A 72,089-nucleotide genomic window follows, 5' to 3' on the forward strand; every position below is an offset into this window, starting at 1 on the left:
AAATTTCCTCCTTTGTGGGGAAGGACAATGTTAACAGATTCTAATATCAACAGTACGTAGTCTATGAACAAATTATTGTTATTAAGACATTTATAGTTAGTCTCAATGTCCAGAAATGTTGGATTCAATTATTATTTAAAATATCATCAGTAATTTCATAAAAGGTATACAGTTTCTGGTGGCAAACAGTGAACTGGGGGTCGGCGTAGGATGATATGCTAAGGGGAAAAGATGTGAGGGTATGGGGTTAATATAACTTAGAAAATTTAAAGGAGAACTCTAATGAAGAGGGTTAGTAGCATGGGAATATACAGGAAGTAACTTAGGTAGACAAGTACATGGGAGGACAGTAGAGTATATAAAATCAAGCACATATATATTTAGAAAATTATAGGATATAAAAATAGTAAAATTTGGAGGGTGAAATAAGAAGAAAGAGAAGAAGAGAAAAAGGGAAAGAAAGAAAGAGAAAAAAAGAGAGAGAAGAAAAAATAAAACAAAAAAGGGGTGGTTATGCAATTCCTGTATATTATATTATTCAGGCGACTCATCTCAAAGTTCTATTTCATGTAAAGTTCTTGGTTTTACATATGTTGAGGCTGTGAGGGCCAGAGTATAGAAGGGTAGAGGAGAACGAAGAAGGATAAGAAGGAAAAATCAAATAACTCTTAGAATTCCGTTTTTTTCCTGCTTCTCTTTCTTTCCAGTAGGTGGAGTTGTGTATCTTAAGCTGGAGTCTCTGTCCTCAGGGTGGTGTAGGTAACCAGGGTGAGAAGACTTGAGCCTCCCAGTTGGTCTCCCTCTCCTGCCTGGAGCTTCCCCGATCCTGGCCCTTCTGTTTTGCTCCAGGTTTTAGACCACTCCCCTCTCTTGCTTATCAGGTCCAAACTGGGGGACCTCTCACCGTCAGCCTCCTACCAGGTGGTGGGTGCCTTGGTCACACTGCTCTCCTGTTCAGCTGAGAGTGGTTTTTTTGCTGGGTACTGTGCCAAGTAATCACAGCTGGGGAGCAGGGAAGGGGAGGAAGTTGGAAACTAGGTACCTGTTCAAATGGAGGTCCTTGCTGATAGCCACGCCCACCAAAAAATGGCAAGAAATGTTTTTCAAGATGCATTGGGTCTGCTTCCAGCGCTGGGGTGTCCAGTGAGGTGGGGGGAGCTGGGATGGCCTTGTGCTGTGGCTATATTGTGTGCCCTGTGTGGGAGCAGAGCGCAGCTGATTAGGGGGTTCTGCTACGCTGTTTGAGAGCCATGTGTGCTAGAACTGTGGGCTTTGGGTCCAGAGTCTGGAGTCTTACTGGAACATAGAGTCTCTGATTTCTGTGCAGGTGATCGCAGCTCTGATGGTTTCTGTGAAAATCCGCTGTAACGGGGTCTTGTCTCACACTCTGAGATCTTGTACTCCATCTAGGTGAGACCTTGTGGAGACGCTGCCTTACTGCTTTCTTGGTTTAATTTCACAGAGCAGCCAGAAACAGTACCTCCTCTATTCCACCATCTTGGTTCCTCCATGTGTGGATATTTGTATTGCACTTTTAGACTTAACTGAATAGAATTGCAAACAAATTTGCCCCTGCTGTTAATATGACAATGTAACTAGAACTCTACATTTGCCTTTGTTACAGAGTTTCCATTTTTACTAATATTACTTTTTTTTTTTTTTAGTACTAGGGATTGAACTCTGAGACACTCACACTCAACCAGGTTGAGTCACACCTCCAGCCCTATTTTGTATTTTATTTAGAGACAGGGTCTCACTGAGTTGCTTAAGGCCTTGCTAACTTGCTGAGGGCTGGCTTTGAAGTTTCCATCCTCTTGCCTCAGCTTCCTGAGCAGCTGGGAACTTTCTGAATCTAATTCATCAAGTAAGAGTTCAGTGTGTTGATGGGTGGCTGTAGCAGGGATTGTCTCTAGAATATGACTGATTGAGAAACTACAACCATGCAAATATGTTATCATATGAGTCTCTTTTTTGTGTTCCCACACTCACTGCCCCACTCTAGAGTGAAAAAAAATGTTCTATTGTACAAAAAAAAAAAAAAAGACTTAATTAAATTAGACAAAAATTTCAGGAACTCTATGGTAATCAAATTACAGTTTATCATGTCCTGGAATTTATACACTGAGAAATGCATTTCATTGTAACAGTAGAAGAAAGGAATTTGAACTTAGAGAAACTTGGACAAGTCATTTAAACATATTCCATCTTACTTTCTCACCTGTGCAATTCAGTTGGTAATAATCTATTCCCTTCACAAGAAAATTCTGAGAATAAAATGGAGAGAAAAGAGCTTTGGGAATTACAAAAGATGACGGAGTAAGAATTGTTTGGATATCACCCACAAAATACACATGCCCTACCATCTGCCACCTTACATCTCCTGAAAGTTTGTGTTGATGAAATGCCAAGAGCTAGTGAAAAAAGACAGCATCTTTGTTCCTGGAAATCTTGTTTTCCCATAAGTAATAAATATGTGAGTTTGGAGACACTTGGTTACCTTTTGATCATTATTTTCTTCATTGACAATGGTCTTTGTGGGTTTTTGCTTTGGTTTTTCATGTGTGTGTATCTTTCCTTCAAAGAATATATTTGCAGGACTTGAGATTGCATTTGTATGTTGCCACCTCTCATTATCAAAATGGAGTGCCAAAGGCCCCCCGGCGGTGGTTTCAAGGGTTACCAGGGTCCTTGTATGCTCACAATGTTTTGCTGATTAATTGACTTGTGAGCCAGTCAAGACCAAAAGGGAGAGAAACAGCCTAGGGTGTTGGAGAGCCACTGGATTTGAACCCACATTCGAATCTGTCATTTGAGAGGAGATGTGGGGTACCCATATTACTTGCTGCTGAATGCCACCTCCATGTAATTGAAGTGACAAAAGGGGACTGGTGAATTGTCAAAATAAAGCAGGCCATTGATTTATAATAAGGAGACAAACATTGAGGAAATAAGTAAGATAATTGAAAACAAAAAATCTACATGAAGGCCTAGCTGAGATGGAGGGATTGGAGGTTGTAAACATGGTGACTAAGGACTGTTGTGCCTCAAGGCAGAAAAAAATAGAGCTGGCCACCACATTTTCTGTCTGTGTCATGATTTTAGCTTCTTGGTCTGCATTTTTACCTCTAACAGCTGAAAACTTCTGGCCAAAAGACTGTTAGAGGCATCACGTGCCTAAGTGATGTTTCGGATTCTGAGTATTTGGAACACTGGGGACCTCATGGTGCAGGGTCTTATTGTTTGAGGACAAGAGAATGACAGGTCCCACTCTTAACAGAAAAGATACCTTCTGTCTCCATAGAAGCTCAATTTTGTACATTTTGGACTTAAGTAAGAAATCTTCTTACCAACTAATTTAAGCAATTTATAAAGCATAGTAATTTGTACTTGGCAGTTCTTGAAGAAAAATGCTTTTTAGTTCTAACTGCTGAATAAATGACAAGAGATGTTTCCCCTTTCGTGTTTAGGGATCTAAGCCTGGGTTCTTTGCTGAGGGAAACCTTTTATTAATTAATTTATTCACTTATTCAACAAACATTTCTGGAGGAGGAACTCTGTACCAGGTGTGCAGAGGTAACTGTGATGCACTCTTTCTGCCTTTATGGAACTTAAAACTTTGATTTAGGTAAGATGAAGATAATCACACAAAGAAGAAAGATCATTCAATGCAGTGATGCATGCTATAGATGTCAATAGAATGTGATAGCAGAAGAGGACAGTTTTAAAACAGGGATTTTTTCTCTGAAAAGGAGCATATAAGCTGAAACCTAGTAGTGCATGGACTTCACAGAAAAGTGGACAAAGAGCAGCTCAAATCCTTGGTACTGTATTTTTTTAATGTATTAGGAGGAAAAAGAATAGTGGGGAGCATAGGACAGGTGTACCAACTCAAAGGCAGTGTCAAGAACATAGATAGCTCACCATTTTGACTTGTTATTTTAAAAATGTTGAGTGTCCCTCCTCATGATTTCAAAATAACTATACTTTACGTACTATTCAAATCATAAAGAAAAGAGAAGTTAGTGTCTATCAGGCCAAGGCTAATAACTGATGAGGGTGGTAAAAATAAAATGTGGGGTCTCTCATTCAAAAAGCAGGAAAAAGTGATATTAATAATAGAAATATATAAAGGCTTTCTTTTAAAATATTTTCACTTATAAAAGTTAACACTGCTACAAGAGTAACGACTTAAATTTGCAAATAATATTTTGGTGCCATGAATGTATGTAAAGCAACGAAAAATATTTCATGTGCTATCTTAGTTGATCATACTCTTTTTCTGGCTTGCTTTTCTGCAAATTCATTTATTAGGTCATCATAATTTATCCCAAATAGGCCAGGGTTGTGGCTCAGTGGTAGAGTGCTTGCCTAACACGCATAAGGGCACTGGGTTCAATCCCAGGCACCAGGTGAAAATAAAAATAAAAACAAATAAAATAAATGTATAAAAAATTTTTATCTTGAAAATAAGCTCATCTTAAATCAACATATTTGAATGTAATACCAGTCATTCTTTGCAAATGAAAGATAGCAAATTCATTTTGCTAATTGTTTAATTTTGACAAGGATCTTTCTCTGATACTACTACTGCAGGTGTGGATTTCATAGACTGTGACAACATGGGGAAGATTTCTGAGCAGTTATTGAAAAATATAAATTTTAGTACCTCTTGAATTGGTTCCCATGAAACAATTTTTCTAAAATCAGTTTTGCGTAAGTCAAAATTTTCTTTTAAATGTAAGTTCATACAATGGCATTTTAATGTTTCCTCTGACATTTCCTGTGGAGTACAGAGGTTGAACAAAGAGCTGAAAGTTACTTCATGCTTTCTATATAATTCAAAATGCCTGTTGGTGCAGATTAATGCAGTATCTTCAATTAAAAAGGAAACAAAAATTTATTCCTATTAATAATTGGTTCATCCAAAGCTTCATTGGAGAATATTGCTTTTTTTCTGTAAAATTCTATAATCTTTAAATTTAATTTCTATTTGCTTTGCAATATGGCAGTTGTTTTTAGAACTGGAGATTCTAAACTCTTTGAAAAACCCAAAATAACTCCTGAGTATGCTTTTATTGCAATGTCCATGCTGACACTTTTATTTTGTAATAACTTACTAACAAAGTTTACAGCCCAAGTCCTGGTGTTCCTGTCCTGAAGCTGAGGGTGGTGAGTTAATATTGGTACAGAGGCTGCAAAGAAGGATGCAGGGGCAGAAGGCAATTGGCCTTCCAGCACATTCCAGGCACAGTCCCTTAACCAAGCTCTTCCTCACTCTTGCAGCTTCTGTGCCTGGCACACGCTGTTGCTGCAACCATTTTGTGCCCAGGCCCTGCCCGCTGCCTTGGGGCCTTGTGCTCTGGGCAGCTGAAGGCACTTGTACTTGGCCGCCAGTCTGATGGCTCTATGCCTGCACTGATCTCCTTTCCTGCTAAGCTTGTGCAATCACCTGGCAAATGTGCCATTTATCATCATGCTCCACTGTCCCCTTGGACTTCACTTATAAAACAAGTAAATAATAAAAGTATCATGATTTTTTGGAACCACAATAGCAGAGCATTATGTCAAAGGAGAGGAGGGAGAGGAGATGGGAAGGGACCTTCTAAGATCAGGGCCTCCTGACTACACACTCTGGAGTCAGCCCTGGTGTCTATAATATGTCTTTTTAAATCAGGAAAGCAAAAATACTCCCGGAAATCCCTAACTTATGCTTTATTGTTTGCTGTTCTGTCACAGGGCCACCTCTTGCTGCAAGGCACTCTGGGAGAGAGATTATTTTGTAGCTACTAGAGTGGAGGCAGGCAAGGGATAAAGGGCTTGGAAATGGGTGTTTGTTTATCCAGTCAAGATAAACAAACTGTAGTTGCTACCGACAACTGAGAGACCATCGGTGATAAAGAGGCTGAATTAACAGTGGGACTGGCATCCTGAGATGTGTTTGTATGCTTTAGAATCATGTGCTTGTAAGGCAGAAAACCAACTGTGGGAAGGGAAAAGTAGTTAGAGCAAGGGGGCAGGTTCCACACATCCTTCAAGTCCCTTGTGGCTTCCAGGAGGAATGTTTTCCTATCATGTTTATTCACGTCCCTGGCTCTCCATTCTTCATTTAAAGTCCGAGATATAAGAATCAAGTGGAGAAACCTAGGACACATGCCTAATTGCTAAATGCAAGCAAGACTCAGAAGGAATATTCTCTTCAGTTTCTGTCGTGGAAGATGATCCTCTCTCTCGCCAAACTCTGAATGAGTGATCATATGCAATATCCCTTGCACCATAGCAAATGTTCATTACAGTGCACCCATTTGGCGAACCCTGTTAATTTTTAATTTATTCCCATGTTTACGCACTCTTCCACAAATGCATTCTCAGCTCATGTAAAGTAACTTAAGGCCCCTTGATAATAATTTGCCTCATCCTCCAAGGAAGACAATGCCGCATATCCCCCACTTATTTCTTTTTGTTTTATTTGTTTTAATTAGTTACACATGACAGTACAATGATCTTGACGTCTCATACATTTGAATCAGATGGGATAGGATTTCTCATTTTTCTGAGTGTACAGGTTGCAGAATCACATTAGTCATGCACTCACGTGTATATCCACAGCAATAATAATGTCTATTTTATTCTGCTGTCCTTCCATTCCCCCCTTCCCTTTCCCTCCTCTCCCATCACTTCTCTCTACCCAATCTAATGTGACCTAATTCTTCTTCTTTTTCTTCCCTCACATCGTCATTCCTATATTCTGTATGACGAAGGGTGTCTCCTACCCTCTTTCATGCAATTCCCATTCTCCCTCCCTTTCCCTCCCACCTCTCTTCCCTATACTCAAAAGACCTAAAAACAGCATATTACAGGGACATAGCCACAGCAATGTTTGTAGCAGTACAATTCACAATAGTTAGACTGTGGAGCCAACCTAGATGCCCTTCAATGAATGAATGGATAAAAAAAAATGTCAAATTTATACACAATGGAATATTACTCAGCACTAAAAAATAAAAGAATAAAAATAAAAGAATAAAAAATAAATAATAAAAAATAACAAGATCATGGCATTTGCAGGGAAATGGATGGCATTAAAGCAGATTATGCTAAGTGAAGTTAGCCAATCCCAAAAAAAAAAAAAAAAAAAAAAAAAAAACCAAATGCCGAATGTCTTCTCTGATATAAGGGAGGTGACTCAAAATGGGGTAGGGAGGAAGAACCTGAGAAGAAAATTACCCCAATTATTTCTGTAGTATTGAGACCAGGACCTATTTTACTTCTAGTTCTGTGTGTTCCCATATCAGGATAATGCAATCTGGAGGCTAACTTGTAAAGTTAGAAACCAGTAATATAACCTGTAAACAGGAGTGGAGTAAAGATGAAAAAATATGAGGGGAAAGTTTTGAAGCATAAAAAAAAGTGACATAGGAAGAAAAATGACTAAAATCCTTATTTGCTCAATGGAGATGGGACCTTCAGTTATATTCATGTATCCTCTTAACTTCTCCACATTACTCTTGTTTTTTTTTTCTTTTTCCTTTTCAGAGAGTCTTTCAACTGGTGAAGCTGAAATGACGTGATTGAAATATTTATTCTTGCAGCATCTGGTCCTTCATGCATCTGGTTAGAGCAATTTTCTATTAAAGTTTACCGAGGACATGGTACTATGAGGAACCTCCCAAGGAGATTCTTGGACTTTCTGCATTCTTATCAACCATGTTTCTTTTTTCTCATTCATGGTTAGGTTTAACTACCCTTGCTGAAAACAAACATTTTCTTTTTGTACAGTGATCCAGGGCATGAACAGTCAAAAATTGGCCACATGTCAATTTCAAATTCTAATTGAACAGAAATAGCTTTATGTTCTCTAGAGGAGGCATTCCTCTCTTGAGTTTCAAAACTTGTAATCAAGCCATGGTACTTGAAGCACACAAATAGTATGAGTGAATGGGAAATCAGTTGTGAGAATGAGATATCCTATTCCAAATTCCATCTCTTGTTTCTCCAGACAATGATTTGGGATACGGCAGAAAAATCACCATGTCACTTTTTTGGTTGTTGGACAACTTACTTACTTACTCTTATACAATTTACTCGTTAGGACAGAGCCCAACCTGCCAAATTATTGCATCCCATCTTATGTCATATCTGAGCCTTCTATAAATTATTCTACTTGGTAAGGAGGTGTGCAATAATGTCAATGGATCCCTGTGAGTTTACAAGAAATGCCTCCCTTATTTAACTGAAAAATGAATCTTTGTTGAAAATGTGATGTTGTGTGTAAAACCATGGCACTGGGTCCAATGGCCTGTGGGATAGCCTGGCCATCTGGGAATCCTGCCTTGTTTTAAGTTCTACTCTAAGCTGACAATCTCTATTCTCAGGTAAGCTGGTCAACGCAGTGCACCCAAATGGGTACATGTAGCCATAAATATTAAAATGGGATCACCAAGCACTATAGCAGTTTCTTTGTAGCAGAAAACTCAGTGTGTGTGTGTGTGTGTGTGTGTGTGTGTGTGTGTGTGTGTGCGCGCGTAGACACTTGTCTTTAGCTTTGGAAAGTGTGCTCTGATATGGTCCAGATCACTGGATACTACAGCTCTGGTGATGTGGCCACCCAAACCTTGCACTATTATGTGCTTTGTTTCTCACCCTCGGGCATTAGTGTGTCTTACTATGCCATCTAGAATGTCTGCTACTTGCTGCTCCCCAAACCCCTTCACAAGATATCTTGTAGTGGCAAGTATGAATTTCCTTCTGTAAGTAAAATTTCCATGATTCTCCACCATGATCTATATGCCCTTAGAGGCTGAGCTGAGTGCCAGGGCAGCCAGGTTTCTGGTTGGATTTGACTCCTTGGGAATTACTGTCTGGAAATTGAAGGTTGGGTGGAGTCTGCTGTCTCTCTGTCTCTTCCTCTCTGTCTCTGCCTCTCTATCTCTGCACCCCTCTCCAGACCCTAGGCAGTGACGCCTTCCTGTATTGAAAATCATCACTTCTATGGGGTGCCGCCCTCTTACAATTACAGATCTTTCTAGGTCCTGTTAATTTCCTGTGTTTACCCTTCAGATCTGAAGATGATAACTGTTTTCTGCTGTTATCCCCAGGATACTTCAGCATCTTTCTGTTGTGTCCCGTATCTTGTGCAGACCTTTGTTAACAGCCCCACAGGTACAACATCTTTAATCACTTATGTTGAGTACATTATCAGTTTCTTGCTAGACCTTGAGATATAGAATGAAGGTTATTTTCTGAGTGGTATTCCATAACAATTTTGTGAAGGGTAAATTTCGTTAGGTTCAGAAATTAAATCTCGGATCCCAAGAATTACATTGACTTGTTCTGGAAAATAGTCCACATCTAAAGCAGATGACTAAAATTATAGTCTCTACCCGATCATGGTTTTTGTAATCCATTATCATTCCTTAAGAATCTCTTGCAAAGACACCTGCATTTCCAAAGTTTTAGATGGAGGAACACACTTCTGCTGGTCCTCAGGGATGCAGAGTTGAATTTCGAATTCAGATGCTTCTGCTTGTCCCTTGCTCTTTGTGTCAAGAGACCGGCATGAGGGTTTTAGTAGCTCTTGAAGATAATGACTTCCAGTAAGCAGGTTGGAAATGGAATATGTACAGGATCTTATTTGTTATGTAATACAGAATAGTAGAGTAGCAAAATAGACAATTATAGATTACTCTAAATGGTGAAATGTAATGGAATTAAGGGGTTCAAAGAAAGGGTATTAACCCAGGATCTAGAATCTACAACATTCTGAAGAAGATGGGTATTACTCTTTTCCCTGTGCACCGCTATCTTAGAAAATGGCCACAGGCCCCTTTATGAAGATCTTACGGTAAGATCCACAGTTATTGATGTTGCTAGAAGTCTTTTTTTCAGGGTTATCCAGTCTGTACTTGTAGATAAATCCTGGCATCTTTGCACTAGCTCAGATGAGGGTTTAGGTGAAGGATTATGACTCTCTTTTGGTTGCCCTGTGTTCACAGGACTTTGCTCTTGTCTGTTTGCTTTCTCCTGGAGGAACTCAGTGGGCAGCCCATTATTTATCATTACCCTCCACAAAGATTATTTCATAGCAGATTATTCTGATCCTTAATGCTGCTTTTCTTGTCCCTATGCTTCCCTGACTCTCATAGCCACTGTCTGGCCTCAGCTCTTTGTAATCTTGCTATTCTCACTGCAATTAAGGAAACTATTTTAGCCTCAGTAGCACCGACCAGTATCTCTGACCTTCAGAGGAAAAGCTTAGTTTGGACACAAGATTGCACATGTTAAATCCACTCCAATAACTGTTTCTCCCTGTGTCTCTGGAGTTCTACTTTAATAGTGCATTAAGAAATTGCTGGCATCTGAACTTCATTTAGTGTGGGCCTTTGTTGAACCCATGTTTCAGTTAATCAACCAAGCAACCAATTAGAACTACTCCCTGCTGCTTATGTTAACACATGCTTCCAAGTGCATTATAGATACATTAAATGGAATTAAAAATTATGCTGTCTTTTTTCTTGGACCAGCCCTCTCAGAATCTACTCCTACATATATTTTCAGAATGTTGCAAATATAGGTAAACAAAGCTTTTTGAATTCTTTTGGAGAATAATTTTCCTTTTTAGGTCTGATGTTGCCATCGGCATGGGGAATGCCAACATCTAACTGTGCCAATTTTGCACACACCAAGGAATCATAGAGAATATGGAATAATAAAATGTAGGTCATACAGAAAAACACAATAAAACCAGCCTTACATGTGAGAATCTTTGCAGGCTCTCTAAAGAGTCCCAGGAATAACAGCATTAGATAGGGAGGGCAGGGGAGATCAATTTTAGGGATTACCATCTTCTGGGTCAATGGATACATATCAACTTCCCATTCTGATTCTTATTATGCCACGATTTCTCAACTAAAATACTAGTTACCATGCAGCAGACCTGGTGAGGTTGTAGACGTAACTGAAATTGTAATTTGCACCCCCTTTTTCAAAATCTTAGTTTTATTTTAGTGATTTCGACCCTGATTGTTACTTTTGAAGTACATACTAGTCTTAAGTTTTAAGTATGTGCCTTGAATTGAGAATTTTATTTTTAGACTTTTCCTCTTACAAGCAAATGAATATTGCAAGTAATAACCATTCCATCTCATAGTCATTTGTTTTTAATGCCTCTCACACTGGTCCATGACTATGGCTATTCAGTCTCCCCAAATTTTGCCTTTTACTTGGCAATTTAACTCAAATTATCACAGATTGCAATACAATTATCTATTTCACTAATATCTGCTATCAGATGACAGAAAAACTTATCCTGTATTCGAGTCAGAATTTACATAGTGTTAAGACTAAACAAGGTCAGAAAATCCACCCAGAGTTTGGAATTGGAATTTTAATCTTCCATAAAATGCTTGCAATTAAGAAAGAATTGGCATGGCCTCACTGAGAGAAGACTAGTTTTCCAAGCAGTGGGAAGGTGATAGGGGTTTTGTAATGTCTCTGTGTTTGAGAACCATTTTCCATTCACATGATAGACGTTATCACCTTTGATTGACAGAATGTGGCTGCTGCAGCTACTGCACTGGATACTGAAGGCTGTGTCCTTCAAATCTTGCTGAATGGTATTGGCTCTTGCTTTGAATTAGGGAGATCAGGCAGGAAAAAAACCTGGCTTTCATGATGAGCTTGATAATGAGCTTCTCGGTGGTAACCATGAAAAGGCAGAGGACTAAACTCCCTACCACTAATGTATTTCTTTGTTGTTGTTGTTTTAGAGATTAATTCTTTTTTATATATGTATTTTATTTTATTAACATCTATTAATTATACATATTAATGGGATTTAGTATGATGATTCCCTATGTGTACATAATGTGCATTTACCAAATCTAACCACCCTTTTTTCACCCTCCCCAATCCCTGTTAATCACTATTTCACTTTCAGGTGGATATTTTTTAGCTTCCACATGTGAGAAAGAACATGTGGTACTTGTTGTTCTGCCTCTGGCTTATTTCACTTAACAAAACTTCCTCCAGTTCCATCCATTTTGCTGCAAATTTCAGGATCTCATTCTTCATTATTGCTGAATAAAACTCCATTGTGTATAAATACCAGTTTCTTTATCCATCTGCCTGCTGTTGGGTATCTAGGCTGATTCCATATCTTATTAGCTTGTATGAACAGTACCACAATAAACAGGGGCATGCAGGTATCTCTTTGTATGTTGATTTCATTTCCTTTGGATACATATTCAGAAATGGGATAGCTGGATCAGATGCCTACCCCTATATTCTGTGTTACAGAGAATGTAAAAATATATTCGAAATGAAGTAATTAGTTCCCCAAATATGAATAATAACATCATGGATACATAATGGATACATAATGGGCCAAATATCTCAAAAAATCTGATATAGCCCTCTTGATTTTTGATACATAATAACATTATGTATCCAAAGATAAATAAAATCCTATAAATTCACTTAATAATTATTTGCTCATTGATTATTTTTTTTTTGCCCATAGAAAGCAACAAGGGGCAAAGTTTAGGAAAAAGAGTTTGCTTGGGTTGATGTTGAAATGAGCTCTTCAATTCACTTTGTGATTAGCTGTAAGAATATAGCATTTCTTGGTGTCAAAACCTATAGCATTTTTTTAAAAGAAAGTATTTTAAGATTCACTGTTTCTGCAGAAGGAACCACATAATGCATGCTGGCATATAACATCATGCCAAAATTTAAGACTTATTTAAAACTAACACACATACACGTAATCCGGGCGGATAAAACTAATCCTCTTACTGTGCTTTTTAGTTCCATAATTTCTATTTGTTTCCAAAAAATAATTTCCAGTTCTTTTATTGAGATTTTTTTTCTTTTTCATTTGTTTCAAGAGAATTTATAATTGAAGCATTTTTTTGCATGGCAGCTTTAAAATTCTTGTAAAATACTACATCATCTGCTACAATTTGGTACTGGCATAGATTGAATATCTTTTCTCATTCAAGTTGAGATTTTCCTGGAATTTGTATGATGGGTGTTTTTTTTTTATTGTATTTTGGACACTTTGTCTATTATGTTAGAAGACTCTAAGCCTTACTTAAATCTTCTGTTTTTGTATAATTTGCAGGTTCTAATAGCGGTTTTTCAGAGCCTAGGTGCTATTATGGTTATTTGGTCCAGGTAGGCAATTCCATTTTGACAGCATTCACATTCCTTTCAAAAGGGACTTGTAGCCAATATTGGGAAGGAATGACCCACTTTAACTGTCTTCTGGTGTTAGGTTAGGGGTCATGACACAAAGCCTGTGACACCTTGCACTGTGTGTAGGATGCAAAATATGGGGGCTGGATGCCTTAAGCTCACTTTCTCCTTAAACCACCTTTAGTTTTCTGTTCATCTGTCCCAGGGCTTACAGTTCATTAAGCAGAAAGAACTACATACAACCATTCATCTGTACCTGTACTCCTGGAGCTGAATTTATTAAAAGGAGAAAATTTATGTAACTGTGCAAGGACATGTAGCTATTAACAGCACAGCCAGGACTCAAACCAGGTCTGTCTAAGCCCAAATCCTGTACTCTTTCTGCTTTACTCAATTGCTAAATTTTAGAGAGATACCAAGGGAAAGCATCCACTATCTAATGCTAAAAAAAAAGTTTCTCCATCCAGTATCCAAGATTCCCATAGAGTTCTTTTTATTTAAATGGTACCAATACCCCAAAGCCCCTACTTTGAGTGATGAAAAGATTGAACAATAGACATGTTTGTTGGTCAGAGAAATGTTATTTACTTGGTCACCATTTGCCAACATAGACACCCTCTGTTTTATCAAATGCCCCCTTCTGTGATGCTTCAAGTTGTATTGCTCTGCTAGGCAGTTAACACCTTTTAACCCAGTCTTCAGGAAGCCCTTGCTTCTCAATTCTGGCAAGAAAATGTCTATTTTCCAAACATCTAACTTTAGGAAAAAGAAAGTTGATTGTCATGAAGTTGTTTAAGATTCTCATTTAGTGATACATAGAGTAACACCAAGACTGTTGTAGGATTGGTTATATAAATAGTCCAGTTTCAGGATTTTTTTTTCTTTTGAAGTGATAATATATGAAAAAAAAAAAAGATGCAAGTTACAGCAAGTATAGAAGGACAACCTTCCCCAGAAGAGTCCTTCTCATGCATCATGCCATGAAAAGACATAGGAAAATGGATTAGGATTAAGGCAGCCTTCAAAAACAGTCCTTTGCTAAGGCTCTATTTATCCTGACTTTAAGATCCTTTTATATAACACTATTGGATAAATATCTGACTTTCTGGCAAAAAAAAAAATACTGAAAAGAAACAAAGTTTAAAAGAGAAGACTGTGAACAACGGATGAGTGCTGATAAAAGTGGGACTGAGATAATCCCACGCCTTCTGTGAAAATTCTAATCCCCCGTGAAGGAGAGCAGCTATGGATCCTGCTGTGGTATTCTGGGTCCCCCAAGCTGACAGAGAGCACTGACTCCCCAGGAATCTCTATTTGGCTAGTTTCCCTCAAAGGCAGAGTTAAAGTGTCTCAGATAAGAGCACAGAGCACATGGCTGAGGGAGTCCTGAAGTTGGCTTTCCCTGGGGAGGCATTTTAGTGCACAGTTTGGTAAATTCAAAAAGGACACTAGAATCAGTCGATAAGCAATAGATAAGCAATATGGGAAGGATGTTCTTCATCTGATGGGAGTTAGGTGTCTCCCACCCATGGCCTGGTTCCTTTGTTCGTATTTAGAAAACATGTAAGAAAATGGCAAAACCATATTTCTGTTCCCTTGGTTTGGAATGCCCCTTCCTTATTTCACTTTCCTAGACAATTTTTTTTTAATTTTCCAAGTTTCAATATGAATGTTGACTGTTGAGCTCTAAAATCCAGGTAGAAATCTATACAGAGCAAAGGCTCCACTGCATGCATACAGACCATCTTTGAAGGTCAGCACTGGCCTTCCTGGACCTGGCCCTCTTAAGCAGACACTATCCTTTTCCATTGAAATGAGATTTCACACTTTGTAAGTGCAGATTTTCATGATCGGCTCATTCATATCCAGCTCTCTCAAGAGTCCATTCTGTTTTTGTCTGTGATATTCTCAAAATAAGACATTGCCTGAAAAATCTCTTGTAACAGAAATAAGCAAGCAAACAAATATTTAGTGAATATTGAATCAATACATTTTTCAGGTCAAACTGACTTAACTAGCAGATCTTCAACAACAGATCCTTCCTGGGTCAACTGCACAGAGACACACCTGAATTAGTAGCCAAGGGACATTAATGGGAGCTCAAGTGAACCAAAGCATTTTTGTGACTGCAGTGGTTCTTGTGTGGATGTAACTTCTTCCCACCTAGGATGGTGGACAAAAGAAAAGGTTGACTAAGTAGTGTATGTGTTTGTGACATTTTAGAAAGACAGCCCTGATGCTTTGTCAAGTTCACAGGCAAGACCTTTGCCTTTTTGGACCCTTCTATCAACAGGACAGGTTTCAAAGGGTGCCTAACAGACATTGCTGAGGGATTTCAGGTGTCTTCTGGAGGTAGAAGAGGGGGCCAGTTCCTGTACTTTCCGACCTCAGCAATGACCACTCACCAGTTAATGGGTTGAGAAATGAAAGGCATGGGTACCCATGCATTATTTAGTTCAGTGGTTCTTGCTCTTTACATTGGGATTTTTTTTCCTAGCAAAAGTTTACTGACCCTGACTTACCTCTGGATGATGTTGACAGCTATGCTGTGGGGAAGATCATGCTGGCCGAGAACTCACAGTTGTCTGCTGGATCACTGATTATGGGAATCCTGGGAAACCCCTGGGCTTAGAAGGCATTCTTAGAGGATGTCCCCAACTCTTCCTTCCTTCTGTGCTTGACTCTCCATATTGTTTTTTGGGAGGTTGGGATTCTAAAAAAAAAACAAATAATGAGAAAGAGGACTTAAACTTATCTTCTATCATATATATATATATATATATATATATATATATATATATATATATATATATATGATTTAAGGGATGAAAGGAACAGTTAGATACCTCGGGCAAATTAAGTTATTTTTAAAACAAGAGTACCCTCTACCTTCTTTTCTGGCTGTTACATGAGTGGAATTTATTTAATTTTTTATATTTTGAACTCAACTTTAGAAATGATATCTTGTTCCTTGCCATCCCTACCTTTTCTTTTCTTTTTTAAGAGCCTTATAGTTATCCATAGTAATTGGGTTCATCCTGTCAAAGTCTTACATGCATGGCCATCCCTACCTTTATAACTTCTAGGAGCATACAGGTTTTTAGTAAAAAATTAGAAAAGTAAGAATTTCCTTATGTTAACTAATTAGGAACTGATGGATGTAATGAGCAAATATTCCTTGTGATTTTCTTTTTACCAAAAAGTATTTACCTCATAACTCGTCCATGTGAATTGAAGGTAATAATATATCTGAAAGTGCTTTGTAAGTGCAAATTATTGTTTGATAATAGTTTTTCAACAATTACTTTCAAATTAGTAAATGAATGCAATCAATCTTCTGGGAATATTATTTATTTGCCTATTTTCTTTTTAGCAAAAACAAAAAAAAAAAGTGAGTAATGGTGCACAAGTGTAGAACTATAGGATTAAGAACCCATATAATCTTTTTTTTTTATCATAAATCTCAGTGATTATACCAGAGGCTGAAACATTGCCAGACCTTATTAAAATCATGAAGTGGATGAAATTTGTCTTCCCTTACAGCCTCCTTCCCTCATTTAATACCTAGCAAATTCCCTACTGGGGAATTTCTTATCTCCCAGGCAAAAGAGATTAGATTTGTTTTGTTTTGTCTTGTTATTGTTTTGTTGTTGTAATCAATAGAAATCAACTCTGTTTGGCTTAAGGAAAATAAGAGATGTTACAGAAAGCATCCTGGAGTGTCAAATTCATCAGAACAGAGCTGGGCAACCTCAGCAGAAGAAGTTTGTCAACTTTTTTTCAGGCCACTGCCATGACTATGACTTACCTGGTATTACATGGTATTGATGCCTCTTTCAAGTTTCAGGCTTCTGTAAGACAGAATCCCAAGTCAGCCAGCTTGGTCCAGGGGAAAGGCATGGAGCCAGTAGAGGAACAAATTTCTAGGTCTCATCTGTTCCAGAAAAGGTTTCAGCATCCAGATTTGCAGGTCACCCAGGTGTGGTGGCACACTCCTGTCATCCCAGCATCTCTGGAGGCTGAGACAGGAGGACTGTGAGTTCAAAGCCAGCCTCAGCAAAAGGAGGTGCTAAGCAACTCAGTGAGACCCTATCTCTAAATAAAATACACAATAGGGCTGGGGATGTGGGCTCAGTGGTTGAGTACCCCCTGAGTTCAACTCCCAGTTCACCCCTCCCCACAAAAAAGAGGGTTACAGATTTGCGGCTCAGGTGAATGAGTTTCCCATTCTAAGATCACTCTGAAATGTTAGAGGCAAAGTCACTTGAGATGTCCCCTCACAATAAGTGCCCTTGTCAGAGAATGGGAATGAGCCAAGCAGCCACTTTAAGAGGTAACCCTGGAAGACACAGGGTCCACCAAAGTTAACTGAGTCCAGTCATGGGTTATATTTGGAAATGTTTCATCATTTTTTAAAATTTGTTCTAATTAGTTATACATGACAGCAGAATATCCTACATCCTGTACAACCAGAAGTGCTTTATCATTTTTTAAAATACTTTCACATTGAAATTTTCACAAGAAAATCATGCCTCAGTAAGCACTCTAAGTCTGAATTCAAATCAAAAGAGAGCTTTATTTTCCTGGCCAGGGACTGTCACCCACTGCAGAGACTCAAGCTCTCTGGGAGGACAGCAGCTTCCTGGTCCATCCAAAGAGAATATAAGCACAAAAACCACAACTCAGTGACTTGCTTATGTAAGCTAGCCAATCATATTAACACATTAATACGTGGGACCTGTGGGCTCTAGGCAGGACTGGAATTTTCCAGTCAGCAAGCAATTGATAAACAGAAGCAAAAAATGAAAAAAATAAAAAATAAAAAACAAAAAAAAAAAACCATTAGCTTTGCATTCAGTTGACCACAGTCCTAGGTTCAAGCAGGTGCTAGACAGTCACGCCCTGAATTTCGGCAGGGGTCCGTTGGCAGGGAAGAATCTTCTTCAAAGTCATGTAGACCCACAAGGGCATTCAAACCCAGGATGTAGCTCACCATGGCCACCACTGCATTCTGAGTAGGGTACAATATGTGGGGTACAAAGTACAGAAAGACAATTTTTTTTTAAATAAGAAAACAGCTTTCCTTTGAGTTTTTCAGAAATAGCTCTTATATCAGTTTTTTTTTATAGAAGGCAGCAAAATGGAGTCTTAGGCCTGTCTATGACAGTTCTTGTTTTATAATTGTCTTATCTCACCAAAATCTTACATATAATCTCTATATTTTTTTTACTAATTTATAACCTATAATTTACATTCTTATTAATTGTATTTATCAGTTCACACCACAACCAAATAATAAGGTCATTGCCAGAGACCAAAGAAAAAAATAAATGGCCGGCAAACCACTCTTATAGATCCAGGAAGGGATTCTCTGGCTAAGAGAGGAATATGTGGTAGAAGAAGAGAAACACAGTCATGAGAAAAATGGAGTTAGATTGCCTTCCCTTGATATTAATAGAGAGACCTCAGGGTTCTGCTGCTCCGGGAGGTCTTAGTTGTAAAGCCAAGGAAAAGATGTGCTACTTGATCCTTGGAAATGAGACCCTCCTAGCTCAAGTCACCCAAATGAGAGCATCTCTGCTGGTAGGGAGGACAGTGGTATGGATGAACGCTCCCTGAGTCCTATGAAACCAGGTACTGTTTCAGGCCCTTTTTCTGTTCAGTCTCCAGAGTTGTCCAGTGAAGCAGTGCACAAATGTTACTTCATCTTTAGCCCAAGGGGGAACTGAAAGGTGTCTAGCTGCTTCCATTGTTCAGAAGACAGGAGATGATCCCAGGAGACAGGAAACGGTCTCATTGGTTCTGGAAAAGGCCCTAGCACCCAGTTTTGTGGATCAGGTGAACTAGCTTCCTACTCTAAGATCACGCTGGAATGCTCAGTCATTACTTTATGAAAATGTGAAATAAATGCAAAGGAGTGCTTCTTCTATTAAATATACACATTTTCCTTTTACTATCTATGCGGTAAATGGTTATGTGTTCTAAGCATTCCCAGGAATAAAGGAAATGGAAGAATATGCTACAACATTCACATTGAAATAGTAAGGTAGCCTCTAGAGATCAATGAAATATAGGAAGTATTTCAGAAGATAATTGCAAGTGTCCTGGTAATAAATCTGAGGAACATATTCAGGACTTGTATGCTGAAACTACAAAACATTGAGGAAGAAATTAAATATAATGTCCATGGATTGGATGATGTAATATATTAAAGATACTAATTTCCCCTAATTAACATATAAGTTTAATGAGGTTCCTATCAAATTCCCAGATGATATTTGAAGATATAGGCAGAATTATTTTAAAATTTATATGGAAGAACTAGAATAAAAAAATTGGGAGGAATCTGTGTATCCAATTGTAAGACTTGTTATATAGCTATAGTAATTAAGACTGCATGGCATTGCTAAGTTAGAATATATTGGCATGTTAGACTTTACTGAAATTAAAACCTTTTTATCCATGAGATATCATGTTAGGAGGATACAAAGATAGGCTATTGTGTGGGAGAAAAATTTGCAAACAAACTATCCTATAGCATCTAGACTACATAGAGACCTCTTAAAACTCAACAAAATAAAAAAATGTGATTAGAAAATGAGCAAAATAAACGAAGAGACATTCCATTGAGGAACAGATAGATGACATAAGAAAAGATGTTCAATTCACTAACAATTAGGGCAATTACAATTAAAACCACAATCTCTGTTTATCTACTAGAAAGCCTAAAACAGCAACAGATTAACTAATATCAAAAGGACAGCTTCAATTGCTGGCAAGGGTGCATAGAGTCTAGACATTCTGCTGGGGATATAAATGGTAGATTTAACCTGGGAAGCAAGTTGGCATTGATTATTATTTTTTTAATAAAACTAAACATGCAACTTCTATATACTCCAGCATGGACATTCCTGGGTATCTATGCTAGAAAAAAAAGAAAAATTTACACAAGCATATGCACATGAATGTTTATAGCAGCTTTATTTATTTATCTGTTTATTTTTAGTTACAGATGACAGTAGAATTCATTTTGATAAAATTGTACAAGCATGGAATATATCTTATTCTAGTTAGGACCTCATTCTTATGGTTACACATGAAGACGGGATTCACTATGGTATATTCATTTAAGAATAAAGAAAAATTGTTTCAGGTTCATTCCACTGTATTTCCATTTCTTATCCCCATTTCTCTTTCTCTAATCTACTGAATATCTTTTCTTCCTCTGTCCCCTCTTATTGTGGTTACCTTCTACATATCAGTGAAAACATTCCTCCTTTGGTTTTGGGGGACTTGCTTATTAGCATGATAGTCTCCAGGTCTGTACATTTACTTGCAAACATCATAAAACCATTCTTCTTTATGGATAAGTAGTATTCCATTGTGTGTATATATACACCATAATTTTATAATCCATTCACCTGTTGAGGAGCACCTAAGTTGTTTCTATAGCTTAGCTATTGTATATTGAGTTTATGACAGCTTTATTCACAATAAACCTCATGTAGATGAAATTCCTGTGTCCTTTAACAGGCCAATGGTTATATAATACATTCATTACATGGGCCACTACTCAGCAATGAAGAGGAGCAAAATATTGATATACACAGAATCCTGAATGAATCTCCAGAGGATTAAAATGAGGAAAAAAAAAACAGTTCCTGAAGTTTCCATACTATATGATTCTACTCATATAAAATTCTTGAAATACAAAATTATAGAGTTAGAGAACAGATTAGTGGTTTCCAGAGAATAAAGAGAAGATAGGAAACAAAGGGAAATGTGGGGAGGGATATTTGTATGATGGAAAGTTTGTATTTTGATTATCAATTTCAATATCCTGGTTATGATATTATACAATAATTTTACAAGTTTTTATTATTGGAGGAATGTTTTAGTCAGCTTCTTCACTGCTGTAACCAAAAGACTCACTTGACAAGAACAGTTGGAGGAGGAAAACTTATCTGGGGACTCATGGTTTCAGAGGTCTCAGCCCATAGGTAGTCAACTCCATTTTTCAGGGCCTGGGAGGAGGCAGAAAACCACAGAAGAGAAATGTGGCAGAGGAAATCAGCTGGGAGCATGGTGCCCGGAAGGAGAGAGAGATAGATGTGTGTGTGTGTGTGTGTGTGTGTGTGTGTGTGTGTGTGTGTGTGTGTGAGAGAGAGAGAGAGAGAGAGAGAGAGAGAGAGAGAGAGAGAGAGAGAGAATATCTCCTCACCAGGACAAAATATAACCCCCAAAGTCGTCCACCCAGGGACTTTCCTCTTCTAGCCACACCCTACCTGTCTACAGGTACCATTCAGTTAAATATTGAAATTTACCTTTTTTATTAAGTGAATGGTTCCATGACATTCCATGACATGTTGTGGAACCTTCACCATCCATCATCAAATTCTCCATCTTCTCAAACAGACTTCATTCAACAATAATTCCCTATTTTCTCAAATATGGAATGCTTCATGAATTTTTATGTCATTCTTATGTGGGGTCCATGCTTATATCTGTATCATTTCGATTTTGGTATGGGTGCTACCAAACTGGGACCCCCAATCCTTTCCTTTTGGTGGCTGCTTTTCCTACCTACATGTGAGAATATCAGGGTGGTAACACATAGATGTCAACAAATGTCATTCTTGATAGCCTTATGGTTTGTTTAACATTCAGTGGTTAGGAGAGTTAATTGCAATGATTATTTTGCCTTGACACAGTTTCACGGATATTTTGAAGATTAGGTTTATAAATAGCTTCAAGTGGAAATAAATATTTATCTCCTCTTTCTATTATTTTTCTTTTGTTTTTTATTATTATTTGCTGTATGGTTGGATAACTAGGGATGCTCATTTTATTTATCCTAAAATGTTGTGCCAGGATTGAACAGACACAGAGAATTTCTGAAGGAAGTTCTATTCTTTTATAATGCAAGAAATCAACTATTTTCCTAAGTTGTTCATGATAATCTTTGTTTTTCCCTTTTTAAATGCAGAGGATTCTAAGCCTTCTGCCTTAAAAGCTTTCCTCTATAATTCTTTTAAAAGTAACTTGAACTTTGGAAATATTTAGAAGAATGTATTCTACCTAATTTCTTCAATTTAGTTGGGGATAGGTATTTTTAAACCTAGGCTAGAAATCACAACAAACTCTTCTGAAACATTTTGAGTGCTTAACATTTTACCTTACTGTGGAAACTGATTGAACTTTGTTTTTAAAATAGACTTTAATTTTTTGAAGAGATTCAGATTTACAAAAAAATTGAGAAGATAGTATTTAGAATTCCTATATATCTAATATCCAGTTTCTACAATTATTCAATATTAGTATGACACTTTTATTATAATAATAAATCTATGTTAATATTTTAATTCATTATTATTATTATTATTAGTAGTAGTGGTAGTAGTATTTTGGTACCAGTGATGGAACCTAGAGGTGTTTAAACACTGAGCTACATCACCAGCTCTTTTTATATTTTATTTAGAAACAGTCACTAAGTTGCTGAGGGCCTCCAAATTTCTGAGGTTGGCTTTGAACTTGTGATCCTCCTGCCTCAGCCTCATGGGCTGCTGGGCTTGCAGGTGTGTGGTACTGTTCCTGGCTTAATACATTATTTTAACCTAGGCCCATAATTTCAAGTTTCTTACTTTGTACCTAATATGTTCTCTCCACCCCAGTATTCAGTCTAGTATATCACAGTATATTTAGTTATCATGTCCCATTTGGCTCCTCTTAGCTGTGGAGTTTCTCAGACTTTTCTTGTTTTTCATTATCCTGACGGCTTTAGGATTACTGGTCAATTACTTAGTAAGATGTCCCACTATTGGACTTCATATGATTTTTTTTCTTTAATGAACACAGACTTTAACTGTCATTTTAATCATATAGGGAGTGCTGGTCTGTTGTGTTAGATAAAGAAGGTCAATGTAGGCATGGGCTCTGGACTGATTAGTTTACAAATGAAGGCAAATTCTCAGGTAAGCTGTTTTCTATCTTAAGGAACTGGCAACCTTGGGAGAAGCAGTTCTTCCCTGGGTCCACAATATACCAAGATGTCAAAGCATCAAAAAATACAGGAAATAAAAACACAATTAGTACACAACCATTAATTCTCTCACTATCTCTCTAGTGGTGCTTTTTCCAGAATATCATGTCTTTGGGATCATGTAGACTTTCCGGATTGTCTTATTTCACTTAGCAATATGCACTTGAGATTATTCCATAGGTTGATAGCTTATTTATTTAGACTGGCAAATAATATAATATTGTATGGATGTGCCACTTTAAAAAAATCTATTCAATTGCTGGGCAAGATCTTGATTACTTCCAGTTTTTGAAGATGACAAATAAAGCTGCCATAAACATTCGTGTGCAAGATTTTTGTGTGGACGTATTTTTTAAATCAGTTTGGTAAATATCTAGGAGTATAATTTTTGTACCATCTAAGACTAACTTTAGCTTTGTGAGAAACTGCCAATGTCTTCCATAGTGTTTGTATCATTTTGCTTTCCCACCAGCAATGAATGAGTTTCACATCTTTGATGGGAAAATATTTCTTTAGATGTTTTGCCCATTTTTAAGTGGATTTTAAATTTTCTCATTGCTAAGTTTTAAGAGTTATTTGTATATTTTAGATACAAGTCCTTTATCAGTGACATAGTATATTAGGTGTGTGTGTGTGTGTGTGTGTGTGTGTGTGTGTGAGAGAGAGAGAGAGAGAGAGAGAATGAACCATGAAAGATGGAAGTTAGTGATTAGCTCAGTCTATATCCAAAGACCTTTGTTTAGCTTTTTCAGTGCTGTGGCTTGACAAGAACTATTAGAGGAGGAAATGTTTATTTGGGGGCTCACCGTTTCACAAATCTCAGTCCATGGATGGCCAGGGTCATTCTATGCTTTGGGGCTCGAGATGAAGTGGAACATCATGGCAGAAGGGTGTAGAGGAAAAAACAGTTGAGAACATGGCACAAGGAAACAGGAAGAGAACTCCCCTCACAGAAAAAATATAAACCCCACTGGCACGTCCCCAATGACCCACTTCCTCTAGCCACATCCTTCCTGCCTACAGTAACCACTCAGTTAATTCCTATCAGGGGATTAACACACTGTGATCAGGTTAAGGATCTCATAACCCAGTTATTTCACCTCTAGACTTTCTCGCATTGTTTCACACATGAGCTTTTGGGGGACACCTCATATCTAAACCATAGCAACCTTGGCACCTAGGAAGCTGCCATGCAATTCCAGAGTCAAGATGATCAGAGAACCTGGAGTTCTGACTTTTAGGGCAGAAGAAGATGGGCGCTCCAGCTCCAGAAAAGAGAGCGAATCACCTTTCCTCTATCTTTTTGTTTCATTCTGGTCCTCAAGTGATTGGTTGGTTCCAGCTCACATTAGGTAAGGGCAGATCTTCCTTATTCAGTCCACTGATTCAAAAGCTAACCTCTCTTGGATCCAGTCTCATAAACCCCAAATAGTGTTCTACCAGCTATTTGGGTGTCCCTTAACTTAGGTGAGTTGGCACCTATGAATGACACGCAGTTTGCAAATATTTTCCTCCTGTATGTGGCTTGTCTTTTCTTCTTCTAAAAAGTTATTTTTCAAAGAACATAAGTTATTGTTTTAATAAAGTTGAGTTTAGCATTTTCTTCATTTGTGAATTTTGAATTTCCATCTCACTGCTTACATTATCCATCTGTTTTGGCATGCTGTCTAGCTCTTGTGTGAGATTCCTTAACATATTAATCATAGTTATTTTAAATTGTTTATCTGATAAATCCAAAATGCACACCACATCTGAGTCTGGATTTGATGCTTGCCTTTACTTTTCAGACTGTATTTTCTTGCATTTTAGCCCACTTTTAATTTTTTTTGATTGTCCAAAGATGGGCAATTTTACTTCTGTGATATATCTGATATATACAAAACATATGGAATATATATTTAAAAGCATAATCTATTTATTTTATTTCTTCTATGAGGTAAGCCATTCTTTGTTTTAAACTTCAAGAACTTGGTACAATGCTGTGTGTGTTTGTCCAAAGAATTTCCTTAAATATTATGTTTCTAAGATTTATTCTTGTTGACACACAAAGTTTCAATTCATTCATGTTTACACATGTCAGTACACCACTGTGAGTGTGTATGTGCATGTGTGTGTATGAAATTTGGGATTATTCATGTTTTACTGCTATTACAATAGTTTTATGAACCATTTTATACAACTCTCTCAGTAAACTTTTTAAAGAAACTACTCTGTTAGTGCATGTGACCCTTCAAGCATATAATATGTCATTCATTTTTTATTCATTTATATGCATTTTTTTCCTGTTCTTCAGACTGGATAATTTGAATTGACCTGTTTTGTGTTCACTAATTCTTTCTTCTGGCTGCTCAAATCTGCTCTTAAACCCTTCTAGTGAATTTTTTAGTTCACTTATTGTATTTTAAAACTCCAGAGTCTGTATTTGGGTTCTTCTTGTAATAATTTCAGTCTACTTGTCAGGAATTGCAACTGGGTGAGACTTTACTTGTCAGGAATTTCAACTGGGTGAGACTTTGTTCACATGTTTTCCTTTAGTCCTTTGACATGTTTTTTTTTTTTTTTAATCTTTGAACAGACTTGAAATAGTTGATTTAGAGTCTTCATCTAGTAAGCTCACATCTGGATTTCCTCAGGAATAGTTCATAATTTCATTTTTTCCTATTTATTCAGCCTACTGTCTCTGTCTTTCAATGCCTTTTAATTTTTGTTGTAATTGACATTTTGATAATGATTTGGTAACTCTGGAAATCAGGTTCTCATTATTTGTGATTACTAATTGTTACAGTAGTAGTTTGTTTAGTGACATCTCTGAATTAGTTTTGTCAAGTCTATTCTTCATGGCTTGACCACTAAAATTTCTGTCTTGTTAACTGATTGGCCATCTCATAAAAGACAATTCCTTTTAACACCTGGAACCAAATTAAATATTCTCTATTCTTTGCAGGTGAGTCCTATATTTGTGTTGGGATGTGACTTCAACTCTCTGACAAAAAGTTTACTATTTGGCCTTAGTCTTGACGTCCTGGTCATGTGGAGTCTGAAAGTCAACCAAAGACGAAAGTATGGGCCTTCTTGGGTATATCTGAGCATGCATCCAGCTCTAAGCCAGTGACCTTCTGGGTTCCCAGAAAAATGTGAGAATTTTCAAAGCCCTCACTCTTCAAAGCATCTAATTCCCCAAACAATTCCCTCTAAACAATTTAGTTTATTGTTTTCCCAACTGTTATCCCTTGCTCCAGGTAACCATGGCTAACACACTATATATATGTGTGTGTGTGTATATATATAAAATATTGTACGTATTATATTTATATGCATATATGTGTGTATACATATGAATATATATACATATATGTATATATGTATTTATATATACATGCCAATGATTCATAGGAAGGCATTTCAGCTGTGGGGAATTTCCAAGTTGGGCACAAAAAAAGAGGCAAGCCATGTGATCTGATTATTCAGGGAGCAACAAGACACACAAAACAAACACAATTCATGGAGAATCACACTCTTTCTGCTTTGTATGTTAACCATATGGGCACCTGCCCTGGGAAAGTAGGCTGCTTGTCAAGACTGCCACAGAGCTAGGGACTGCGACCAGAGTAAGTTAAAGCTCTACAACATCTTTTACTGAGATTTAAATATTGTTTCTTCATTGTGCATTCCCTTGGGTGCAGGGAGTTTTTGAGTAGTTCTAGAAGTTTGAAATACAATGATTATAACAGTATTTTCCAGTCTATTAAATTTCTTTTTGTGAAGGAGACAGGCTTTTAGAGTTCCTGACTCCAACATTTTCCTGTCACTCTCAGAGTGATTTTTATTTCCTTTTTAAATAAGTTAATGAGAGAAACTTGTCATATTTTCTTTTTATATTTCAAGATTTGTTCTTTTGGGTTTTGGTCAAGTTTTTCTTAGTATATTTTTGGGAATATACTTCTAGAAAGATTTAACATTTAGAATCTGATAATTTTTTATAATCATTATGAAATATTTATTTTTCTCTGGGAAATCTTATAAATATTTTATACCTTAAATTAAACTTCATCTGTTATTATTGTAATCTTAGAAGCTATCTTTTTGTCAGTGTTTGCCCCAATATCAATTTTCTTTCCAAATTTCCATGCATTTCCTGATAATATAGGCACCAGGAAAGGTACTATAAACTGTAAGCAATTTATTATTGGGTTTGATGTGTTTCTTTTCTTTTTTCCTTGCAAACATATTACAGCATCTTTGTTTCTTACGTGGTATTAGTTCATTTGTTTTTCAAGAGGATTTCCAGACATGTATGTGTTTATATCTTCCATATTACTATTTATTTTCTTTCTTTCCCACTTATTCATTTTTTTCTGCTAATTTGTCCTTCCTTGAAATTAAAGTTTAAATTATTTCTTCATGTCCTATTAGTCTGTTCATTATAATTCCTTTTACATTACTTTAGTATTTGTATTAGATCTTAATAAATGTTTGACTTATGAATCTTATTTAATATGCATTTCCACTGCTAACTTAAGTCAAATACCTTAAAAAATTTTGTATTATTGTTTTTGTTTATCATAATCTTCATCATTATTATTATCATGCTCTTATTATTATTATCATTTTATTTAGTGAATACGAACAGATTTGCCCATGAATTTACTCTTCTTATTGCTTTACTTTTTCTTACATTTTTCAAATTTCATTCTGAATTAGTATTCATTCTACCTATAGAAATTCCTTTAGTATTTCCTTACTGCTAATTTTTGGTAATTAATTTTCTTAGTTTTATTTATCTCAATCCTCTGTTTAAACTATCCCAAGTCCTTTGGATTTCTATATAAATTTTAGAATCATCTGTGTATATCTACACATACTTTTCTTGGTATTTTGATAGGAATTGCATTCAACTTGTATTTCAGTTTGAGAATTGGCATCTTTATTTTGTTGAATACTACACAGATGAATATTTTACGTCTTTTATTTAGTTTTTGATTCCTTTCATCAGAATTTTAGTTTTAATCTTAAATGTGTTTTATTTAAAATGTACTTAAGTGATTTTTATTTGTAGTTATTATAAGTCGTCTAATGTTTTGAATTTTGATTTCTAATTATTCACTGTTAGCATGTAGAAGTTTGATTTTATTTTATGTAATGTAACTTTTTCAAATTCATTAGTTAGAGGAGTTTTCTTTTCATAGATTCCTTATGGATTTTCTACATGGATAATCATACCTTCTATAAGTAGGTAAAATATTCTTTCTTTCTTTTGTATCATTGTGCAAGAAAAGATTTCCTTTTCTTGTCTTATTATACTATCCAAGAATGCCAGCACTATATTAAATATGAATGGTTACAATGGAAATCTTTGCTTTCTTCCCAATCTTCAGTAAAGAGCATTTAGTATTTCAACATTAAGTATGACAGTGTGATGTTGGCTGCAGGTTGTTTTTCTTTTTTATATACTTTTTGTCAGGTTGAGAAAGTTTTCATTATGAACTATTTTGGGGGTAAAAAAACATTTCTGCATCATTTGATGAGATTATGTGATTTTTTTTCCTTAGAAAGTAAATATGATTAAATTTTAAAATGTAGATCATACTTTCATCCCTGGGGTGAGGGCTCTCTGGCTTGTGGAATAGACATTTTTTACATATTCTTGTTCATTTGGTTTGTCAGCATCTTATTGGGGATTTTTACATCTTTGTCCATGAGGTACATTGATCTTTAAAAAATAATTACATATTTTTTCATACGAAGATATGTTGACTTTATAAAGTGAGTTGAATTATGTTCCCTCATTTCTATTTTTTGAAAATTGTATAGAATTAGTGTTGTTTCTTCTTAAAATATATATTAAAAATCTTCTGTGAAAACATGTGGTCCTGGAGATTGTCTTTTTTGAGAGGTTTTAATTATGTATTTAATTTCTTTTTTAGTTACAGAAGTAGTTGCATTATCTACTAGTCTGTAGAATCTGTTATTTCTGTCATTGGTAATTTTTGTATCATCTCTTTTTATAAGCCTTGCTAGAAATGAATTTCATTCATCTTTTTAAAAATTTCGTTTGATTTATTTTCTCTATTTTTTTTATTTTACTAATTTCTATTCTTATCCTTATTATTTTCTTTCTTTTACCAATTTTGGGTTTGCTTTGTTCTGAGTTTTCTTGCTGTTTAGGTGGGAAATTAGACTCTTGTTTGAGGCTTATTGTCTTAAATTTCCCTCTAAAGCACTGTTATAACTATACCCAATTTTGATATGTGGTATTTCCACTTCATTAAATATGTTTGTTTATTTCCCTTGAGACTTTCTCTTTGATCCATGGGTTATATAGAATTGAATTTACTTTCCAAGTGTTTTGAAAATTTTCTCATACCTTTCTATCATTTATTTCTAATTGGAATCCACTATGGTCAGAGGACATATTTTGTCTTAATTTTACATTGTTTTTTTGGGGGGGTGTGATACCAGGGATTGAACTCAAGGGTGCTTAACCACTGAATTACCTCCCCAGAATGTTTTACTTTTCATCTTGAGACAGGGTCTTGTTAAGTTGCTTAGGACCTCTCTGAGTTGTTGAGGCTTGCTTTGAACTTGTGATCCTTCTGTCAGCTTCCTGAGCCCCTAGGAATATCAACTACACCATGTTGATTGGTGGTGTTCAGTTCTTCTCAATTAAAATTGATTTTTTTTTAGTGGTTGTATCAACTACTAGGACAGCAGTATTAAAGTCCTCAACTGTAATTGTGGACTTACCGACTTCTTATTTTGTTTCTCCTTGTTTTACTTCATACATTTTGCTTCTCAGCTGTTTGGTAGATGCACACATACACATTTAGGATCATTATCTCTTATAGATAAACTGTCTGCCTTATCACTTTGCTAATATACCTATTTGCTCTTGGTAATTTTTCTCTGAAACCTATTTCACCCAGCGTTGCTACAAACACTCCAGTATTCTTTTGATTAGTATTTCCATGAAATATATTTTTTCTATCTTTACCTCTGACATACCTATATCATTGTATTTAAAGTAAGTTTCCTGTAGACAAAGATTAGTTAGGTAACCTTAAAATATTCATTTCTGCAAATCTGTATTAATGGGTATGCATATACCCTTTGAAATTAATGTACTTATTTTTATGTTTGGATTTAAATCTACCATGCAATTAATTGTTCTCGTGTTCCTTTAGCAAAATCTAGCAATATGTATATTTAAACTTTTTTCCCCTGGTTCTCCCTCTTTTTGAAGGTGGAGGCCATTTGGGGTATTAGGCATATCTTTTATCACACTTTGTGCCTGGGATGACCTGAAGCTTTGTTCCTCTGTGACATGTTCACAAAGGTTCTAGGACATGTGCATGTGAACATGCCTGTAATCCAGATAACCATTAAGCCTGCTTATCCCCATGAGCTCACATTCCAAATTGTTCCTAGTTTTAGTGTGTTCCCTTTCCCTTTTTTACTTTTATTTTTCAGGATTAGCAAATATATAAAAGTTGGGAGATATATATATATATATATATATATATCTGAAATATTATTTATATATATATATAAATAATATTTTTTAGTATTCTAGTATTATGCCTTGAGACATCACAATAATATGAAGTACATACTGCTTCATTTACTTCTCCTAACTATTATATTAAAGCAGGTAGCAATATTCCTATTTTACAGGTGAGAAAACAGGTAAGGAGTCTTTAAAATGATTTGCCTCCTGTAGTGAAATATATTTCAGGATTCAGAAGAATTTAGAGAAGGTGTAGAGTAATAGTCTGCCAAGTAGAAGGCAGTGTTCAATATTGGAAACCATAAAAAAATAGAATTTCAGAAGGCTCTGGCAATGGTCATTTAAACTTGTCAGAAAAAGGGCTAGAAGAGTGAGATTTTTAGTTTCCAATTAAACTGTTGATTCACCTGGAATGAATGTATCCATCAATCATATCACTGCCCCCCATTTCACATTTCTCAGTTTATTTTAACAAAATAGTGTGGTAGAACTTCCAGCTACCCAGAATGCCAAATATTTTATTAACTTCAGGAAAATAGTTTCAATGTATATAACTAACCAAAGATTGGTATCCAGAATGTATAAAGAACTCCTATAAATCATTGTGAAAGTTATAAATAAACAAATTTTTAAGTAGATGAGGAGTGAGAATGGGCAATTCACCAAAGAATTTAAAATGAAAAAAAAAATCCCTAAACTTTCCAGGAACAAAGAGGTACAAACTAAAAAAAAATAATAGTATTTCATACCAATCAGCTTTACACAAATCAAGAAGTCTGATAATCCCATGTATTCTTTAGTTTAGATCAAAATAGGAAAACTCATACACTGATATTGTAGCATTCTGGGTAGCATTTTGAAAGTATCTAATATTAAATATTTGTATTCCCTAGAACACACTAGCAAAATCACCCCAAAGTATGGTTTTGTTTGTTTGTTTTGCTTTTTGGATTGTAGTACTAGAGATTGATTCCAGGGGCATTCTACCACTGGTATACATCCCTAGCCCTTTTTATGGGTCACTATAAATTACCCAGCCTGACCTGGGACTTGTGATCCTCCTGTCCTAGCCTCCTGAGTTGCTGGAATTATAGGCATATACCACTGCACCTGGCCAAAAGTATGTGTCTTAAATAATCTGTTAAGCAGGAACCAAAAGAGTTTGGTTGAAAATGTAATGGATTTTCCTATTTTAAATGTCCATTCTTATTGGCTGATTTTACCCAGGCCATCAAAGGCAGCTTACTGTTCCAATTCTTCCTCTTTCCTCATTCTGAGACCCTTGTTCTAGGTTTAAATGTCTGGGCAGGCAAGCCAGAAACATAGTAATTGAAACAGCAAGCATTACAGCCAAACCTGCATCTAGGCAATTTTTCTGTTAACTATGTTGAAAGAGAAAATGGCAAATTACTTCAGAAGATGCTTCAGGAACCATTCCCATTCTCTCATGGCACACCATCCATATCACTTGGCAAAGCAGGATATAATATCTATCATCGTAGTAAATACTCTATGATGGCATTGAAAACTTGTACTAAGGCACCATGAAAAACTGGAAATACCAGATATTTTCATGCTACATTAATGTTGAAGGGACTTATGGAAACAAACTAAACTCCACTGAGAGCTCAGGGCTCATCCTGATTTGCTTCACAGACATTTTTAAAAATGCACGGCTTGGCCAAGTGCCTGTGCAATTTTTGGAATCAGGCATTTCTACATATTTTAACCTTTGAGAAATTTAATTTTTGAAATTCAATTTCTTTGTAAATAAAATGAATCTAAATGGTGGCCATCTTATAGAGCTTTTGGTGAGGAATATGTAAAATTGTAAATGAAAACTTTTAGCATCGTGATTGGCAGACTAAGAACTTGAGCTCAGAGAATGTTAACTGTTCTCCAGTTTCTCTGAGAATAATACCGATGTGCAAAGAGTTTAGAGAATAATAGATCAACCAGCAATGTTTCTTTTAAATGTAATGTCTTGTCAAATTTGCCTGTAATGTCAAATTTTTCTCAGATTATTTTTTAAGAAATAAATCATTTAGGCACAATTTAAGACCCTGCGTCCTGTCTATTCTATTGACCTCCTTTCCTAGAAGTAAATTTTGCTCTTATTTGTTTATCATTCCCACGCATTTTAAAATATTTAATTGAAAAATAAAAATGTATCTATTCATACTTAGACATTTCTATATGTTTCACATGTCTACAGGTAAAGACAAATGAAGTAAATTGTAGTTTTTTTTTTACTTTTACATAAATGGAAATGGTCTATTTTTTATCATTTGAATGAACTTAAAATCTACTTCATATTTTTCTCAAGCAAATAACAAATTGTCCCAGAATAGTATATTAAATAATTCATCATTTTCCATTGATTCATAATGCTATTCTGAGCATATATCAGGTGAACTTACAGGCATGTGTTTGATTTTTAATTTCCTTCTGTTCTACATGTCTCACCATGTATCCCTGTGATAATTCTACACAACAACTTTGTAATAAGCTCAATATTTTGTGAACCAATTCCTTCTACAATCTTTTAATGATAGTGGCAATTCTTATTTTCTGTTAATAGAATGTGTTCATTTAAACACACATTTTAGATCTTTATTGAAAATTTATGGAATTATCTGGGCAGAATGGGCATGTTTATAATACTGCATCTTTTAATTCATGTACATCATGTATTTGGGGGCATTACATCAAGAAGCAATAGAGTGGAACAGTTGTTAAAGGCAGAAAGGTGGGTTTTACACATTACTGCAGTGGAGAGTGTCCAGGGTAAACCGAACTCAATTTTGGTCATGTAGAGATGACTGGGCGTTGTAGAGGGAAATTAAGGGTCTAGGGAGAAAAAGTCAGTGGAGGCTTGAGTAGAGACAGGGAAGCAAAAAGCTATAATAGCAGGTCCTGATGGTGGGCTGGTCAACGTGATTTGGTCATCTGGGTTTGCTAACTGGGCTTATCAAAGCAAGGCTTCTACCTTCACACAGAGGCTGCAAGATAAGAGCTCTGTACTCAGGTGTTGGTTGGAACAAACAGTATATTCTTTGGCAGCTTTGAGCCATTCCATGGTGAATTTTTGAGAGAGAGCTAAATGTTCAACAGTCTTCACAGAAAATCAGTCAATAGTATCCCACATTAATAAATCAAGAATTGCATGTGCATATATCATGTTGAATAAATTGTCTTTCCTAGACAAACTGAGTTAAGAGCCCTTTATGTGAAATATAAGGTCATGTATGTCAAATAAATGCATTTACATTTTTGTTATTTTCCTGCTCTGTAGATAGGTAGATAGAAGATGCTAGATGGTTATAAAGAAAAAATATATTTATGGAAAAAGCCACTGACAATCTCTTGACAAGTTGAGATATTGAGTTTTTTTAACCACACATTTTCATATTGGTATTTTTATTGCTTGATTCTCTGCAATGATGTTTTAGAAAGTTGGCATTTCTTTCAATGCCTCTTCAAATTCCCACAAAATTCCTATTTATTATTTTTACAGTGTCATGTATATCAAATTACTTTGTTTCACAAACATTATTTTCATAGTTGTTATATCTCTAACTAAATGGATTTAATGCCTATCACAAATACTTTCAACAAATCTTTTTTTTAATATAAGTTCAATAACTCCTTGAATTTTATGTTAGCACTTAGTTTGAAGAAGTGTTAATTCAAATTCAACCTAATTCCATGTTATTTAAATTATGTAGGATTAGATATATTTTCATTAAAAATTACCAAATGTTAATAACCATTTATGAATGTCAGAATTAATTATTTTTAATTGTCTTTTTCTTTTTACTATCAGGATGTAGTATTTCTGCCAAAAAAATTACACTTAAAAGTCTGATATAATAATACAGGAGCAATTCAAAAATCATGAAGGAAAGCTAGTATAGATTGAAGCTTTGACGCATGATAGATCTAAATGTTAGTTTACAGCATCATCTCTTATGTGTAGCATATTTCTGACTCTCATAACTAATAATGATAGTAATTATGGTAATAGCACCACAGTTTATAGAAATTCCTATTTTCTGGTTCCAGAATCAGCATATTCTGATGTCTGGCAGACATATTGCTATCTTATTAAGAGTTCATTTCTATATGATGAAGGCCAATATTCTTTACTTTATCCTGGGCTCCTAGATGTGCTAAGTGGATTCTCTCAGAACATCCTCACTTATTTCTGACCTATTCCTATTTATATCAAATTCATACATAGTTTCAAAACTTGGCTTTTGATTATAGTGCATCGTCTCCCCATCTGCTCTACACAACTGCTATCTCCAATTTCCTTTATAGGGCTTTATTTGAACTTTTTTCCTCTACTTTTTTTTTCTTTTTTTCTGCTTCACATAACAAACCCTGCTGGTGTTGATCCTTGGTAGCCCAACTCCCTGCAGTAGCCCACCTGCAGACTCTGGCACACTGCAGAAATCTTTTGAAAAAGAAGCTTCAGTTTGAGGCCAAGTAAGATACTGGTTAAGTGCCTCATGTTTGAGATAATCTGGCCTTGGTCGCAATCCAAGTTCTGTCTTCCACTGGCATATGATCTAAGAGCCATTCTTAAGTCCCTTGGTTTCCTATTTCCTGGTCTGTTTGCTGGAGATCAGTGTTCTTTCCACTTAAGGTTGTTTTAAGGATAAAATGAGATAACTTACATAAAGTACTTTCCATAATGTAGACTATAGGGAAAATGTTCACCGAATGGCTTTTATTTATTATCGAATAGCAAAAGCAAAGTTTTTTCCCCCCACTTAGGAAATTGTAAGTAGGGCATGTTCAGAGCTGAAAATTGCTCTTTTCAGACTAATGACTTTAAAATATGCTTTTACTTCTGTGTTCCTGAGGACATAGTGGACGGCACTACCTGTTTGAATACCTACCACTATCTTAAATTGCATTTTCCTGCCTGGGAAAGATATTTTAAATTGCCCCATGGGTAATTCTCATTTCTCAAAAATCTGTTTTATTCTGTTTCTGTAAGGCACTTCCTCTTCATCTCCAAACTGTTGGATAAAGAAGATTTCCCATCACAGAAGAACACGAATCAACCACAAATAGGGAGACGCTGTGGATGGTGCATATTTCTTTTGGAAGAATCATTGTTACATATCTGACTCAACACTTATTTCTAGAAGAACGAGTTGTTCAGGAAGGAAATCTATTTCCATAGCTAAAATGGAAGTTTTATTTAAGAAGTGCAATTGGAATAAATCGCGCAAGAGAAAGTGGTTAAAGTGCACAGCTGCTGGTTTCAAATTTAACACTATTTGTGTATGAAAAAGTGGTTGGGAAAGTTTTTCTTTTACTGCTGGGTAGTCTCAGGGCACGTGAAAGTGTTCTCCATTCCTAGCTATGCCTGAGAAGTCATAAAGCTGCGGCTCCTTGGCTTTGGGAAATAAAGGGAGATTTGTAAGCAACTTGAGTGTTGGTGCTACAAACAAAATATTTAAAAACATCCTTATCCAAGTGAATCTAGAACTCATGGAGTTTGATATCAGACCTAAGGCTGTGTACTCAGGGAGTGTCCAAGACCAAGACCCACAGCCTGGTGCCTCTTGATGCTCCGTGAGGAGTTCCATCATTTCACTGGGCTTCTCTTCACTTTTATGTTTCTCCCTGTCTCACGACCTTATTTGCTAACTCTGCTTCTCTCAGCCTTTTCACATCCTTTTCTTTTTTTCTCTCTCCTATTTCTGCTTCCATTTTCTACCTTTTATTTTCTCTTTGCATATCTTAGCGACAATGATTTATCTCCATGTTTTCTGCAACCTCTTTTTCTTTTCTTCCTCAATCATTTCTCCATACTTTTCTGTTCTTTCTCTACTTCTTTCTAGTCTTCTTCTATTCCTATTTTCTCTTCTTGTCTCCAAATGAATGACGGGTTGAAAATATACTAACCATGGCTGTGCAAACACTTCTTCATGAAACAACTATGCCGTCGGGGGCGATCTCCTGATTCCCTGGATTTTCCTGACACTTTATTAATCTCTGCCTTGTCCCTGCTTCCGTAGCAACCCAGCACCTGCCCACTGCCCTGTATCACAGTGGAAGCTCTTTGCACAAAAGCATAGTGTCCTTTCCATCATGTCTTCTCCACAAAGCTTAGCATAAGGGCTTGCAAATGGTCTAATATTTACCCAATTGATATTCCGAATACACATATAAATGGTTACAGTGACAATTTGATGTGTTATCAGAGGTTGCACATTTTGTCTGGGTAATCTCTGGATCGATTGATCTATCTATCATCTATCTATCTATCTATCTATCTATCTAAAATTCTACACTCTCTGTAATCTGCTAAAAAGATATTAATCTGAAGGATAAATTTCCAAAGGAATGTTGTTTTAGAAAAATACTTATTGTTTAGACATCACAGGTTTAAAATTGGAATAATCAATGCATTTACCATTGGACCTAAATGAATGTACTGGGTATTGTGTGGATAAGAAGAGAATGAGTCCGGCTGTAGTTATAGAGACAAGGATGCTTGTTTGGGCTGTGAGGAACTCCCCATGATAAATGTTCTGCAGTCCAATAATAACACCTAACAGACCTCCATGAATCTAGAATCTACTTTATTATTTGATTTCAGGCTTCTCAAGAGAGACTCAATCAATATCTCTCCTCTGCCTCCTTTCCTTTCAAGGTTAAGGGAGAAAATAAATTGGTAAGTTCCATGATAAGGTTTTAACTTTTACTGTGATAAAGAATGTAAAGCTAACCTGGATTTGGAGGATTTTTGTGTGATCTCACCCACAGTAAAAGCTAAAGTCCTTAATATAACCCAAGATGTCTTACATGATGTTTGCCTTTCTTCTTTCTTCCCCAAGTCTCACACACATACATGTCTACATGTATACAGAAGTGAAAGACTTGGGGAAGAAAGAAAGAAAGAAAGAAAGAAAGAAAGAAAGAAAGAAAGAAAGAAAGAAGGAAGGAAGGAAGGAAGGAAGGAAGGAAGGAAGGAAGGAAGGAAGGAAGGAAGGAAGGAAGGAAGAAAGATAGATCCATCCATGGATCCAGAGATTGCCCCGACACTATATATACTTTCCCCCGCCCTCCCTTCCTCTCTCTATGCCAGTCATTGTTTTCTTCAGTAGGCTAGACATACAGACAATTCCAATGGGTTTTGTCAAGAAGTCCATTCTCCAGATGTCCCAGTAGCTCCCTTCCTCTTTAGTTCTTTGTGATTAGTTAGAAATCATTTTTTTCAGAGATACCTTTCTTCTCCACCTTCTCTATAAAATTCAGCCTCCTTATTTTGTAACACTTCCTCTTTTTTTGTAACCCTCCTCTTTTTCTATTTTATGTTTATTATAGTTACTCTAACATTATATGCCAATTTCTTCTGGCCCACATAATGGCCCCACACTTGATTTTGTATTCTGTTATTACCAACTTAAAATTCTTATAGCTTTGAGGATTTTTTTTTTTGTTAGTATTGGACCCCCAGATTAAGTAGCCAGTCCTAAGTTTATTTATTCTTTATATTATCGGTCTCTCCTCTAAAATATAAGCTGCTTGAGGGCTATAATTTGCATCTTCTTGGAGCATGCTACACATATTTGAAAAACACTTGTATATAAATAAATGAGTGGAGCAATAGGCATGATAGAGGTAACTCAAGTGAATTTCTCGCTTGCCTTTTTATTCCCCACATTTTTTTTTTCTACTCTGGCATAAAAATATGTGATGGAAAGGAGATTTGTTTTTCTATTTAGGCAGCAAAAGTTAACTAAGATTAACAAAATTAAAAAGACCAAACATTGTGAGATCTGAGAAATATAAACTGCAAGTCATTGAATTGCAATGTGGGTCTCTAAAGGTGCAGGTTCAGGAGGTGCCTATAGAAGAACCCAAGAAAGCCTGGACCTTAAAAGGCCCACAGTCACCACAGTACACTTCAGCTCAAGAGACTGTTCCCACTTAGCATTAAGTGCAAAGGTGTTGGAAGCCATCCGTGTACTGTGCATGAACCAAATAGGCATAGAAGCCTTTAGGTAGGAAAGTCTGGCACTGGGAACTCCCAGTGGCACTCCTGCTGGTGAGATGCCCAAATACATGTGACAGTCTATCTCGCTCTGCCAGGTTCCACACAGCACCGGAGATTGGGTGACCCTCTGGAGCCACATAGCAATATGGCCTCTCAGAGATGGGTGTGTCTTACCAAGATACCAATCAACCTGTTGACTGCAAGACACCATGAAGTAAGACTCCTCCTGATGAAACCTTATCCCTGCCTTTGATATATCCCCTTAAATAGACGACTGGAGCCATTTTCTTCTTGTCCAGCTCCAGCTCCTGTATGGACTGGGTCTATCAGGCGCTCCATCCCTTAAAACCTATTTTTCCAACTCCACCTCTTATTTCTTCACTAATTACTTCTGACTTTTCTTTTCTCGGGTGGCTTATCCCTTTCTGAGCAGGGAAAATTACCCTGGAGAGGTGTGGGCAGATACAAGGGTATAGAATTGGAGAAGCTTGCAGTGATAGGCCTCCTGGCAAACCTGGAAGGAAGCAGCTTCTTTTCTCATTTACTCTCTTTTTTAAATAAAAAATACATAAATATATTATATGTATATTATATAAAATACATTATATATATATATATATATATATATATATATATATATATATATGTGCAATATGTACCTAACATAAAATTTACCATTTTAGTCATTTAATTGTCCAATCTGGTGATGATAAATGCATTCATACTGTTGTGTAATCACTACCACCATCCATCTCCAGAAAATTTTCATCTATTCCAAATGAATTTTTGTACCTATTAAACAATTTCCCGTTTCTCCTCATTGCAATCCCAGATAAGCGTCATTCTACTTTTCATTTCTATTAATTTGTCTGCTGTAGGGACCTCATATAAGTGGAGTCATACAATATATGTCTTTTTGAGACTAGTTTATTTCATTCAGCATTAGTCTTCAAGGTCCATCCAGATTGAAGTATGTATCAGAATGTCCTTCCTTTTGAAAGACTGGATGAATTTCCAATGTATGTATATTTCACATTTTGTTTTTTAGCCCATCTATTGATAGACACAAATTAATTCTACATTTTAGCTATTGTAAATCATGCTGCTATGGGATTGGGTATGCAAATATCTGTTCCAGATCATGCTTAGAATATTTTTGAGATAGAAGTAGAATCGTCAGATCATAATACATTTTTTTAATGTTTTGAAAAATTTTCATACTCTTAAGAGAAACAGAACCATTTTACATTCTAATCAACACTATACAGGGTTCCAATTTCCCTATAACCTTTTCAACCTTTTTTTTCTTCATTTCTATTTTCTTTGCTTTCTCTAATGATTAGTGATTTGGGACAATTTTGTGTACTTATTAACCAGCTGTATAATTTCTTTGGAGAAATGTATATTCAAGTTTTTTGTCTATTTTTAATTTAAAAGAGACAGGGTCCTTGCTATGCTGCCCAGAGTGGACTGGAACTAATTCCTGCCTCAGCCTATAGGCATGCACTAGTACACCCAATTATGAAATGACATCCCATGTTCAAGAATTAGAAAACTTAATATAAGACATTATTACTACACAAAGATCCACAAATTCAATGCAATCCCTAACAAAGATATTTTATTTTTTTCACACACAGAAAAGGCCATCCTAAAATTCACTGAAAATTTCAAGGGAGCCCAAACAGACAAAACAATAAGAATAAAGTTCATTTATTTGCATCTTATTTAATTTCTTTCAGCTACATTTTGTAGTTTTCAGTGTATGAATTTTCTTAACCTCCTTGATTATGTTTATTTTTTAGTATTTTATTCTTTTGATGATCTTAAAAATGGAATTGCTTTTTTAGTTTCCTTTCTGAATTGTTGTTAGTGTATAGAAACATGAATTATTTTTGTGTGCTGATTTTATATCTTATCACTTTGTGAAATTCTTTTATTTAGTTAACATTTTTTGTGTAATTTCTTTGCATGAAATATTCTACATAAACATTTTGCTGTCTGTGAACAGAGGTAATTTTACTTTTGCCTTTCCAATTTGAATGCCTTTTATTTTTCTTACCTAAATTTTCTGGCCAGGACTTCCAGCACTGTTAATCATAAGGAACAAAAGTAGGAATTTCTTTTGTTTCTTATTGTCCACAATTACAAAGTGCTAATATGACTGGATATTATTCGGATTATCTTTTGCCTTGTGAAAGCCTACTTTTGTGATAGATGTCTTGATTCTAAATCCATTATTTTGTAGTTTCAGGTAAATACAGTTTAATCTTATGTGCCTTAATGCATTAAAAAGTGAGACTCGTTAAGAGATGTGGGATTGCAATATTTTATAATTGCTTGAGGACTTAATCCATTCTAGCAAATGTTGAGAGGCTATTGTCAAATTTATAAGATACAAATTTTAAAATTAATATTTAATGTTATTTACTCTTTTGAACTAGCTTATATGCTTTCCATTGATTTGAGATCCTTCTCTCATAAGGTCCTTACCATGGTGCCTTGTTGATATTCCTGCTTTGGACAATAGATGGAGGCATCATTTTAGTTGAAAAAAAAAAAAAAAAAAGAGATGATTTTTTGTTGTTGTTGTTCCAGAGCACATGATGTCTTGGAGTAGATATACTTGTTTGTTTGTATATTTAGAGGCTCCTGGTGACAACAATTAACTTCCACATCCCCCAAACTTGCTGGTTCAGAAAGATACAAGGGGTGCTAAGAGTTACTGGGGATATTTTGAACCTTGTGCGAGCCAAAATGTCTACCTCTACCACTGTTCTTCAGCACTATACTGGAAATCTCCACTAAAATTACCTGCAAAATTTCAGAAGTCCCTGGAGCTGAGAATAGTACTACCATTCTAATTATTATCTGTAAATTCTGGGCTATATCCGGCAGGAGATTATCCCTACTCTCTCATCATTCCCTGTGTCTTTCCATAGACATGAGGCAACTTTTATCCCACAGTGGTTTCCTCTTTTCATCTCTTTGTTGCTTTTCATCATGGAAGGAGGAATCAATGTCACTCAGATGACAAATCCAGCTGTGGAGGTTTATCTGGCTTTATCATAGTTTATATTGTGCTTTTCAAATGATCTTTCAAATATTTTCTGATATGGATTTGTATTTTGAAGCTGCGGTTTTGCCACGTTGCTCCTGATAACCGAGGAACAACTATTCAGTGATAAAAAAAAAAAAAAATATGCTGCAGATTGCCACATACTGAATATCCTGCCCAGAGCAAACATTGTTAATGAAATAAAATTTATTTCTCCTACCTGAAACTTGGCTGTAATGGAATAGCCATCTTAGAGAAACTCCAAGTAACAGTCACCATTTGATTTTGAATTGACCACAGAGGGCAAGCTCATTGCTGCTCAAATGTCAAGTGCATCATTTAAAAATCACCTTTCCTGAATATGTACGGGCAAAATATATCTGGAAAGATATAAAAGAATCTAATTATACAGCTTCTCCAAGGAAGGAAATTGAGAGCTGAGATAGGGATGGGAGGAAGGCGTTTTACTTTATACTGTTTTATTTTGAACCATGGTACTTTTTGGTTATTCAGAATGAAATAAAATGTGAAAGTATTAAAAAAAAATTTTATTCTTATTTGGATACATTTTATTCTTTTTTCCTTGGCTCATTTTAGTGGAGATTTCCAGTATAGTGATGAAGAGCAGCAGTAGAAGTAGACATTTTGGCTTGCACAAAGTTCAAAATATCCCCTGATAATTCTATGTAGATTTTTTACATAAGGTTATAATTTGGAAGATTTTCTATTGTTTATAATAGTTTCCATTTGAAAATTTCTCAAGTGCATCACTATTATTGAAAGTAAACTGAATGATAAGACAGGTAGTATAAACAGTCATTTACTTAAAAAAAATTTCCTGGGAGAAAATACTTGAATATTTGTGGTTCACTTGGTTAGTTGTTTTTAGATAATGAGAAGGAAAAATTATCTGGCACTGAAAAAATAAGTACCCTAGAGAAAAAGTCAGCTTCTTCTAGATTCTTGGTGATGGTTTATCAGTTTCTAGAGCATGGGTTTGTCAAGCCATGTTCTTTTTTAAGGCCTAGATCGGAAGAGACCAGAGGGGTGACTGAGACCTACTATCCTTCACCATATTTCACCAAATAGTTTTTCTATCATGGTTCTGTATTATGATGCAAATTGCTTTTGCAATACTAAATAAAATAGTACTTTATTTCTTATTGAATATTACTCTTTGTGGAAAACTTTTCAAGACTTCTGAAGTGAATGAGATATAAGGGATGGATTTGGTTACTAATATTCATGCCACATTTTTAGTTAAGCCCTACTACATCAAGAAAAAAAATCAAAGAAAAGTGTTTTTAAAAATATTTCCATTGTGGCCAAGTATGTTAATCAAAGACCCAGGAATCAAAAAACAGGAATGCAGGCTTTGGGGAAGCAGTACTTTAAAAAGATCGTATTTTTTTCTTTTCAGTCTCTAAAGAATTGGGGATTAGTGTAGGTAGAGAAATACACTAAAAAGAGAAGTAAAGGGATTTCAGAGCCAGGTGACAAGAAATATTGGATATGTGAAGGCAGGGAGAGAGAAAGAGTGCATGCTTTTAATAAGCAACTGGTTGCCAGGGGGAATGGAAAGAAAATTATTAAGACTGTATATGCATGAGATGAGTACAAAGGAAAAAAATAGACATCAAGAAAACTTGGAAGAGCATATTATTGCAAATGACATAGTATACATCTTTGAATATCTGTCTGCAAGACAGGAGGAGGTAAGTGTGTAAGAGAATTGATTCCACACCAAAGTTCCATTCCATGGTTCCATACTAAATATGCAAAGCTTAGTATTACAATTAACTTCTTGTTACTTTCTTTATTGAATTTGTTTTATATTAAGCTTTTTATTTTAAGATACTCTTAGATTCGTGTCATTATGAAAAATAACACACATCCTTTGTACATTTTACTCATTTCCATCAGAGATAACATTTTGTATAACTAGAGTCCAATATCATTACCCAATGTTGACAATGCTACAGCCCCTCTTCAGAGTTGCGTCATTACAAGGATCTCTCATGCTGCCTCTCTATGGGCATGCCCTCTTCCTTCTCACCCCTGTGCCTAAATCCTCCTTCACTTTTATAATTTTGTTTTTTATATATGCATATATATGCATATATAGACTTATATGTATGTAATGTATGTAAGGAATCAAATATATATGTAGCTATATATGTATGTGTGTGTGTGTGTACATATACACACATCCATAATTTATGTAGCATGTAAACTTTTGGAATTGGGTTTTATTCACTCAACATAATTAGTGATTTATCCAAGTTGTTTCATGTTTCCATAGTTTGTTTCCTTTTTATTGCTGACTAATATTTCATGGTGTGAACATCCTGCAGTTTCTTTAACCATTTACCTGTTGAAGGGTAGCATTTATAGTTTTGAGCTATTACAAATGTAGTTGTAAACATTTGTATATATGTTTTTGTGTACATAGAATCCATTTTCATTTTTATAGAATAAATGTCCAGTAGTGTGTTTATTGGGTTGCATGGTAGTTGCATATTTTATAAGAAACTGCCAATTATTTTTTCCTCAGAGTACTTATACAATTTTTCTATTCATACCAGAAGTGTTTGAGTGATTCAATTTCTCCATATCCTTACCAACATTTTGTGTTATCACTATTTTTTTTTTCATTTTAGTGATTCTGATAAGTAGGTATATCTCAGTTTGGTTTCATTTTCATTTCCTTTTTAAAAAAGTTTTATTGTTTTTATTTTTTTTAAATACATGACAGCTTTACAATTCTTATTACACATATAAAGTACAATTTTTCATATCTTTGTATATAGAGTATTTTCACACTAATTTATGCCTTTTACATGTACTTTTTTTGCATTACAATTCTGATTCCACATATACAGCACAATTTTTCATATCTCTGTTTGTAAATAAAGTGTGTTGACACCAATTTGAGTCTTTATACATGTACTTTGGATAATGATGTCCATCACATTCTATCATCCTTGCTAATCCCCTGCCCCCTCCCTTTCCCTCCCACCCCTCTTCCCTATCTAGAGTTAATCTAATCCTCTCATGCTCCCCCTCCCTACCCCACTGTGAGTTAGCCTCCTGATAACAGAGAAAACATTTAGCATTTGTTTTTTTGGGGATTGGTTGACTTCATTTAGCATTATCTTCTCCAGTGCCATCCATTTAGCTGCAAATGCCATAATTTGATTTTATTCTCTTTTAATGCTGAGTAAAATTCCATTGTGTATATAAGCCACAAGTTTTTTAATCCATTCATCCACTGAAGGGCATCTAAGTTGGCTCATCAGTTTAGCTATTGTGAATTGTGCTGCTATAAACATTGTGCTACTATAAACTACAGGCTGTGTCCCTGTAGTATGCTGTTTTTAAGTCCTTTGGGATAGTACAAGGAGAGGGATATCTGGGTCAAATGGTGCTGGGAAAACTGAAAATCCATATGTGACAAAATGAAATTAAACCCCTATCTTTCACCAGACACAAATTAAACCCCTATTTTTCACGATACACAAAACTTAACTCAAAATGGATCAAGGACCTAGAAATTAAACCAGAGACTCTGTGTCTAATAGAAGAGAAAGTAGGTCCTAATCTTCATCATGTGGGATTAGGCCCCAACTTCCTTAATAAGACTCCTGTGGCACAAGAATTAAACCCAAGAATCAATAAATGGGATGGATTCAAACTAAAAAGTTTCTTCTCAGCAAAAGAAACAATCTGTGAGGTGAATAGAGAGCCTCCATCCTGGGAGCAAATTTTTACCTCTCACACATCTGAAAGAGCACTAATCTCTAGGGTATATAAAGAACTCAAAAAGCTAAGCACAAAAAAACAAAAACACAAAATTTTAAAAAAACAAATAACCCAGTCAACAAATGAGCTAAGGACCAGACACTTCTCAGAAGAGGATATACAATCAATCAACAAATATATAAAAAAATGTTCATCATCTCTATCAATCAGAGAAATGCACATAAAAACTAATCTAAGATATCATCACATTCCAGTCAGAATGGCAGCTATCAAGAAGACAAACAATAATAAGTGTTGGCAAGGCTGTGTGGAAAAAGGCACACTCATACATTGCTGGTGGGACTGTAAATTGGTGCAGCCAATATGGAAAGCAATATGGAGAATCCTTGGAAATCTGGGAATGGAACCATCATTCTCATTTCCTTAATAATTAAGTTATTGAACTTTTTTCATGTGTTTACCATCTGTATCTTTTTTTATTTGTTTCACTTAGTAACACATGACAGTACAATGATCTTGACATATCATACATTTGAATCAGATGGGATATAATTTCTCATTTTTCTGAGTGTACAAGTTGCAGAATCACATTTATCATGCAGTCACATATATATACACAGTAATAATAATGTCTGAATCTTTTATAGATCTTTTTCTTTTAATGTTTTTCACTCATGTTCTAATTGCCTTGTTTAGTATTTACTGTTGATTTTTAGAGTTCTTTTTGTCTTCCAGATGCAAGTCCTTTATCATTTATGTGGTTTGTAAACATTTCCCTCCACATGTAGGGGAAAACTTTTCACCATCCTCAGAGTCTTTCAGAGAACAAAACATTTTATATTTCAAGAAGTGTAATGTATCATTTTTTTTCCTTTATGGATCATGATTTGATTTCATATAGAACATTTTATGTGACCCCATGTCCCAAAGATTTTCTTTTTTCCCTGAAAGTTATCTAGTTATAGATTATAAATTTAAATCCACAACCCATTTTGAGTTACTTTTTATAAGATGTAAAATGTAATTGAGGTTCATTCTTTTTTATTTAACCTATTTGTTCATTTGGTCCAACAGCATTTGTTGAAATGTCAATATTTTCTCCATTAAATTGCTTTTGCACTTTTTCCAAAAATATTAGGCATACCATGTGGCCATGTTTCTGATTTCTGTATTATTTTCTATTAATTTATTTGTCTATACCTCTGCCAATGCCATACAGACATGACTGTTGTTGCTATGTAATGTCTTGAAATTGAGTAAACTGATTGCTTTAATTTTATTAAGCATTTCAAAACTGATTTGTTTTTTCTAGTTTTTGAGTCTTTTCATGTAGATTGTAGAATAATTGTGTTCATGTGTATGCATATTCTGCAGGTTTTTTTTTTTAATCAAGATTGCATCAAACCTACACATCAGTTTGAGGGAAAATTGACAACCACACTATGTGGACTATTCCAATCTGTGAACACAGTATAGCTCTTTATTCATTTAGAAATTTGGTGATTTTTTTAAGTAGTGTTTTGTAGTTGAACATAAATGTGTCCAATATATTTTATTAGATTTACATTTCATATTTAAGAGATTTTAAATGGTATTGTGTTTACAATTTTGATAGAAGCATTAACTATCTTTGTATCCTTAGAATAAACAACTCTTTGCTTTCTACATTTGTCAATTTTTGTATATTTATTAATGAAAATTATAAGGCAACAGTTGTTTCCTTTCTCTTTCTTCTTTCTCTTTTCTCCTCCTAAGCTTCCTTTTCTTCCTCCGTTTCTCCTTCTTCTTTTGTATTCTTTTTGTCTTGTTACTTTAAGGTAACATAAGCTTCACAGAATTAACTAAGCAATGTTTTTTCCTCTTTATTCTCAGGGAAAGTCTGTGCAGAATTGTTTTAATTCTGTAAACATTTGGTTGAATTCTGCAGTGAAAAATCTAATCTAATAGATTTCTTTTTTTTAAGAGAGTTTCAGTTACAAATTCAGTTTTCTTAATTGTTACAGGCTATCAAACTGTTCTATTTTATCTGAATTGTAGAGTCTTTTTCAAGGAATCAGTCCAGTTTTCTAAGTTGATGAAACAGCATGTGGAGAAGAGGTGGTAGAGTCCTCACTGAGCCTGACAAGGGTGAAGTCTGGGCTCCCCAGTAGGGCTTTACAGACAAGAGTGGAGAGGCCGTGGTTTATTCTGTTCTATTTGAGAGAGAGCAGTTGTACTGACAAGGTTTCTGTGTTGCTAGGCTGGCTTTTTCCTGGTCATTTTGCTAGAGAGAGTGTAGGTTTTTGTTGTCTCTACCTATTAGCACTTCTCCTGGCTTTTTTAGCTCTGACTTTAGGCCACATAAGGCAAAACAAATAAAATAAAACAAAACAAACTAGAGAAAACTGTCATGTTGATTCATGGTTGCGGTGGTCCTAGCCAGTCTGCATTCCCACACCATCTTTCAGAGTCTTGTTTTGTTTAGTATATAATATGCAAGGTTTTTATTTGTATTAAGTGGGCAGATGAGAAAATTTTACCTATTCTATCCACCTACCAGCAGAAGTCCAAGATGTATACTTTAAATCAAAGTAATACATCACCAGTGAGACTCCACATCATGTATAACCACAAGAATGGGATCCTAATTAGAATAAGTGATACTCCATATATGTATAATATGTCAAAATACACTCTACCGTCATATGTATCTAAAAAGAACAAATTAAAAAAGAAAGTAGTATTAGAGAACAATATGTATGTCACAAATCTAGTTTTGTGAAGGCAAAAAGAAAATTAGCATATTATATAGGATAAATATTAATTGTATTGTATAATTATATAAATATAGACTACACAAGTTAAACACGTGGGTATCTAATTTTTATGGTTTCTATCCTGAGGTAGAGAAGAGGTAAAGTTGTAGCATATATATATTTCCTTCTCAGGTACGTCCACATTGTTATTTTCCCTATTAGCTACATTTCTTTTCTCTTCCTCTCCTTCTCTCTCTCTCTCTCTCTCTCTTTTTTTTTTTTTTTGGTCCAAATTAATTAAATGTTACTTGGGCAGTTTTATGCCAAATGACACTTCAGGCCTTGAACTACTGAAATCTAATGTTAATTTGGTAGGCATGCCATTCTCATTGTCTTCCTGTGTAGAAATAAGTTTGCCAATCAACTTTACAGACTTATGCTCATGGATTGAAGAACTTCATTCTTTTTTTTTTTAATGTTTCCTCCTTTTTAATTTAAAAACCTATACTGTTTCTTTTTGGTAATACATGAGAGTAGAATCTATTTTGATATAGTATGGAATTTATCTTATTCCAATTATGATCCCAGGTTTGTTAATGTACATGATGGTGAGATTTGGTGTGGTATATTCATTCTTGTCTGTTCTTAAATACTCTTCAATCATAGCACCCAGTTTTTCAATTCCAACTATTTTCTCAGCAACCTGAAAGATCTTTCAAAGGGTATCCCATGATCAGTGATCAGAGCAATTTTACCATCTTTCTTAGATATAAGGTTGAACAATAGTGTGCAACTGTGCCTCTATAGACAAAATAATCTGTTCAAATGTTCTTTCAACTTGAAAATTAAAATTATTATTACAACTTCTTGAACATTATCAGGGAATGAATTAGGGCCACGATTATTACCTAACTGAATCTGATCTTGAAAGCTAGCTGTTGTGTCAGACATCCACATCATTTCCTTCTGGTTATTAGTGTTTTGTTATGTGGCTGGGAAAGACTGGATTCTCTTGCATATGACACAAACAGACTTTGTTCATTGGTTTTTGAAGCAATATTTCCTGTAAATTTAGACGTTCTGTAGATTCCAGGAGTCACGTTATGGAACAACTCTTGTATTCAGATCTAGTTCATTTGGTTTGTTAAATCTATCTTTATGTGGAAATTACTGGGTATACATTTATAAAGAATTTAAAAAAGTAAAATTGATTATTATATATGAGTAATTTAAAAAGAAGAGAATCTGCTTAACTCTATGGTAGAACAGTAACTTTGTCACAACAAACATTTTAAAAATGCTTAAGTAAGACTGTAATGACATTCTCAAGAGGATATATAAGGAAATAGAAGTAGAGGTGAGAAGGGATTCATTGAAGCATTCTTAATAACCAAATCAGAATCTCAGCCATTACCTGCAATACTTCCTAGAGTCTAAATTGTTTGCTAATTGATGGGAGATTGAGGAGACGTTGCAGAATAGAGAGTATGTCATGCCACTCCATGTGTCCTATCTTAGTGTGATAATACAGAAAAAGCTTTGATAAATGTCCTAGCATGCATGAATAGAGTAATACAAGATGGTCTTGTTTAAAACACACGTATTTTGAAATTAAACTAGTTTAGTTTATACTTTTAGTGGAGAGGATGGTGGTGTTATCTTCCTTAGAAAGAAGTTTACTGGCAGCTTGGGTAGCTTGGAGTTGGCTTTGTCCATTGTTACTGTTTAGTCTTCTGATAAGATCAACTGCAGACCAAGAGGCCAACTATTTTTGTTCATTGAGTTTTTTGCAGTGGCAAAATGGTATTAAGAAAAGCGCTCACCTTTTTGCTTTTAGTATTTGCTTATCCTCTGGGGCTTTTCTCTGTTCTATAGTCAATTCCATTAGCTGCCACCTCTATCTGCAGTTTTTCCTTGATGCTTAAACCTCTTTATGTGAAGAGCTGATGAATGAGAAGCCCCACTTGTGGAAGCTCAGATAGCAACTCTTAAGACCCTCAACTCCACCTGCACATCTCTGACCATGGAGTTCTATAAATATTGCTTATATATTTTATTTTCAGATAATAAAGATATTTCCAGCTTGAAAAAAGTAAAAAAAAACTTGTCAAAATATATTCTTTAAGGATACATTATTAATATTTCTTTTACACACCTATAAAAATGGTACAATTTTTTAAAGGGGGGTTACCAGGGATTGAACTCAGGGGCACACAAACACTGAGCCACATCCCCAGCCCCTTTTCATATTTTATTAGAGACAGTGTCTCACTGAGTTGCTTAGTGCCTCGCAGTTGCTGAGTCTCTCTTTGAACTCATGTTCCTCCTACCTCAGCCTCCTGAGCTGCTGAGATTATAGGTGTGCACCACCGCAACCAGCAAAAACCGGTACATTTTTTAAAACTACTGATATGTGGTGTGTTATTAATGATTTTTTAAATATTGCAACAGGCTTGAACTCCCAGTTTGGTTTACTAAAGTACTATTGTACTGATTAATTCACAGTATTTTATTATAATTTTCAAATCTATTTCTATATAGCTGACTGATAGATTCATTGCTAGTTTTGTAAAAACTTTATCAGCTTTGTAGTTTGAGGTGGTCATTATCCTACAGACTTACCCTGGTAACTTTGCTCTCACTTCATGTCTTGGAATAGATGAATAAATGATACACTGTGATATCTTCAAAGAATTACATGGAAAGTCCCTCCCACACTGCTCACCTTCTTTGCTGTGAGTAATCGTTAAAAATTTTGTTTTTTCTCTCTTTTGCTTTGTTATGGTTTCTTACATCTTATTTCATCAATTTTGCTCTTATTGTAGTTTTGTTGGTCTGTCTTAAAGACCATGATCCATTTTACCAGGATGTCTAATTTTATCACAAAACCTGCAAGTCTATTATAACTTAATCATTTTGTATTATGATTCTCCTTTCTTAATGTTGGTTTATGTTATTTGGATTAAATTTAAAAATACTTTTCCTATTTTATTTGATTTTTTAATCAACCATATTTTGGGTTATTCACCAATATTACTAACTCTTAGTTTGGTACTTTTGTCTATATTTTCATGTATAATTTCCTTGCCTCAAATATTCTTCGTATTGATGTTCTCATTTTCTTAATTTTAGCTGGTTTACTTTTCAGAAAAAGAAGATTCTAGTGAACATATTCATAGTAGAAAAATAATTTTACATCTTTGTTAAAATAGTATTTATTCTGTCTGGAAAGTCTGGATTTAATTAAGAGAAGAGTGAGTGGAAATGGTGTGGCTAAGTCTGCCATGTTCAGGACCTATCTGCTTTGCACTGAAGGCAGTTCTGTGTGTGCCTCTGACTAGAGGCTCATGGCTACATGGCTAAAATATGACCAGACATATGTGATGCATGGTTTTGAAATGGCACCCATGGATAGTACAGCAAGATGACACCAGGAGTAACACTCAGAAGCTATATCAGAACATGATGCAAGTGGCAGGAAGTATAGCTCAGTATAAAGTTTTCGGGTAACACGATCAAGACTGCCTGGCTACTTGCATTTTGGCCAGGCTGTATCCTAACAAGGTAGAATACCTGAGTAGCTACAATTTGAGTATTTCTCCTTGAAGGAAAACCTGAAAACTTATGATTCTTTGGCTTTCACACCTTGATACATTTGAGATCATTTATTGCAATGTATCTTTAAGATGATTCTAGTAAAAATTTAACTACCAGTGGCACATTTATACCAGAGTGGTCATTTTCACCAAGCTTCAAATCCAATCATCTACAAGACTATTTCAAATGAATTATTCAGTGAACAGTGTTAAAGTATAATTTTCAGAAATGCAAATCATGGCAAATACAAAATGAACATGCCAAAGATTTTAACTCATTAATGAATGAAGGAGCTAGTAAAATGTTGTGACTGGTTGAAAGAGCAGTTAAGAAGCAAGAAAGTTTATAGGAAATTTAACATAGCTTTAAGAGACCTTTGCAGAGTTTGATTGTCGCGTTCCCAGCGATTTAAACACTCAGGGGTCACTCCAGGGGAACCGGGCTACACAAAATGACTACACAAGAGACAGAAATACCTTTTTCTTTGGGGGTGCTATGATGGCTCCTTTGACCTTAAGGGTCCACAGAAAGAGAGAGAGAGAGAGCATGTGCTGACCTCTTTTACTGAGGAGAAGCCATTCAAATGAGGCAAGGGGTCAGGTTTCAGGGGGCTGAGTCTAGCTTCATGATGTCTGCTGTCAGCAGGTTCACTGACATCTAGGAAGGCCACACCCAAGGGCAGAGTAAGAGGAGGGGACACACAAAGGGTGTTTCCATGGAACATTCTATCCCAAACAGGGCAAGGGGTAATAGCACAAAGGAATTGGTGAGCATAGCTCAATCCCTGGGGGTGTAGGAAGGCATGAAGACAGATTTGCATTTTCTCTACCCTCAAGATGAGGCTACCATCTTTGGTTACTTAAGCAACTAGATCACAGGGTGACCAACAGTGCCACACCAATCAGGAGGGGAAGCAAACGCTGGTAACATGCTATGTCGGCCTCCCACATTTGATTTTAAGTGTTTAATTTTCAACAGACCATAAATCATTGAGGTGATGTAGTCCTTTGAACAGCAGTTACTTGTCTCACTACTGGACTAGTCTGTAACTTTCAAATTAACTTCTAAAATTCACAAATAAAAATTGTATATACTTATGGTATACAACATGGTGTTTTTAAATATGCATATTGTGGAAAGGTTAAATCAAACTAACATAACTAACATAACACTTTATACACTTATCTTTTTCCTGTTTTAAAATCTACTCTCAGCAATTTTCAAGCATACAATACACTTTTTGTAATCAGAGTCACTGCTTTATACAGTAGATATCGTGTCTAATCATTCTGTTGTTTGACTTGAACTTATTTTTCCTGTCTAAAGGAAATCTTGTATCCTGTGTAACTTGTAAGTTATCATAAACAATAAAAAGAACTAAGTGTCTTCATCCAGGAGTGATCCATGAATGTATGTGATATTGAAAGGATGCAATGCCTACGTTTTAAGTTTCAGATCATTTTTGTTTCTGATAATGGACAGCATCCTAAAGCAGTCTGTGAGAAGGCATGGGATAAAGCCTTTAAATATAAAATCTTGCCATTTATATCAATAGGAAACTGATGTGTGCTAGAAGCATGTCAAGACTTAGATGGATCAATTTGTTTTTTTTAAAATATTTATTTTTAAGGTGTAGATGGACACAACACAATGCCTTTATTTTTATGTGGTGCTGAGGATCACACCTGGGTCCCACCCGTGCTAGGTGAGTGCTCTATCACTGAGCCACAATCCCAGCCAAGATCAAGTTGTTTTTAATAATCATGTATACCCTTATTTTTTAAAAATGATTACCAAACTCAATGAATCAAGAACATGACACTGAGTGAAAACTTAAAATACAATTACCATGTCATTCAGTATTTTCACTTCTGAGTATATTTCCAAAAGAATTGAAATCAGAATCTAAGAGACATATGTATTCTTGTGCTTAATGAAGCACTATTCAGAATAACTAAGAACAGAAGAAAACTAAATATCCCACAATGAAGAAATGAAAATGTGGTATCTGCATATAATAAAATATTTTACAAAAGGGAATCCTGCCATCTGCAACAGTGTGTATGATCAAACATGGAGGACATTATGCTAAGTGAATAAGCCAAACCCAGAAAGCCAAATTCAACACAATTCCCTTATGTGTATAATCTAGATAGTAGGATGGTGGCTGCCAAAGGCTAAGGGAAGACAGAAATGACAAAGTGTTAGGGTGCAAAATTTCAGTTATGCAGGATAAGTTTTAGAAATTTATTATATTGTGTATTGCTTAGAGTCACCATACACACTCCATACTAAGAATATGGAACATGTATTAAATCTTCTTATAACACATAAACAAAATAATCATAATAAAACAATAATAATTACAGCAAGAAGAAACATTTGGAGATGATGGATATGTTTACAGCAGAAATTTTGGTGATGGTTTTGCATTTGTGTACATATTACCAAACTCACTAAGGTGTATACATACATCATGTGTAGCTCTTTGAGGTCAATCATACTTAAATAAAGCAGTTTTTTAAAAAGCCAATTACCAATGGTTACATACTATGAGAATAGATTAATGATTGCCAGGGGTTAGACACTGCACCATTTTTACTGTCATATTTTTACAATGAGAAAAATAAAGTCTCGAAGATTAAACAACTTTCATAGTTTTATTCCCCCCCCACACCAGTAGGTCAATGGTCAAATCAGGATTCTCGTTTGTTACTCTTTTACTCCAAACTCCAAGCATAGCATATTATATGCTACCTGCTAAACAGTCCAGGAAAAGGGCAAACTTTTTGTTTAGTTTGTTCAGTTAGCTTTAAAAGTAAAATTGTTCACCCCATTTATATGTGGAAGTCTACTTCTAAGGTTCCTGCATTTCCAGGACTTTGTCACTTTGAGTCTCTCCTTTCAAGCAAAGGCTGGTACTTTTCTTGAAGATGCAGAGCAGCCCAGCTGTTTAAATATTTATGTAACAGTATTGCAAAATGTATGCCTAGCCAGGAAGGCTCTTTCGCATGTAGACATAATTAAATAGGCAGATGAGCCCATGAAATATTTAGAACTCCCTTACAAGTCTCAAAGGGATCCTTTTCAAACCAATAAAATATTAGGAGAAGCTCCAACCCCAATGTGAGAAAAGTCTGGAAGAATCTGAATGCTAACAGAAAGTGCTCATATGGTCACAGCAGCAGGAATCTGTGAATACACAGTAAGACCCAGCAACCTAATCCTTAGAGAGCTGGCCTCCCTGTAGGCTTACAACAAAGCTTCCAGTCTCTACACCCCAGAGTGCTACCCTCATTTAGATTGCAAACAGCATTTTGCCTGGGTTCCAGAGAATGCATTGAAGGAATTCACCTTGTAAATTCAGTGTAACAAGATATGAATGGTATGTTTTTTGTTTGGTCAAATTCTTCCAATGCCATAAACTCTCTCCTGGAGGGTAATGGGGCTACATTAAGATTAATCTCATACTCATTGTTTGCTAGATTCTTTGCTATAGACTCTGCTTACTTACCTTGATTTTAAAATAGATAATAAAAATTACTTTAATAAAGCAAAGCTCAAGATGTAGTCACAACAACAAAATTAATCAGAACAATGACTACTATTATTGGACTCTTAAACCTAGCTAACTTCTTTTACACAAATCCTGTTTATGATCATCACAACATCCCCAGCCTGCCTGTGTCAGGGTTTTTTTTTTTTTTTTTTGGTACTCAGGGGCTTAAACTCAGGGGCACTCAACCACTGAGACATATCCTCAGCCCTGAGTTGATTAGCAGCCTCGCTTTTACTAAGGCTACTTGTGATCCTCCTGTCTCAGCCTCTGGAGCTGCTGGGATTACAGGTATGCACCACCATGCCTGGCCTGTTAATAAGTTTTCGATAACTGAGACTAAAAACACATGAGATAATCAACTTGGAAAAGGAAATAGTTATTTTGGCTCATGGTTTCAGAGATTTCCATCTATTATCACTTGATATTTTTGATTCTGGGCTTTGGATGAGGCAGAACATCATAACAATGCAAAGTTACTCTCATGTGCGTGCTTTGGTGGAGAGAAAGCAGAGAGGTTGGGGAAAGAAGAGAGGGGGAAAAATGGGCCAGGGATAGGCAGAGAAATTGGGGTAAGAAGAGAGGGGAAAAAAATGGGCCAGGGAATCTTTGATTCCGGGCCTTTCATGAGGCAGAACATCATGACAGAGATGACAGTGCAAAGTTACTCTCATGTGCGTGCTTTGGTGGTGCGTGCTTTGGGGTAAGAAGACAGGGAAAAAATGGGCCATCCCCAAGAGCATGCCCCGAGTGATTCACTCCATTTAACTAGGCCCTACCTCCTACAGTTTTCACCATCTCCCAATAACCCAATCAATTGAATGCCCAGGTGTGGATTAATCCACTGATGAGATCAGAGCTCTTATGATCCAATCACTTCCTAAAAGTTTCACTTCTGAACACTGTTGCATCAGGAACCATGCCTTCAACACATGAGCCTTTGGAAGACATTCCAGATCCAAAGATAACATCACCTGACATAGGAATCATTTTATCTCAATTTTTCTACCAGGAGATGGAGGGTGAAAGTCACACAGAGTAAATGGAAAGGTTGCATTTTATCTGAGTGTGTTATCTTGGAAAATAGCAAAATTTTCACTTTTCACCTTTTCATATTTCAGGAAGTGACTATTGAAAAGAACTATCCTTTCCCTTATGACTTAGACAAGTCTCCAGAATGATGTCTGACCTAGTTTACATGTCATGAGGCTAGACACACACTCTTTAAATACTCCTCCCCCATTTTTCCCCCCATAAATGGCTAGCTGCCCTGTTGGTACCCACTTAAAAGGACAAATAAAATAGCAGCTACCATGACTTAAAATAAATTTTAGTTAAGCATCTTTCCTTCCCCATACCCTGAACTTTGACCTATCCTCAACCTAAGCAGGCAAATAGCTTTCTGTATTGTCCCCTGCAGAGAATCCTTTGACCTCAGGATATGACACTCTGCTTGTCTGACCCCACACTATCACCTCTATCCATGCAACCTATTTCTTTCTGTCTTCATTTAATTTTCACTACAGAAGAAAAGCGCTTTTCTGACTTCCTTTGAGATACTTCCAGGTCTCATGGTGGTAGACACCTTTCTTTTTTTTTATAGTTGTTCCTCCTCCCCGTTGCAGTTTTCCTTTGAAAGAAAGTTTCTCCTTAGCTGCATCCAGACTTGTTTTATTTCAAGTAAATTAAGTAAGTAATTAAGCCAGAAGTTTGTCTGAATCAAGGTATCATACTCACCACTGCATATCTGTACAGAAAGCCTGTACAGATATCTACTTCTAGAACACTCTGAATACACGCATCACATCTCAGTTACTTCCTCTCTCCACTACTGATTGCACTGTGAGCTCAATTGCCACGCCCTTGTCTTTGAATTTTTGCAAGAGCAGAGAATCTGGCTTTCTGAAAGAATGCCTAGTAATTGCTACTTAGATTTCAATGGCTGCTATTGTAGAGAAAGGGGAAAAGAAAAAACAAAGGAAAAAAAAAAAAAAAACTTTTCCTATGCCTTCTGAGATTCCCTGGGCAAGCCCAGGCAAATTAAACTGACAAAGGACAGGTTAGTAAGAGAAAAACAATTTATTAACATGTGCAGTGCACAGACACACGGAAGCTCAGCAATGAGAATCTCAAAGAGGTGGTTAGACCCGGAGCATCTGTGACATTTTAATAAAGACAATATACTTGTAGAGGAGTGATAGGACAAAGGAAAAGGGTTGTAGAACTCCAGTACCAGCAAACTGTAGGAAATTAAATATATGGAGAAAACAAATGCAGGAAGACCTATTTGCACAGACCCATCTCAGGGCCGACTTTCCATCTTCTTCATGACCATAAAATTTCCTGGGGGAGGGGATTTATGGCTGTCCTTGTTTTTCAGAAGTTTCTGCTTTTAGCCAGATAAGGAGAGTTCTGAGAGGCTTCTCTGTGCACCTGTAAAATCTCAAATGCCTTCAGCTCAAAATAATGCTAAGCCAGTGTTCTGTCCTAGAGTTGAAAGACAGATGCCCCCATCTGCCTCTGGATTGAGAACCCCTCAACTGACTGTTTCATCCTTAAATTGTCTCTCATGACCAATCCTGTAGCATTTTAGTGTTTCTTCCTAGAGTTCTGGGAGAGGCTTGCGTTAGGGATGGAATGAAAGTTGGGGACATAATGACTAAACACAATGACAAGATCTGTTGTCATCAGCAATGTGTGTGTATTATTATAGCCAACGACCTGGAAAGGCCCAGGTGCGTCTGAGTGTGCACTAGCTCAGGAATCCCGGTCGCCAGGCAGGGCATGAGGCCATGAAAACCTTGAAGACAGCAGGGGCAATTCACCTCTTTGGTCTGTTTGTGCCCTGGGGATGTGTAAACCTTCTTCTATTCCCAAACTGCTTCTTGGAAAGGTTTTAGGGAGAGGAGATACACTTAGGGGAGTAGAGAAAGGCCCCAAAGAGAATTAGATACTTATTAAAATTTTTTATTTTTATTAGTGCAAGGGTGGGCTTTATTGTTTATTTGTACATGCACATACCGCAATTTGATTAATTTTGTTCTTAACTCTCCTTTCCCTTCCCACCACCTTTTCTTGGATCCCCTTCCTCTACTTTTGGTTTCTCTTACATTTTCATGAGATTCTCCTGTTTTTTTTTCTTTTTTTCTCTTCATTTTCTACATGAGAGGAAAATCTAATGACTCTTAACTTTCTGAGTTTTGGCTTATTTTGCTTAACATAATGCCTTTAATTTCCTTTCAGACTTTCCTGAATATGGCATAATTTCCTTCTTCTTTATGACTGAATACAATTCCATTGTGTTTATATACCACATTTTCTTTATCTATTCGTCTGTTGACAGACACCTAGGATTTTAACTCCAGCTGTTTATCAAAACAAGAGCATTTTGAACTTCAAAGGGACTGAGAGAGCTTTGGTCACATTTTAAACTCCACCTTAAATCAACTGGGGTGAGATTTTCAGCACAAAGAAAATAAAGAATTCTGTAGTGTGCACTTTTGGGTCCAGAACTTTTGTATCACCAGGACTAGGACTCTGGCACCACAAAGGCACTTAGTAGGTGGGTATGAACTGAAGAAATGAGCCCAGCAATGGAAAGGCAGTTGAAAAAGCAGGAAAGGCCATTCATTCCTGGCAGATGAAACAGCAAACACAAAGTCACAGCTATGACCTGGGTATAGCTTGAGAGTATCTGGCAAAAGTTCATGTGTTGAAAGTTTGGTCAGCCAAAATAGTATTTTATTTTTAAAAGAACAACAACAACAAAAATGTAATTATATTTGTTGTAGAGATACTTTCTTGTTTCCCAAATTTGTAAATATGCAGCTAATTTGATATTTCAACTGACTTCTTGGAGATATCCATAGGTTTTACATTTCAATTCTGAAGAATTGAACTGAAGAAAATCAGGGTATGTTCAGGGCCTCCCTAAACCTGGGAACTGGGAAACTGAGGTACCGTCATAACATCCACTGTCCCTGACACTTGCCTAGGCAGAATGGAAGAGGCAAATTCCTATCTGGGGAACAAAGCTTCCGATGCAAAGTTAGAAATCCAACATTATGTGAGTTCCTGACCATCAAATTACAAGGATCATTAACTTTCTTCTATTCTTGCCTCTTTATCTTTTTAATATATTTTTTTGAGTTGTATTGCTTAAGACATCCGTTTGTTGAATGACACTTTCCGTCATTGCTTCCAAAATATATAGGATAGTTAAGGGACCATATGCTTCTCGGCAGCATAAAATTGTCAAAGGAAGATTAACTCTTTTCCTACAATTTAATTCTATAGAAAATTTCCATGATAGCCATGCTTGTTGTTTATATTCATGATTCATATGTGGTGGCTGATAGCATTGTGGCTGGATTTCATTTGCCAATAGCGTACTGGAGGGTATTTGACTGTGATGCCATGAAATGCAAGGTTAATAGTAGTCAGCAGGTCACACATGCCATTTACTGTCCACCGTAAAGAAATATGATTAAGATTTTAAGCAAATAGACTGTCAGAATGGAATGTATATTGCTTTAAATGACTCAACTTCAGTTTGATAGAAGAATCTGAATGGCTTCCATCATTCCGTTAACAACATTGTTTATTTCAAAAGACTGGCAGTATTTTAAACAGCTGTGGGAACACAAATATAGGTCAGTGTTAGGAAATTATGCTGGAGAATACTTCATATTTCAGGCCTGGGCCATATCTTGAGGTCAGCACAGACATAATAACAGCCCAGACTTACTCTTCATACCTGACTCTTGGTAAGCCAGCCACATCCAACTTTATGCATGTGCTAAATACCTACAAAAGGAAACTACAAATCATCCTACCTCTGTAAGGAAGACTCCCCTTACCAGTTTCCTCAGAACTGCGTCTATTTGATTCTGGCTATCCCAGCCAACATCTTTTGTTCTGTCCTTGTCCTCACATTTGACTTTAAGTAGAGCATAGCTGGTACCTCATCAGTTTTATTTATTTATTTATTTATTTATTTATTTATTGGTTGTTCACAACATTACAAAGCTCTTGACATATCATATTTCATACATTAGATTGAAGTGGGTTATGAACTCCCAATTTTTACCCCAAATGCAGATTGCAGAATCACATGGGTTACACATCCCCAATTTTACATAATGCCCTATTAGTAACTGTTGTATTCTGCTACCTTTCCTATCCTCTACTATCCCCCCTCCCCTCCCCTCCAATCTTCCCTCTCTACCCCCTCTACTGTAAATCATTTCTCTCCTTGATTATTTTCCCATTCCTCTCACAACCTCTTATATGTAATCTTGTATAACAATGAGGGTCTCCCTTCATTTCCATGCAATTTCCCTTTTCTCTCCCTTTCCCTCCCATCTCATGTCTCTGTTTAATGTTAATCTTTTCTTCCTGCTCTTCCTCCCTGCTCTGTTCATAGTTGCTCTCATTATATCAAAGAAGATATTTGGTATTTGTTTTTTAGGGATTGGCTAGCTTCACTAAGCATAATCTGCTCTAGTGCCATACATTTCCCTGCAAATTCTATGATTTTGTCATTTTTTATTGCTGTGTAGTACTCCATTGTGTATAGATGCCACATTTTTTAAAATCCATTCATCTATTGAAGGGCATCTAGGTTGGTTCCACAGTCTAGCTATTGTGAATTGTGCTGCTATGAACATCGATGTGGCAGTATCCCTGTAGTATGCTCTTTTAAGGTCTTCAGGGAGTAGTCTGAGAAGGGCAATAGCTGGGTCAAATGGTGGTTCCATTCCCAGCTTTCCCAGGAATCTCCATACTGCTTTCCAAATTGGCCGCACCAATTTGCAGTCCCACCAGCAATGTACAAGTGTACCCTTTTCTCCACATCCTCGCCAGCACTTGTTGTTGTTTGACTTCATAGTGGCTGCCAATCTTACTGGAGTGAGATGGTATCTTAGGGTGGTTTTGATTTGCATTTCTCTGACTGCTAGAGATGGTGAGCATTTTTTCATGTACTCGTTGATTGATTGTATATCTTCCTCTGAGAAGTGTCTGTACAGGTCCTTGGCCCATTTGTTGATTGGGTTATTTGTTATCTTATTGTCTAGTTTTTTGAGTTCTTTGTATACTCTGGATGTTAGGGCTCTATCTGAAGTGTGAGGAGTAAAAATTTGTTCCCATGATGTAGGCTCCCTATTTACCTCTCTTATTGTTTCTCTTGCTGAGAAAAAACTTTTTAGTTTAAGTAAGTCCCATTTGTTGATCCTTGTCATTAAATATTGTGCTATGGGTGTCCTATTAAGGAATTTGGAGCCCAACCCCACAATATGTAGATTGGAGCCAACTTTTTCTTCTATTAGACGCAGAGTCTCTGATTTGATATCAAGCTCCTTGATCCATTATGAGTTAACTTTTGTGCATGGCAAGAGAAAGGGATTCAGTTTCATTTTGTTGCATATGGATTTCCAGTTTTCCCAACACCATTTGTTGAAGATGCTATCCTTCCTCCATTGCATGCTTTTAGCCCCTTTATCAAATATAAGATAGTTGTAAGTTTGTGGATTAGTCTCTGTGTCCTCTATTCTATACCATTGTTTCACCCGCCTGTTTTGGTACCAGTACCATGCTGTTTTTGTCACTATTGCTCTGTAATATAGTTTGAAATCTGGTATTGCTATACTGCCTGATTCACACTTCCTGCTTAGAATTGCTTTTGCTATTCTGGGTCTTTTATTTTTCCATATGAATTTCATGATTGCTTTATCTATTTCTATAAGAAATGCCATTGAGATTTTGATTGGCATTGCATTAAACCTATAGAGAACTTTTGGTAATATTGCCATTTTGATGATATTAGTTCTGCCTATCCATGAACAGGGTATATTTTTCCATCTTCTAAGATCTTCTACTTCTCTCTTTTAGGGTTCTGTAGTTTTCATTGTATAAATCTTTCACCTCTTTTGTTAGGTTGATTCCCAAGTATTTTATTTTTTTTTTTGAGGATATTGTGAATGGAGTGTTTTTCTTCATTTCCATTTCAGAAGTTTTGTCACTGATATACAGGAATGCCTTTGATTTATGCATGTTGATTTTATATCCTGCCACTTTGCTGAATTCATTTATTAGTTCTAGTAGTTTCTTTGTAGACACTTTTGGGTCTTCTAGTTATAGAATCATGTCATCCGCAAATAGTGATAATTTAAGTTCTCCTTTTCCTATTTTTATGCCTTTAATTTCTTTTGTCTGTCTAATTGCTCTGGTCAGTGTTTCGAGAACTATATTGAATAGGAGTGGTGATAGAGGGCATCCCTGTCTTGTTCCAGATTTTAGAGGGAATGCCTTCAACTTTTCTTCATTCAGAATGATGCTAGCCTGAGGCTTAGCATAGATAGCTTTTACAATGTCAAGGTAAGTTCCTGTTATCCCTAGTTTTTCTAATGTTTTGAACATAAAGGGATGCTGTACTTTGTGGAATGCTTTTTCTGTGTCTATCGAGATGATCATATGGTTCTTATCTTTAAGTCTATTGATGTGGTGAATAACATTTATTGATTTCCGTATACTGAACCATCCTTGCATCCCAGGGATGAATCCTACTTGATCATGGTGCACGATTATTTTGATGTGTTTTTGTATTTGATTCACCAGAATTTTATTGAGGATTTTTGCATCTAGGTTCATTAGAGATATTGGTCTGTAGTTTTCTTTCTTTGAGGTGTCTTTGTCTGGTTTCAGAATCAGGGTGATGTTGGCCTCGTAGAATGAATTTGGAAGAGCTCCCTCTTTTTCTATTTCCTGAAATAACTTGAAAAGTATTGGTATTAATTCTTCTTTAAAGGTTTTGTAAAACTCCGCTGTATACCCATCTGGTCCTGGGCTTTTCTTGGTTGGTAGTCTTTTGATGGCTTCTTCAATTTCATCCATTGATATTGGTCTGTTCAAATTGTGTGTATCCTCCTGACTCAGTCTGGGCAAATCATATGACTTAAGAAATTTATCGATCTCTTCACTGTCTTCTATTTTATTAGAATATAGGTTTTCAAAATAATTTCTAATTGTCTTCTGTATTTCTGTAGCATCTGTTGTGATATTGCCTTTTTCATCCCATATGTTAGTAATTTGAATTCTCTCTCTTCTTCTCTTCATTAGCATGGCTAAAGGTCTGTCGATCTTATTTATTTTTTCGAAGAATCAACTTTTAGTTTTGTTAATTTTTTTCAATAGTTTCTTTTGTTTCAATTTCATTGATTTCCGCTCTGATTTTAATTATTTCTTGCCTTCTGCTACATTTGCTGTTGTTTTGATCTTCCTTTTCTAGGGCTTTGAGATGAAGTGTGAGCTCATTTATTTGCTGTTTTTTTCTTTTTTTTGAGGAATGACCTCCAGGCTATGAATTTCCCTCTTAAAACTGCTTTCATTGTGTCCTATAGATTCCGATATGTTGTGTCTGTGTTTTCATTTATCTCTAAGAATTTTTTTTACTTCTTCCCTTATGTCTTCTGTAACCCATTGATCATTCAGTAACATATTGTTCATTTTCCATGTGATGTATGATTTTTCCTTCCTTCTTTTATCATTGATTTGCAGTTTCATTCCATTATGATCAGATAAAATGCATGGTATTATCTCCACCCCTTTATATTTACTGAGGGTTGCTCTATGACATAATATATGTTCTATTTTTGAGAAGGATCCATGTGCTGCTGAGAAAAAAGTATATCCACATGATGATGGTTGATATATTCTATATATGTCAGTTAAGTCTAGGTTATTGATTGTGGTATTGAGTTCTATAGTTTCTTTATTCAACTTTTGTTTGAAGGATCTGTCCAATAGTGAGAGAGGTGTGTTGAAGTCACTCATAATTATTGTGTTGTGGTCTATTTGATTCTTGAACTTGAGGAGAATTTGTTTTATGAATGTCGCAGCACCATTATTTGGTGCATAAATATTGATAATTGTTATGTCTTGTTGGCGAATGGTTCCTTTTAACAGTATATAATGTCCTTCCTTATCCCTTTTGATTAACTTAGTCTTGAAGTCGATTTTATTCGATATGAGTATGGCCAGCCCTGCTTGCTTACGAGGACCATGTGCGTGGTATATTTTTTCCCATCCTTTCACCTTCAGTCTGTGTATGTCTTTTCCAATCAGATGTGTCTCCTGGAGGCAGCATGTTGTTGGATTTGTTTTTTTAATCCATGATACCAGCCTATGTCACTTTATTGGAGAGTTTAAGCTATTAACATTTAGAGTTACTATTGATATATGGTTTGTACTTCCAGCCATGTTTGATTAATCATCCTTTTTTTTTTTTAAATTTAGTTTGTTTCTCCATGATTATCTTTCCCCCCACCCTCAGTCTTTACTGAGGCACTTCCCACTGATGGCTTTGGTTATTGTTTTTCATTTCTTCCTTGTGTAGTGTTTTGCTCCAGATGCTTTGCAATTCTGGTTTTCTGGCTGCAAATTCTTTTAACTTTTGTTTATCATGAAAGATTTTTATTTCGTTGTCATACCTGAAGCTTAATTTTGCTGGATACAGAATTCTTGGTTGGCATCCATTATCTTTCAGTGTTTGAAATATACTGTTCCATGACCTTCTTGCTTTCAGCATCTGTGATGAAAAATCCGTTGTTAACCTTATTGGTTTACCACTGAATGTAATCTGCCTCCTTTCTCTTGTAGCTTTTAATATTTTCTCTTTGTTCTGTATATTGGATATCTTCATAACAATGTGTCTTGGCGTTGGACTACTGTGATTTTGTGTGCTCGGTGTCCTGTATGCATCTACAATTTGTATATCTGTTTCCTTTTTTATTTCTGGAAAGTTTTCTGTAATTATTTCATTTAGCAGGTACTCATTCCCTTAGTTTGAATCTCTGTACATTCTTCTATCCCGATGACTCGTAAGTTTGGTTTTTTTATGTTATCCCATAACTCTTAGATGTTTTTCTCATGATTTTTTACCAGCCTTTCTGAGTTGGCTAGACTCTTTTCAAGATGATATATTTTGTCTTCATTATCTGACCTCTGGCTTCTACTTGCTCCTCTCTGTTAGTGATACTCTCACTTGAGTTTTTAATTTGGTTTATCGTTTCCTTCATTTCTAGAATTATTGTTTGATTTTTTTTTTATAATCTCTATCTCCTGATAAAGATGCTTAACTTCTTCTTTTATCTGTTTATGTAATTCATTTTCAATATGTTCTTTCACTGTTTGAATTTGCTGTCTCATATCCTCTTTAAGGTTCCATTCCATGTGTGAAAGGTGTTCCTTGAGTTCTTTATATGACAATTATTCTGATGGCTCTAGGTGCTCCTGAATATTTAGGCTGTCCTGCATTGTTTGTACTCCTTTTCTTCCTTGCTTTTTCATGCTGCTCATGTTACTTCTTGTTCTGTTTGGCTGCTGAGTTACTGTTTACTCCTATAAATTTATTTGATGCTTGGGAGGAAAGGAATTAGAGGGGAAGGGAAGAAGTCACTAAAGAGAATGAGAGTAAACAGGTAGAATTCAAGGAAGGGGGAATAAGAAAATTGAAAAGAAATGAAAAGACAAAAGAAGAAAAAAATAGAAAAGAAAAAAAGAAAAAAAAATTAAAAAAATTAAAATTAAAATTAGAAGAAAAAAAATTTAAAAAAAATTTTTTAAAAATTTAAAAACCAACAAGAAAGAAAAATGAAAATAAAAAAACCCAAATCAAGAAAAAAAAAGAAAAAACTAATAAATGCAGTCTTAGAGTTTGATTAATTTCTCTTCCAGTAGGTGGAGCTGTGCCCACCAGGCCAAGCTTCTCCTCTCATTACGCGGGAACCAAAATCACTGTGCAGCAGTTCCTCTTCCCAGACGGGGCGAGTCTCCAATCCTGAGTGCCTAGGGCCTCCTCTTGTGTCTAGTCACTTCCCCACTTTTTCTCTAGCCAGGCCCCGCTCACCTGTGACAGTCACCACAATACTGGCTACATGCCAGGTCTGCTGCTCCCGGGAGCCCTGTTTTCATGAACTACTGGGCACACTCTCCCTGTTTGCCATTCCCTCAGACCCTAAGTTTGTAGAGCTTGGGCTGAGAATCCTCAGCGAATTTTACTTGCCCTCCGGTAGCCACGCCCCCGGTAGCTGGTGCGAGAGACCTCAGTTGTCAGCACTGGTGGGATCGGTAGCCGGGAGTTCCGCGCCGCAGGTCCTGCGCCCCTTGTGATTCCCTCGGTCTGGCTATCGCGCTCATGGGAGAGCTGGGAGGGGCCCTTAAGGTTTCCCAATGTGTGAAGAGGGAAGGCTAGGGAATTACACACCTGTAGTCGCAGGTTTCAATGAAGTTATCTCCTCCACTGCAGTCTGGTGACGTCAATTCTCTGCCATGGTGGTATCTCTTGCAAATGCCAACAGTTCGTTTCCCTTTGCCGGGTGACCAATGCAACGAGTGGGTCCTTACTGTCTCTCCCAAGTCCCGTTTCAAACCTGTGGCCACTATCTATGCAGACTCAGTTGGCATTTACCTCTGTAGGATCAGAAGGGCTGACCGGTTGTTTCAGCCGGATGGATTAGTGCTGAGTCACAGCTGTTTGTCTGCGGGAAGCAGGCGAACTGGAGCTTGAATTCAGCCGATCCGGGCTCAGTGTGTGTTCTGAGAGGCCCAGACTGTTCGCCCCAGATCCACGTCAGCTCAGCATTGCCTAGTGATCCTGAGCAAACAGAATTTAGACTGTTTAGGACTCCCTATGCCCGCACAGCTGAAGAGGTCAGAGACTTGATCTCTTTGTGCCCTCCGCCATGTTCTCGTCAGTTTTATTTAAGGTGGAGTTTTACATGGTTCAATAGCTTGGGATGTGCATTGGAATGTACTCTTGTTCCTTATTATGGATTCACAGATGAGGATGCAGGAAGTAAGATCATTATTTAATGATAGAGTAAAGGGTAGGATGTTTCAGTAGGGCGTAACAAACCACTCCACAATTTAATGGCTTAAAATAACTCTTCAGCTATTGTGATTTGTGCTGCTATAAACATTGCAATGGCTGTATGACTATATTATGCTTATTTTAATTTTTGGATAAATACAATGGAGTGGGATAGCTGGATCACAGGGTGGTTCCATTCCTACTGGTTTATTTGTTTGTTTGTTTGGGGGGGGTTTTGGAGGAATTTCACCTTCATGTATATGTAGAGAAGTACCAACCAAAAACAAATAAAGGAGTAAAAGGAAAATAGTAGAGTAGGGAGAAGAGGAGGAGGAAGAGGGGATAAAAGGGGAAGGGTGGGGATTGAAACCAAATTCCTTGTATGTATAATTTTGTCAAAATGAACCCAAGTACGATGTAAAATTACAAAATTCTCTAATACAAAAAATAACTCCCAAATTTCTTTTCCTCGTGAATCTATAGTTTGAAAGAGTGGAAAATGAGGGACAGCCCATCTATGGTTGATTTGGCATTGACTTAGCTGCTTAAAGCCATTAATATAATCTACACAGGTCAGCATCTGGGCCTCAGAGCAGGGTAGAACAGGGTGGATGGAAGGATGGAACTGGAGGAGCCAATAAAGATTATTCCTTCAGGGGTTGGGGTCATGGCTCAGAGGTAGAGCACTCACCTAGCACTGGGTTCCATCCTCAGCACCACATAAAAATAAATAAATAAAATAAAGGTATTGTGTCTGACTACAACTAAAAAAATAAAAATAAAAAGATTATCCCTTCAAGTCACCAATAGGTAGATAAAGGAGCAGGTGAAAATAGTCACTAAATAAAATTGCAAGTAAGTGTGGAGGCATCTTAAGAAAAATATCTAGTAGTGCTTGTGATGTGGAATGATACTAACTAGGGCGATTTGGACAACCAGTAATAGAAATGCCTCTGGAGCCTGTCCAGTGAGGAAATGTCTATGACCTTAATGAGAGACAGCCTGTACTTAGTTGTGGTTCTTTGATAGTCTGTTAGCTCCTTACTCTTCCTTAAGAGAATAAATCTAAACCACCACTTAGAAGCTATATAGAAAAACACATTTATTTGAGCTTGTGTTTAAAATGTCCTTTTATCTTCATAAAACAGACAGTTTTATCTTAATTAAACATACGTGTCTAATCACTTTTGTTGACAGAAACTTCACACAAAAGAGAGAACACTTTGGAAAAATAGCATGCACATATTTATTTATGTGTGTGTGTATATATATATAATATAGTATAAATATACACACATACAAACATTTATATATATATATAATTTATGTGGAAAAATTATTTTTACACATGAGAAACGGAGAAAATTTGTACATACTAAACTATTTTCTCAAAATTCTTCTCCTACAATGTGTGTACATGCATGCATATACCTACCTCTGTGTGAGAAAACCTTTGAACACTTCTATCTGCCTGTCCTAGAGCAGTGCTATTGTCCTTTAGGTTGGGAGATAGAAGGAAAATAATTTATTCCATGACTTCTTTTATGATGTCTTTTATTGAAAAGCCAAACAGATACCTGAAGAACTGACCTTCCAAACAATGAATACCCAGTATTAAATGGTGAAAGTTTCTGAACTGTACATCATGATTAAAATATCCAAAATTCAAACATTTGAAAATGTGCTCATCTCATTGATCATCAGACATGCAAATAAAAACAATAATAAAAATGTCAGAATCATCAGATTTTAAAAGAATAACAACATTTGTTTGAAGATACAAAACCATGGAAACTTTTGCAGTTTTCTATCTGTAAATGCATACACTACCACTTAGGTATATTGGCGCTATCTACTAAAGCTCATATTTTACATATATGCTTCAGTCCAGAAATTCTACTCTTTAGATTCCTAATACAAATGTATGTATAACATTTGTAGTACCTTTACTTGTATCCTACAATAGCAACAACACAAACATCCATCAACATTTGAATGCATTAGTATATTCCTATTAATGAATATATATTATATTAATTAACATATTAATCCTATAATTGCATACAGAATTGAAAATCAATAAACCTCATACAACAAACATGCAAAAGATGTGCAATAGCCCCAGACAATTCTGAGCAAAGTAAGATAGACTTGGAGAGTATATACTGTGTGAGTTTTAATAACAGGAAAAGAAAACTACCCAGTGGTTGTCAGAAGTAAGAATAGCGATTACCTTTCAATGGTAAGTGACTGAGAGAAGCACAGATACTATTATTTGTCAAAACTGCTCCAGCTCTACACTCATGGTTTGTCCACTTTTTCCACGTACCTTTAAAAGGCTTATTATAGAAAAAAAAATGAGTTAAGCTGAATTTTAAGGGGTTGGATAAAGTTTTATCAGTAACTTTAATGTATTTCTAAATTATTTGTTCAAGTTATTTTCTCAAAAGCGGCAGGAGATTTGAAGATTTGATGACTACCTTAAACTCTTCCTTCTGTCTACTCTGCCCTAGCCTTTTGGTCCCTGTTCACTGGGGGTAAAGCTCCCCATGCAAGATTACAATTCTCACTTTCTGTGAAAGCTGCTCAGCTCTTGGCTTCTTTCCCCGGGGAATCTTTTCCTAAGACTATAGAGTAAAACTATTAGGTGAAGGTTGAAGGAACTCTAGAAGTCATTTCTTCCTTCTGCAATGACAGAGTAGTTAACCCTTAGGTAGTTAACCCTTAGGGAGGATTTCACTAGCCAGGTAAACCCTTGACTTGGGAGGTGACTTTACCCTTTGATAACTAAAGGAAGCCTAAGATAAGACCTCAAGAAAGGAAGAAAGACTGGCTGCTTAGTAACTCTGCCTCTGGAATGTACAGGGAAGTACTGGGGTCATGAACATGGCCTGTTCTCTTGTCCATCTCAGCTTCCAGGGTGGCAAATCAGATAGTTGCAGCATCCAGTGATCACAAATTGAGATATTCAAAGGGTAAGAGTGATCACTGGGAATTGTGAAGTGGGCACAGTAATAAGACTTATATCTTAGAATGGCTCGTCATGAGAAAGCTCCAAATCCAGGTGAGGAGGACAGATGGCTTCCAGAAGTCTCTAAGATATGCAGGAAGAATACCTACAGAGATTTTTTAACCTGAACATTGCACTTCCTGTGTACATAACTTCATACATCTAGCCACTTCTCAAGGTGGCTTGGAGATCTGAACATCAAAACTGGCGTGGCTTCCTGAAATTTATTTTTGCCATGGCTAAAATAAAAGGAATCAATGATCAACCGAAAATCTTGCATGATTTCATCAATTTTGAACTCGTGAATCTGAGTTAGCCAAATAATTGTCATAACAATCCTGTCCCATCTATTTTGATTAAGCATTTGACCAAGCTAAGCCAATCCGACGCTTGTGTCTAAATATTGAAAGATACGGCTGAGTAATATGTCATGCCTCTCTGTTATTTAAATTCAGGAAGTATTTAAAACATTTTTTAAAACAATAAGTGAACTTGGAAATTCACATAATATTTTTAATAAGTATGTGAAACTTGATCTACAGAGAAGGAGAGAAATAAGAAAGATATATTTAGAGAAACTGTTAAGTTTCACTTCCACTATTGTAATATTCTAACATTCCTGCTGTTGGGTTTCAAGACGCACTTCTCTCTTCTTACAAGAAATGCCCCCATCCATGCTTGTTAAAATAATATGAGATCTATTTTCTGCAAAAGTGTGATGATAAATAGGGTAGTACCACTCTGGCAAATGGGGAGGTATTCCATCTTGGCATGAGTGTTGGTTATATGAACCTAAAGTATCTGCCACTTGAAATCCATAGCTTAAATTCAAGTAGATTGTCTTTCCTCCTTAATCTTAAAGGTCACCTTTATTTTACATGAAGAAAGTTAGACTGATTTACCCTCTCTGCTTTGTAGTTTCCCTCAGAGACCAAAGGACACCAAGGCAGTTGTTTATTCTGTTTTATAATTGTCCTTCATGATGTTGAAAATTGTATTTTTCATTTATTGACTTTTATCTTCTTGTAATTTGTTAATGTTTTCACTTGGCAGTGTTTTGTAAAAATGGAGAGAAAGGACAGCCCTGAGTCATTTTCTGGTGTTGTGTGTGAAGGCCTTGCAATTATTCTCATTCCCAAAGGAACAAGCATTCTGGGCCACCTTCCCTCAGCAGAAGGAAGGAGATGATGTTTCTGTGTGTATTCCAGACAGTAGCAACAAAGAAAATGCACACATACAGGGTAAATTTGCCTTCCAAAATCATTCTTAGGGGATGGAGATCGATCTTCTAACCAACCATCACAGATTCACTAAAGAATCCATGTAGTTAAGTTTACATTGACCTCAGTAGAACAGTTTGTAATGGAGTAAGAACCTACAGACTCTTTTCTAGGGTAATTCTAATAGATTCAGACATGTTGCTCATAAAATCTTTTCCTGGGAAACACATGGTTGGCCAGAAGAATATAGCTAGTTCTTGGGTCACATGGCAATCTGCAAAGTGTTTTGAGACATTATGTTTTGTGGTTTAGTTTAAGCAGGAAAATAAGTACAAAATGTCATGAATAATAATAACCTTAATAAAAGAAGTGACCATTTACTGGCCGATTAATATGTCCCAGGCCTGGTGCTAATTATATATGTCACATTATGAGGAAAGGCACTATCACTGTCCCTATGTTTTTGCTGAGCAAACTGCAGCTTAAGTTCCATAGTCCCACATGTCAGAACTGGGAGGTAAT

General features: G+C 36.0%; 1 non-coding gene across 1 annotated transcript; it reads right to left on the reverse strand.

The window, feature by feature from the left end:
- Positions 1–21,638: 21,638 nt before the first annotated feature.
- Positions 21,639–21,741, reverse strand: LOC120885968 (U6 spliceosomal RNA). The gene has a single exon (XR_005728755.1). It is a non-coding gene; the product is annotated as a U6 spliceosomal RNA (small nuclear RNA).
- Positions 21,742–72,089: the final 50,348 nt, after the last annotated feature.

This window comes from Ictidomys tridecemlineatus, chromosome 1 (assembly GCF_052094955.1).
Source record: "Ictidomys tridecemlineatus isolate mIctTri1 chromosome 1, mIctTri1.hap1, whole genome shotgun sequence".
Lineage (NCBI taxonomy): Eukaryota > Metazoa > Chordata > Mammalia > Rodentia > Sciuridae > Ictidomys > Ictidomys tridecemlineatus.